The sequence below is a fragment of the Ischnura elegans genome, chromosome 1, assembly GCF_921293095.1.
Source record: "Ischnura elegans chromosome 1, ioIscEleg1.1, whole genome shotgun sequence".
NCBI lineage: Eukaryota > Metazoa > Arthropoda > Insecta > Odonata > Coenagrionidae > Ischnura > Ischnura elegans.
The window spans coordinates 16,799,881-16,871,969 of NC_060246.1; the positions used below are offsets into that span (position 1 = coordinate 16,799,881).

The 72,089-nt window shown below is 35.1% G+C and overlaps 1 protein-coding gene across 3 annotated transcripts; it reads left to right on the top strand.

The window, feature by feature from the left end:
* The first annotated feature begins 23,633 nt into the window (after positions 1–23,633).
* LOC124156320 (protein halfway) lies at positions 23,634–52,442 on the top strand. Of its 3 annotated transcripts, none has more exons than XM_046530819.1 (8): positions 23,634–23,953; positions 26,150–26,816; positions 28,129–28,400; positions 33,410–33,571; positions 41,432–41,590; positions 42,143–42,256; positions 46,152–46,229; positions 52,157–52,442. In XM_046530819.1, exons 2-8 carry the CDS (start codon positions 26,198–26,200, stop codon positions 52,364–52,366), a joined length of 1,614 nt encoding a protein of 537 aa, XP_046386775.1. In that variant the 5' UTR covers positions 23,634–23,953; positions 26,150–26,197; the 3' UTR covers positions 52,367–52,442. The 3 variants fall into 3 exon arrangements, with proteins under 3 accessions (XP_046386775.1, XP_046386767.1, XP_046386756.1); XM_046530811.1 differs by having other exon boundaries at positions 26,174–26,816; XM_046530800.1 differs by lacking the exon at positions 23,634–23,953 and adding an exon at positions 24,252–24,329 and having other exon boundaries at positions 26,174–26,816.
* Positions 52,443–72,089: the final 19,647 nt, after the last annotated feature.

Sequence of the window (72,089 nt, forward strand, 5' to 3'; positions counted from 1 at the left end):
GCGTCGAAAATACTGTCAAGAATTATCTTCAGGAGAATAGAATGAAGACCAGAGAATTCCTGAATGAGGACCAATTTGGGTTCAGAAAAAGTAAGGGTACATGAGAAGCAATTTTGGCTCTTAGGCTACTTGTAGAGAAGAGATCGAAGAAGAGAAAACCGACATTCATAGCATTTGTCGATATAGAGAAGGCATTTGATAACGTGGAATTAAATGCTTAGAATTCTGAAAGAAATTCGAGTGTTCTGCTGTGGCGCCGACTCCATGGGGCCTGAGGGGGCCTGAGCCCCCTCGAAAATTCGTTATGGGCGTGAGGAAAAAATGTGTCAGGCTTGTCTATTTTTCCCGGAGTATCCAGATATCGACATTCGAGTTATCAGGGTTCTAATATTGATCATATGACTCTTCTAAAATGCTTAAAAAACTTAAAATTCACTACTTTTGAAATTTCTCGGGGCAAGATTCCCGGTTTGGGCCCCCAATATTTTTGTAAGTCGGCATCCCTAGTGTTTTGCAGTGATCGTAGAATCGTTCACAATTTGTTCTGAAGCCAAGGAGCTTTGGTAAAATGAGGACCCAACTATTCTGAAGCAAGGAGAGGAAAAAGTGAGACAAGGGTGTGCACTATCTCCGTAAGTTTTAATCTCTACCTATATTGAGAAAGCTATCAATGAAATCAAAGAGATGGCTTTGGTAGTTAATATCAATGGAGAAAGAATATGCGGCGATTTGCCGATGACGTAGCAGTCATAGTCGAGACAGAAAATGACTCGAAGAAGATTTTGACAAATATGGAAAGGGCAATGGCCAGTTATCAGCTGAAAATCAACAAAAAGAAAACTAACATATTTGTATGCAGCAAAAGAGACTGAGACTAATGTCAAACTAGGAAAACAAAAGGTTGAAGAGACGCCACCGCTAGCATCGCCTCTAACGGAAGTAGATGGTCATTGAACTTGAGGGGAAGGATAAATCTGGACGATGAGAGAAGTGAGGAAGGTTCTTCCGGTCCTTCAGCTTTGGGAAAAGAAATCAGGTTACATTAGAGCAATAGGATTAGATATCTTCCAGAGTATCATATTTCCTCCCACGGTGGGAGTCCCACCTCTTTTCATTAGCAGAACTTCAGTAGATTACTTGCTTCGAAGCTCTCCTTTTCAGGAGGGCGGCTGTAAGTATGAGTCACTTATAGTGGGCTCTGGGGCGACAAAACAATAACTTATCTCATTTATTGTTTTACCCCAATAGATACAGAAAATTATATATACATGCAAAAAATAAAAAACAAAGAAATCCAAATACGACGCAAATCTGACCATATTTACAGAAGTTAGGACCCCCAACTTTTTTAGTAAGTCGGCATCCATAACGTTTTGCAGTGATCGTAGAATCGTTGACAATTTGTACTAAAGCCAATCAGCTGTGAATGTGGGCCTAACTGTTCTGAATCAAAGAGAGGAAAAGGAGTGGGACAAGGGTGTGCACTGTCGCCGTAAGTTTTAATCTCTACCTATAATATTAAGAAAGCTATCAATGAAATCAAAGAGAAGGCTTTGGAAGTCAATATCAGTGGAGAAAGAATAGAAGAAAGTTGGTGATGGTGGTTCAAACTTTCACCAACTCAAGGGGCCTCTTGCTGTTGAGTTGCTACATAGAAGGGAATGTCTCCCTCGTCAAAGTCCCCTCAATACATACTTCCCTCTGTCTTCCTTCTTTATTCCACTCTGCTCATGCATCTTGTTTATCGTGTGCTTATATAAGCATATGCAAGTATATACTTGCATGAGCAAGTCTCTTGTGCCAAATTTCCAAGTACGCTGCTAGCAGCGCAACGGAATGGAGTGCACATTCCGGCCATGTGGCATATTTACTTCAATAATATACATGCTATTAACCTTCATTGCCTGAATTATGCGGTCTTCCCCTCCATTAATTCTATGGCAGTTCTTCCTTCCTATGTTATGTTTGGCTCAGAGGTGCGACGTCGCCCGTACGGCATCCGAGCGCACTTGCCGATCGGGGAATCGGACGGCGAGCCAACGGAGCAAGGTGACTACATAGAGGAAGCCCAATTCCATTCCATAGAAGGTTGATTCCTTTGCCAATTCAGTCGCATTTAAATCGGCTTTCAAAAATGTCTGCGGCGCGGTGACGAGTGCAGTTCGATCCACATTTTTCCAATATTTTGCAATATAATGTTTATAATTGCGAGGAATATCATTGAAAAATCATGCATTTGATAGACCACAACAGCATGTGCATAAATTTCGTTTAATACCCCTGATTATACCGTATTTCTCCGTGCAACTCGGATCACTTAGTCCGTCAGCGACGCGAGTGGCGACTTTGTAAACCCATTTAAATGCGCGGTGAGTGACAACACATTTAGAGGCCGACAATGATCCTCTTTTGCAATATTCGTGCAACGGATGGTGAGGGGCCTCCCACATGCCTTGTCTACACTACACACTTAACTTCAGTGACTTCACTTAAATATAATCTTAAATGTGGTGCGGTAGCTACACTTGAGCTTTAAGTCGACTTCAGCACCGTGATTGTCTATATCGGGAAACAGTTATGTTGACAGATGAAGGTCTAGGAGAGCAATTAGTGATTCTTTGATCCAAAGCGACTGTTATTTGAAATAAACTTCCAAACTCCGTGAATTAACCATTTTGGATTCAGAAGGTTAAAAGGAAAGACCGATTTCAGTTCCTGAGGGAACGCTATATGGCGAGAGGTGATGGAGTCAGAGGAATTTAGAATTACTAAGCGTGACTTCGTGGAATGACATATTCATAACGTAAACAAAAACACTTATTGCTAGTCAAATTCCACTGCTTTATTAAAACCATTGATGTTAAATTTCAACCATTAATTCCTCCCACGTCCAATGAAATCGCCACATCTTATCTCCCTCGGCATCCCAAGGACTAACATTAAAGCCCTATGCAATATAGTTTCAATAAGAGTGTGTGGGAAGTTACTGAGTGCATTCGGTTACGTTATATTCGATTATGACACCATGGAAAATGAGCTGTTTTACCGGATCCTCTGCCGTCGTCTCATTGTCAGTCTTAAAATTCCTTAAAACGTTTCTAAGTTTTATAAATCGAGTTTCACCGTGAGCAACAGGCATAGCAATTAGTTTTCACAGAAATAAAACAAACAATAAGATGAGAAACACTACAAAATAAATTCGTCGAATTAATATCCCCAACACTAGAAATTAACTAACGAAATAGAACGCTCAATAACCACATCATAAAATACAGCACAACTTAGAACATAATCAACGGGATGATGTGAGATGGGTATTATGTGCCATTTACAACACATGAAGAGCTTCAACCGTGCGGAAACAGTTGCCTACGCAATTTAAGTTGGGTTCTAAGATGACTTAAGTGGAGGTGTACTTAAATGAAGCTGGTGACACCTACACTACCAACTTAAATACAGAGCCAACTTAAGTAGTCACTTAAGTTACTAGTGTAGACCCGGCAACAGCGCGGGGAGGCGGATAGTAACTTCAGCCAGCAACGATTGTCACTACTATCGCCTGCCGTCGAGTAGACAGCCAATTGGAAGCCAATCCGATTTAAATAGACCAAACGGACGTTTGCAGTAAAACGTAAACATTCGAGTGAAGAGAAATCGTAAAATTGCGAACAAATTTCAACGGTGAAATCAATTAGAAAGGACAGTGCACAGAATTGTGTAGTTCGGCGTACACCGGATAGTCCAGTAAAACTGCATTCTTTTCCCCGTGAGGAATCCCTGTAAGTGTTGATCTTTCGCTGACTTCTTATTCTAGTCATCTATAATATTACTTACTCAAATCCTCTTTGACCTCTGGTTCATTCTACATGTTACTGCCATTGGATTTAATCTCTATCATTAGTTTTAATGCAGTTCGTGTGTTGGTGGTGGTGGTATGTTTCGTGAAAAATCAGATTTCAATATTTCCTGAAGTAGCTTGTAGTGTTACGACTTGTCTCGTATTCATTTGGTATTAATTGGCTAAATTCCATCCTTAAATGTTCGGCGAATGACATCCAAAAAGTCTATGTTGTCATTGCCTGAGTTGTAGGTATCTTGCAGGTTGACAAAATGTCCGTGACTTGTAACGTCTCCGAATGGGGATGAACACAATGCATAGGCGGATCCAGGGGGTGTACGGGGGCACGTGGCCCCCCCTCCATTTTCTTAAAAAATATGCAAGACTTTTAATACGGTCCCATTATCATTGCGTTCGTTTTGCATTACGAGGTATCCTTGTGCCCCCCCCCCCCAGAACAAAATCCTGGATCCGCCCCTGACGCAATGGCATAAATTTAAATGCTATTCGACTATCGTTCGCCTACGAACATCCGTGTGGGTGTTCTTTAACTTTAATGCAAGCTCCGTGTAAGTGCACGCGAAGAATATAATGAATGTATAGGGCTATAAAGTATTTACATAAATATCAATGACGTATGGCTGTCATTCGTCTGAGGGTGTTCGCATGCGAATGCTAATTGTATATCATTGGCGTTTTACGGTGGAAAATTATTTATTCACCAATAGTTTTCCAAAAGACTTTTTACTATGTCATCGTTGATTGTACCCATAGTGCAATCTTCACGTAAATATGTACAGTGGGGTCCAAAAGTTTCTTCATAAATTGAGCGGCGCCACTTTCGCCGCAGTTTGAAATTGAGTTTCGGTATTTTCTATAGTACCAGTAGGAGGGATATTTGAACAACATTCCCATCTCCCGCAATAATGTTATTATTTCATCATTAAAGGGCAATACACGCGAGATATGTGCAATGTTTAATGCCACATGAATTGTGCAGCTTATGCTAAAAAATTAATACACTTTCAGAACTTCAATTTATTTTCTCTCGTACATTGACCGATCAATCGAAGTATAGTCTCATAAAATTAACGTAGTAGCCTAATTATGGGAATTAAATAACGCCAAATATATAAAAGATCTGCCGCAATGCCACTGCAAATAATGCCACACAAATCTAGTGTCACTAAATCGAAATTCCGTTTCGTTCCCGTGCATGACATAAGAAAGCACGTAAAGAGACGCTACAAAAACCAGTGAGCGAGTTGGCATATCGTAGTAGAGCAGCGGATTTTCACATCAATAACGTGATTGTGGTGGTTTGAACCTGTCCGAGGGATTATAATTTCATTGGCACAAGATTGCAGTATGATATTTTCTTATTCACTTGCATAAACTCCACTGCTGTCGTTGTAAAATTTGTATAGCAAAAATTCATTTTGTTTTCTGCGGAAATCTTTTTTTATTCGTCTCGAAATCTCATTTCAAGAAGAAATGGGATGGGAGGCATTCTTCTACATCAAGTCCTCTTTCGTATTACCCGATTCCTCTGCAACGATTGCGACCTTATTCCGCGCTGCTAGTCGCCATAAACGGTAGAAAATAAAGAAATCGCTAATTTCTGACTCTTCTTTGCCTAATTATTGTGCAGCTAAACATCAGTTCACTTATATTTTGTATGTAAATCTACTGTTTATATCTATTATTCCAATTGCTGGAAGTGCGCAAAGAAATTCTCCATCCTGAGTTCGCAGTGCATTGAATCGAAACTGTCCTCATAGACACCAATATTCTATAAACATTGAGGTTCGCCACGATATTGCATGGTATTTGGAGTATGAGATCGACAGCTGATGTCATTTGCGCCACGAGGCAAGGGTATGAGGGAGGGGTGGGTGGAGAACAACCTGGCGTAGGCGTTAAAGTGCTCTTAACGATAGGCGCCAAGGGGACCACGCCTTAATATCCCATCCGACGGACGGAGTTTTACGCTTGCAATGTCCTCCACACAACATTCAAGCAGGAATAGGGCAGTCACTGAGAATTCCCGACCGCCACAGTATTTGAACCCGAGCCCACATGGTGGGAACCCAACTGTCTAGCCACCACACGAACACGATCCCCCTTCGCCACAATTTTGCCTGTACTATCGTTTTCGTATCGGCTACAACTTTTTTTGCATCACATACATTGGATCTATACTCCAAGAACTATTTAACCATTAATTAAAGAAGGTCAAGATAAGAAGAAAAAAGGAAAACAATAAATTGTCTATGATTATGTTTCCCTTGCGAAAAGGGTGAAGAAAGGAATTTCCGCTGCTCGATAAGTGGACAATAAAACGGAAACATACCGGTCTCTTTGTTATAATACGGGTCTATTTTGCAATCTGCATATTAAAAAAATGACTAAATAGTAAATTAAGTTGCTGCGAAATGTGGCAAAAGTTTCATTTGCAGATAGTTTTAGATAAAATAATACTTTGTAATGTTCACGTAAATATAGTTGTATATGACCGGTTAAATCGCGGAGCGACTCCATCTACTACAGATAAGGACGACTCCCACCTCATCATCCATCATGGCGCCGAGAGCGGGGTTATTTTTCCTTTCTCGCCTAAATCAAACAGATTGCCAGAAACAATGAAAATGGCATGGCTCATATTTACACCGAAAAAAAAAATTCTTGGTCCCTGCCTATTCCTACTATGATGCTGGCAGGGGACGGACAGACTAAACCTATTTTTAGCCTCAGGTGAATGCTTGCAGTGGACAAATGGTCGCGCACGAGCCAATGAATGGAAAACAGTGTACCCCTCCTCCCGTTCTTTTTTCAACTACATGTTACCCGAAGAGGCTGTAAACCTCGGTCAGCGAACGCCTCTGATAACGAACAATTTGGATAACGAACAAAAATTTCGCTAAAAATTTTCCTCGGATAGCGAACAAAATTTCGGTTAGCGAACAGTTGTGTAGCGGCCATGTTTGAGTTCGGTGCTGTGCGATCCCAAATGGATACAAAGTACTACAATGCCTACAGTAGTAAGTCTGCAAGTAATACAATGTAATAGTGCACATGAATTTCTTGGTTTTTGAGCATTGCGCAGCGTAAATTTCTTTTGCTTCAAGCTCTTTCAAATTTTACCTAACGCAAGGGAAATTTTGAGCAAGTTGCACAGTTTTCTCCGCTTCATAAGGTCCCACCCAACATCATTGTTGTTCCACCGAGGTTTTTTACAATCGCATTTCAGTTTTTGCGAAATGTTTGTTGATTATTCGGCGTAGAATTTCTAAGAAGCATTTCGACGATACGTCAGTGCTTTCATACTCTGCTTTAGCTACGATTTAGAGTCCGTGTACGATTCATTAAGCATCACGCCTAATTTAACAAAATTGCATTAATAAAGAAATGAATTATACGTTATTAATAAAAAAAATTGAATTTATAAAATAAATAAATGTTACGTGTCGGTTTTACAGCTGATTCTACTTCAATTTTCATGGTCGCAAAAATTACTCTGTGATCACTTACGCCGTATCGACTTGCTTCATCAACTGAGGATGGCTTACCACGAAAAGGTCAAATAATTCTTTTCCTCTCGTAGGCTTGTCAACTGCTGGTCCATGTGAGTGATCTGCTAGTGCGTTTTGTAATATCTCGCGCTAATTTTTATATTCCTCGAATTAGGTTTTGTATTGTGAGTGTCCCAATTTATAGATGGGAGATTAAAATATTCTCCAATAATAATAAAACTTTTGATGTCTCTAAAAGTAAATGATTTTCTAATCGATAAATAATATCAACTTCGGAGCTTTAAGACCTATAAAAAGAGCTAAAAAGTATACAGTGTTTGTTTCGTTGCTTAATTGTACTCCATACATTTAATATTTCATTGCCAGTCATGTAGTGAGCAGTGTTATTTAAATGTGATTTAACTGCTGCAAAAACTCCGCCACCCTATTGCATCGATCGCGTTTGTAGATTGTTAAATCCTGGAGGAAAACTTCGCTGTTGCTTATATATCCTCTGTAAGCCAACACTCTGTTCCAATGACTACATCTGCGTCCTGAAAAATATGCTCGATTTCAGCGCATTTGTTTGTAGCGCATTGGCAATTAACTACGACAAAGTTGAGGTAATATTAAGTAAATTGAGATTTGATTGGTTCTTTTCCACGCTTATGAGTATTAAGTGGGCGAGTTCCACTGGAAGTGCTTATTACATTTGAAACGACTTCTTTGATTCTCCGGATTACACGTTGTGGAATTTCCATTTTTCCGGTATTACCGCTCCTAAGTTTACTTTGATGTGAAAATTTTAGCAATACGGATTACCTCGGAGGCCACGTTTAGTATAATAACATCAGTCGTTTAAAAAAATTCAGTATTCCCTTTTCCTTGATTCATCTGCATAGATTATGTTGACAGTAAGAATGTCTCTTTTTAAAAATGAAAAGAACTAAGATTACTTCGGACTCGAAGTCTCACAGATCTTGAGAAAAATTAACTGCTCACAGACCTACTGTGCCTGCTCGGCTACGGAGCCAAGTGAACGGTGAGACCAAATATGATTCGGAGGATAGGAAAACCCTCGCCATTGAGCACAAAAAAACGCTCCGAAGGCCCAATGCGTGCATAGACGTGACTTTCCTCAGTTCATTCAATTCAATAATTTTAATTCCATTTGGAGTTATGCTCCTGGAGTTTGACTCAAGCTGCGGTTGATCAGTTGCGTCCGCGACTGCCCTCGTCGGCTTTTGGTGCCGTGACAACAATGGACGAAGCAGGAATGAAATATTAGAATAGCGCAGGTGAAGAGGGCTTTCTTTAAAAAGAAGAATCTTCTTACAGCTGAAAATACAAGCATAGAAGTAAGGAAACAATTCATCAGATGCCACCTATGGAGTATGTTTATCTATGGAAGCGAGGCTTGGACGTTGGCAGCAGCAGAGAAGTCAAGAGTGGAATGAGAAATGCGAAATGTGGTGCTACCGAAGAATTATGAAGATAAAATGGATTGACCATGTAAGTAACGAAGAAATGCTAAGAAGAGTGGGAGGAAAGAGAAGCCTCTTAAAAACCTTAAGCAGAAGACGGGACAACATAGTTGGCCACATTTTGAGGCATGATGGCCTAATGAAGTCAATCGTTGAAGGATAAGTGTAAGGAAAGAAGGGCAACGGACGGCCACAAATAAGTTACATAGGACAGGTTATAAAGGGTGCAAAAGGGAAGAAATACGTCGCTATTAAAAAGGTTAGCGGATAGAAGAGAGGAATGGAGAGCTGCGTAAAACCAATCTTAGGATTGTTGACAAATGATGATGATAATTAGGGCAAAGGATGCAGGTCGTTTTATATGCAAACCTTCCATGTTTTCACATACGGAAACGAAACTAATATTTATTGTAGAAAAACTATCGCAACATTTATTTATGTAAAAATATTGTATATCATTGTATTTTATTGTGTTTTTCATGTTTTCATTCATAGCCCTGATGATAGTTTAAAATAAACTGAAACGTTGGCTACAACTTTTTTGCATCATGTATACTGGACCTATACTCCAAGAACTATTTAACCAATTATCATAGACGTGCAGGGTAAGGCGTGGTTCATGGCATGAAAATCAGTGCAGGGATAGAAATCTTATGAGCGATTGAAATGTTGCCATGAAGATAACCATGAATAAATGTTCGAATTTAGTAGTCTTTTTAAAATGTATCTGATCAAAATCTGTGTGGGTTACACTTTTTTAAATTAAAGGTAGATGCTGGAATGTTACCATGAAACTAACCAGGCATACGAGAATGAGATTTGTAGTTATTTCAAAATGTATCTGATCAATATCTGCGGAGATAAAATTTTTAGGAGTGATGGTGGTAATTAGGAAAATAGGTTTTTGCTTTTTAGGGACACATTTTTTGATATTGTAGGAAGTTGCTGAAATTTGCCATGAAACTAAACAGGAATAAGTGTATTAAATAAATTGTCATTTTAAAATATATATCCGATCAAAATCTGTGCAGGGATATATATTATATGAGTGATGGAGTAAATTGTTTAGTGAGTGATAGTGTAAATGAGTCTAATAAGTTTTAATTTTTAGGGACACATTTTTTAAATATTGTATGAAGTTTTTGAAATGTTTCCATGAAAATAATGAACAATACGTGTATAAAATAAGTTGTTATTTTAAAATGCAACTGATCAAAATCCGTGAAGGGATAGATTTTTCATGAGCGAAGGTGTAAATTGCTTCATTAATTTTTTGATTTTTATGGGACACATTTTTTGATATTGTAGGAAGATGTTGAAATGTTGCCATGAAATTATAGAGTAATTCGTTTATAAATTGGTAGTCATTTTAAAAATATACTTGATCAAAATCTGTGTAGGCTTGGATTTTTTATGGGGGGGGGGGGGGTGATGTCAAATGGTTTTAGTTTTTTAGGTACTCATTTTTGATTTTGTAGGAAGTTGTTTCAATGTTGCCATGAAATTAACCTGAAATGCGTGTTTGAAAGTTGATGTCATTTTAAAATGTATCTGATCAAAATCTATGCAGGGATAGATATTATTTAAGTATTTATATAATGCCAAAAACAACACTACGGCCTTTAAATTGGGTTTATAAACAAAATAAATTATATAAATATAATTAAAAAACATGTATAAAAATAATCTCATAAATAACTGCCATTTTCAACGTATACAATACGCACCAAAGGTGAGTGTTAAAAAGATATTCTTTTCAATTGGTTATTAAAATTGGCGCGGGAGCTAAAGAGGTCAAGAGGAGAATAAGTATTTGAGATTGAATTGAAAATGGAAGGTAAGCGGTTGGCTGGTGTAGAGCTTCAGTATTGCGGGTTTTGCGAGCTGGAATGGGGAGTGAAAAGAATGTTAGGAGATGAATGCATCTGAAGGACCCATTCATGATGCAGAGGAAATTTGACGTCTGATATCACAATCGGCGGTGTTTGGGGTGTAATAATCCAAGTGGATGAAGTATTTTGGCACGTGAAGAGAATCTGAGGTGAGGTATGCGATGTCGAACTATTGCTAAGAAGAAACTGAGTGGACGGTTGAGTAGTTTTAGTGTGGTGGGAGAAGCAGTTGACCAAATGGGAGAGCAATATTCAAGGATGGGTTGCACACATCCAATGAAGACGGAGTTTAAGGCACTCGGTTCGGATATCTCGTTCAGTCGGTATTGGGTCCCAACCACTGCCATAGCGAAATTTTTCGTCAAAAGTGACGCCTAAATCGGAGTGGGAAATGACAGAGGGAATGGGTTGATTATTTATAGTATAAGTGGAGGTGATATTGCTGTTCTTCTACGAGAAAGACATCGCAGTGGCTTTTCCAGGATTCACACACAACTGCCATTTATTGCACCATTTTCTACCGCTTGAAGAGCAACAATGTCGTCAACATAGAGAATAAACAGAAGTGGGCCTAATACACTGCCTTGAGGCACGCCAGAAGGAACAGGTAAGCAATTTGACGAAATACCTTCTATTAGAACTCTTTGGCTGCGGGAAGACAGGAAATTAGAGACTAAACATAAGAGAGTGCCATGGATATTATAACGTGACTGGAGTTTGTGGATGAGGAGGGTATGATTAACGGAATCAAAAGCTTTAGAAAAGTCAATGTAATAGACATCCAGCTGGGACCTTTTTTCGAAGGAAGAAAAAGAAAGAAGGAAGAAAAAAGATGGTGCAGTATAGAGAGATTAGTGAGGCAGGACCCACCTGGAAGGAAGCTATGCTGCGAAGAAGATATGTAAGGGAGAGTGAAATGAAGTATGTGGTTATGGATAATACGTTCAACGATAATAGATAAAACTGGTAATACTGAAATAGGTCGATAGTTCTCAACTATGTTCCTAGGGACAGATTTCAAAGTGGAGGTTACATTTGATGTTTTCCATTGAGTAGGAAAAATTCCAGATGAAAAGAACCTGTTGAAGATTGCTGAGATTGGAATGCCAAGACTGGAAGATGTACGACTGAGGAATAATGAACTAATGTCATTGGAACCAGTTGATTTCACCGTGGGCAAAGGACACAAATAAGATAACACTTCTGGAAGAGTGGTAGAGATGGATCCGAGGGAATGAGTGGAAATAGGCTAGATGGCTAGATTTTATGAGCGATGATTAAAATTGGATAAATAAGGTTAAGTTTTCTAGGGTTATACTTTGTGATATTGTATGAAGCTGCTGGATTGTTGCAATGATACCATTCCGGAATACGTATATGAAATATGTTGTCAATTTTAAATGTATCTGATAAAAATCAGTGCAGAGATAGGTTTTTGCATAAGCGATGGTGTAAATGTCATTAAATATTAAAGTGGTTTTTGAGGACGCATTTTTTGATTTTTTAGAAAGTCGTTGATATGACGCCTTGAAACTGGTTAAGAATAAGTATATTAAATGAGTAGAATTTTTTAAATACACCCGATCAAAATATAAGCAGGGATAGATTTTTTTATGAGCGATGGTTGAAATTGGTTAAATAAGTTTTTGTGTTTTAGGGTCACATTTTGTGAAATAGTAGGAAGTTGTTGAAATTTTGCTATGAATGTAACCAGGAATACGTGTATTGAATAAGGTGACATTTGAAAATGCACCTCATCTGTCCGGTGATAGTGTCAATTGGTAAAATAAGTTTTTGTCATGTATGGGAAATATTTTGTAATGGGGTAGGAAGTTTTGAAGTGTTGCCAAAAAGCTAACCACTAATACGTGTTTGAAAATTGTAGTCATTTTAAAATGTATATGATCAAAATCTGTTCAGGGAAAAATTTTTAATGAGCGACGGTTTAAATAGGTAAAATGTGTTTTTAATTTTTAGGGACACATTTTGTGATATTTTAAGAAGTTAATTAAATAATGCCTTTAACCTAACAAGGAAAACGTTTATAAATTTAGTTTTCATTTTAAAATGCATATTATCATTTCTGTGCACGGATATATTTTTTATTAGCGATGGTGTAATTGGTAATATAAGTTTTTGTATTTTATGGGACTTATTTTGCGGTATCGTAAGAAGTTTTGATGTAATGCAATTAAATTAACCAGGAATACGTGTTTGAAATTAGAAGTCTTTTTTAAATATACCTGATAAAAAATTGTCTGGGATATATTTTTTTAGCGATGGTTGTATTTGGTTAAATAAATGTTTTTACATTTAGATCATATTTGGTGATATTGTAGTAAGTTTTTGAAATGTTGCCATGAATCTATCCGCGTATACGCGTATTTAATACGCTGCCATTTTTAAGGGCATCTGATCAAAATCTGTTAATTTTTTATATGCATACGTTGCAATTGGTTACATATATTTTGATTTTTTTAGACATTTTGTCTTAAAATCATCAAAATTTTAGGAGGTTGATGAAAAATATCTCAAGGAACTAGCTAGGAATACGTGTTTGAAATTAGTAGTCATGATATATTGATCAAAATCGATGTAGAAATAGTATTTTTATGAGCGACGGGCTATATTGTTTAAATAAGGTTAAGTTTTTTCGCGACACATTTTTTGATATCGTAGGAGGTTGCTGAATTGTCGTTATGAAACAAACCAGGAATAGGTGTTTGAAATCAAGAGTTATTGTAACCATGTATACACTCAAAAACTGTACAAGGATAGTTTCTTTATGAGCGATGGTGTCAATTGGAAATATAGGTTGAAGTGCTTTCAGGAAATATATTTTGAAGTATTGTAGGAAGGTTGCCATCAAACTTACCAGGAATACGTGTTGTAAATTTATTGTAATTTCAAAATGCATCTGATCAAAATCTGCACAGAGATAGCATTTGTATGTGTGATGGTGTAAATTGGTAATGTAAGTTTTTGTTTTTTGTGGGACACATTTTTTTAATATTGTAGGAAGATATTGAAATATTGCCATGAAACTAAGGAGGAATACGCGTTTGAAATTTGTGGTCATTTTAAAATGTATCGAATCAAAATCTTTGCGGGAATTGATTTTTTTTACGAGCGACGGCTATAATTAGTAGGATAAGGTTTTTTTGTGGGATACATTTTGTGATCTGTAGGAAGTTTTAAAATATTGCCATGAATCTAAGCATGAATACGTGTTTGAAATTTGTAGTTTTTTTGAAATGTTTATAATCAAAATCTGTGTAGGGTTAGATTGTTATGAGCGATTGTTGAAACTGTTTGAATTTTGCCATCAAACTTACCACGAATACGTGAATTAGAGTAGTTCTCATTTTAAAATGTGTCTTACCAAAGCAATGCAGGGATAGATTTTTTTGAGCAATGGAATCAATTGAAAAAATAAGATAAATTGCTTTTTGGGGACTAATTAGCTGGAATTTGAGAAAAGAGTTTGAAAGACGCTTTGAAACTGGCCAAGAATAGGTAAGCTATCACAACAATTGAGTAGGGATAAATTTTTTTATGAGAGATGGTTGAAATTAGTTAAATAAGGACTTATGGTCATATTTGTGATATTGAAGGAAGTTGTTTAGCCGATGTCCCACGGTCAAATTTGCGTCAAAATATTTTGATCAAAATTTTTGTCCAAATATTTTGATCAAAATTTTTGTCCAAAAATTTTGATGCAAATATTTTGATACAACTGGACTGGGGGTGTCCCACGATGCATCTCATTTTGATCAAAAACAAACGAAAGACGATATTTATGTAAACAACTAGGAAACTCTTGGAGGTGGAGGATTCTTTCTTTTTAAGCAGGCGAAATTGTTTGAACAGGCCTCTTGAACATTAAAGATGCGAAAAAAAGAAAACAGAAGGAATGCTGAACTTGGCCTTGGCTGGAAAAGGGGTATGAAAGCGTTGGAATAAGCATGCTAAACATGTTGGAGAAGGAGTTAGTCGCCGAATTTCCCGTTTATTATCGATAATAATTGACGACAAGTCAGGATATTTTCATGTCCCTTATCAGCAAGGTTGAGGGCAGAATAAAACGCCAGGATACAAACGTGAGGCAGTTTATTCCCGCGAGGAAAATGTTATTAATAAATGATGGGCATTGTGGTTGAGGAGATGTTATGAATAGTGCTGTAAGCGTGCATTTAAATCACATTTTTCTCTCCTAATCTAGCAGTTTCTAAAATAAGGTCCTTATCCTATAATCATAGTAATAGAAACGGGCAGCTGTAGTGTTTCACAGCTACAATCGTCAGTTCATACTAGTCATTTCTCCAGCTGCTCGCTCGCATTGTATGCCTTCCATAAAGCGTAAAATTCGGCCTCGATAACTTAAGTAAATCTTTTATTATTTCCAAAACATCCCTCCTGGTATTGCGATTCTAAAGATCGCTTCCTTTCTATTTAAGATCAACAGATTATTACGGATTTCCTAGTTGAGAGCTTCCATCGCCTATCACTAAGACAAATCTTTGCTCATATTTACCTTTAGGGCCACACCAGGCGATGAAATAGACGATCACGAACGTATATATATATTTGAAATAATGTTTTGTGAATTCACTTAGTGGTATGGTGATATTATAAATTTAAAACTAAACCTTTTAGTATTCCATACAATACTAATGAAAAAACTCAACCGGTTTCGATCTTTTCAGGCCCTTATCTAGAGGTTTACGATTAAGATAACGACCTGAAAAGGTGGAAACCGGTTGGGTTTTTAATGCATACTGTGTGGAATACAACAAAGTTTATTTTTGTGTCCATAATATACAAAATTATTAATTAAAATACTCATGCAGACGATAAACGTATTTGGCCTGTGTGTCAGCGCTTGGTGATGCTTTTTTGTCAAAGGCCCTGTGATTGGTTGGTTTCATCCAATTGGATGAAAATTTAGAACCTGTCCTATCCATTTGTACAAATCGGTGATTTGTACAAACGATAGGACCAAAAGCCAGTTGGACAAAATTTTGACCGTGGGACAGGGTGCGCGTCAGTTGCATCAAATTTTGATCAAAATATTTTGACGCAAATTTGACCGTGGGACATCGGCTTGATGCATCTGATCTAAATATTTGAATAAGGATAGATTTTTTAATCAGGGATGGTTGAAATTGGTGAAATAAGTTTGGTGTTTAGTGGTCATAATTGTGAGTAATTTTATTGAAGGAAGTTGTTGAAATGTGGCATGAAAATAATCAGGAATACATGAATTAAATAAGTTGTCATTTTTAAATACATCTTATTGAAACAGTGCAGGATTATATTCTTATGAGCGATCGTGTAAATCTATATATATATAAAAGAAAGTCGAAAATCGTGTTAGTTAGAACACTTATAACTCGAGAACGGCGGCACCGATTTCAATGAGATTTGGTTCTTTGGATTCGTCACAGGCGGGGTTAACATATAGGCCATTAAAAAAAGGATAATTTCACCAAAAAAATTCATCTCTTTCCTTTGGACATGCTTTTAGGAGTTATAGTAACACAACAATTGATAAGTCGGTCAAAACTACAAATTAAATAATTTGTTTTGTTTTTACCACTTTAATAACTGAATTTAGTAACAATATAACATTTTAATTACTAAATATGTTCAAAATATTAATTAAATTGAGATTACATTTTTTAAATTTAATTCGAGCTGATTGTAAGCCCAGCCGTGGCCCAGCTCGAGTTGACACTTCACTACCGTGTTTGTAAACAAATCTCCAAGCAATTGTTGACAAACGGTAATGTCCGTGTTCCTGTCAAGGAATCGAGTAGTTTTAACTCATTTCCTTGAAAATTTCGATTGCAAATTAGTTACAGCGAAAGGTGAGATCATCAACAAAGAGTTCCAGAATATGATTGATCACCAAAAGAATCAAAGATGGTTGATTTAGCGAGCAAGAACGAAGATGTGGATGACTAAAACGAGGTAAATTCAAATAGTTCGTACTCTGCATGAATTCGAATCTTTTAAATATGTAACAAACGAAGACGAAATCACCAACTATCTATCTGAATATTTTAAGTCCTTGGACGTACCTGGCTTACCAAGGCACGATTTACAGAAAAATGTAGTTTCTGTGTTCATGATCTTTCGAAGCCTAAACCAACCATAACTATCCAACGGAACGTGTTTGGTGATTAAAATAATTGGTAATTAATGTGATTCACGCAACTTTACTCAAAGGAAAATTCAAAGGTGAGGAAGTCCTTACTCCGTAGATTCCATGATCTCAACTCATATGCCCATTTGAGCTTAAACGCATTCAATTTACAATTCGTGTTGCATTCGTGATAACGATTAAAAAATCGCATGGTCATTCTTTCAGTTTTTGTGTTGTTTGTGCTCATGTGCTAATGAAAACTCATGATTTTCTCATGGTCAATTTAGCGTGCTATGTTCACGAGTCGATAAACCATCCTCTGTATTTCTTCCTTCGCTTCAAGTGCGTAGCTAGGATAGGGGGTTTTGGGCGCAGCTAATACCACGGGTCTGTAGGGTATAGAAAACTAGCTAAGGTAAGCGGGAAGTGTGGGGGCACTTCCCCCAGACATTTTTTAAGATAAATGGTTCAAAATAGTGGGTTTTGTGGCTGTGTGAATAGTTAAATATGTTTTGTTTGTTAGTCATCCGTCCCCCAAATATTAATAACAAAATCTTTCATAAAAAAATTCTCTAAGCTCTTGGTCCCCCAAAACCTCCCCTCGCTGCGTCACTGCTTTGCTTCGCTATATTTATTTAGCTTCATCCGCTTCATCTTGCACCTGATAACAAAACAAAAACTGTTGTTTCTCAGAAGGTGCTTGACGCAAGGTATTAAACCCGAATGTGTAGGGCTCACCGTGGTGCGTTTACGCATGCAGTACGTTTACGCAGTGCATTTTTTCCAAACAGAGATACTAAAACTGGCGCGCCTTAAGTCATTTAATGCGAATGCTGCTTCATAGGGGCTTTTCTTGCACGATTTTGAGCATCAGTCAAGCGTCGGTCTGGGATCGTGTCAACCTGCCCCCTGAATGGGCCAAGTGTATGCAACAGACTTGGACCTAAAACATTTTTTTACAGCTAATAACGCAAATAGCCAACAACTGAATGCGTATAATTTTTATTTCATGAACTGCTTTATTAAACCACAATGCCCAAAATTTCTTAAGCTAAAACGTAAGAAAATTTGTTGAAAAAAATCCGCGTAAACGTGCTCCGATTCACCCTATGTAGACTCACTAAAGAAAATGTCTTTCTGACAAGCAATTTTGGTACTCATTTACGTAGTTTTATTGAATTTGTATCCTTATTTTATTATAATAAATTAAACATGATTAAAAACGATACGGCCGCTCTTGATTTATAAATGGTGTAAGTAAACTGTAAGTTCATTGATTGTTAGGCGGTACGAAGTTCGCCGGGTCAGCTAGTTATAATAATAAGTTAAATTGCTTTTTGGGGACGACTTTTTTGGAAGTTTAGAAAATCGTTTGAAAGAAGCCTTGAAACAGAATAATGGATGAATTAAATACGTAAATTTCTTGATTGAAGCTTTCGCGGCTCATGGTGATTAAAAATAAGTGACATACGGAGCACGAAGCCACCGGACATGCGATCGACTTCGAAAAATCAAGAGTCATCGCGAGGGTAAAACATTTTAAAGCCCGACTCACCCGCGAAGCCATAGAAATAAAGAAGAACAGGAATAATTACAACAGAGATACCGGATTGAGAATCAGCAGTACTTGGAACCCAGTCATCCGCAACATTTCGTCATCTTCCCCCTCCAGTCCTCACTCCTCACGCCCTCCGCCCACCCCTTCCACCTGAAATATAAGAAAAAGCCAAACCAAATCCCAGCATCATAACCTTGAAGAAATGACCAGCAGTCGGTCGCGAAACGTCGCGACGTTTCAGGTCAATCTCCATTACGACACGCGGCATACACCCGTATGTCACTTATTTTTAAATACGTGAATTTTTAAAATGCATATGATCAATATCTGAGAAGCGATCGATTGTTATGAGCCATGGTTGAAATAATTTAAATAAGTTTTTGTGTTTTAGGGTCGCATTTTGTGAAATTTTAGGAAGATATTGAAATGTTACCATTACACTAAGCCGGAATACGCATTTGAAATTAATAGTCATTTAAAAATATATCTGATCAAATTCAGTGCATGGATGTATTTTTTATGAGCGATGGTTGAAATTAGTTAAATAACTTTTTTTATGGACACATGTTGTAGGTTTGTCGAAAGTTGTAAAACTCTTGCCGTGAATCTAACTAGGAATATGTATTAGAAATTAGTAGTTATTTTTAAAATATGATAAATAAAAATTTTTTTCATAAAAAGTTTTTGATTTATACGGCACACATTTTGTGATATTGTAGGAAGTTTTAAAACGTTCCATGAACCTAACAATGAATAAGTGTATTAAATTAGAAGTTATATTTAAAATGTTCACCATCTAAATCTTTGAAGGGATAGATACTTTTGAGCGATGGTTAAAATTTCTAATACAATTTTCGTAGTTTACGGTCAACTTTTGTTATATTGTAGGAAGTTGATTAAATTTTGCCATGAAACTAACCAAGTATGCATTTTGAAATAATTTGGGATATATTTTTTATGTGCGACGGTTAAAATTGGTTAAATATGTTTTTGTGATTTATGGGACACATTTTTCGATGTTGTTGGACGTTTTTTTTTAAATGTAGTCATAAAATGAACGAAGAATAGTATTTGAAATTAGTTGTCATGTAATAATGTATCTGATCAAAATCTATGCAGGGACGGATTTTTTTCTGAGTGATGGTTGAAATTGGTTAAATAAGTTTTTGGTTTTTAGGTACGCATTTTGTGATATTGTAGGAAGTTGCTGAAATGTTGCCATATATCTTACCAGGAACATTTGTTTGACATAAATAGCCATTTTATTATGCATTTGTCTAAAATTCCTGCGGTGTTATTTTATATTGAACGATGTTTGAAATTGGCTAATTAAGTTTTAGTAATTTTGGAACATATTTTGTGATATTGTAGGAAGTTGTTCAAAGCTTCTTTGAAACTATCTAAGAATGCGTGTTTGAAATTAGTAGATATGATATGCTGTAGCTGATAACAATCCATGCAAGGATAAATTATTTATGAGAGATAGTCAAAATTGGTAATCTTACTTCATGTTTTTAGTGACTAATTTTTTGATATTGCACGAAGTTGCTGTAATGTTGCCATTTATCAAACAAGGAATACGTTTTAGAATATAGCTTTTCATATTAAGATTCATCTGATCTTAATATGAGCAGGGATAGTTTTTTATGACCGATGATTGAAATTTGTATAATAATTTTTATTTTTAAAGGGACACATTTTGTGGTATTGTAGGAAGTTGCTGAAATATTACCGTGTATCTAACAAGGAATACGTGTATTAAATAATTTGTCGTAGTAAAATGCACCTCATCAATATCTGTGCAGTGATAGGTTTTTTTTATGAGCGACGGTGTTAATTGGTAAAATAATTGGAATTCCTTTTAGGGGTCGCATGTATTATAAGAAGGTTGACATGTTTCCATGAAACTAAACAGTAATACGCGTATGAAATTTTCTTTCATTTCAAAATGCATCATAACAAAATCTGCGCGGAGATATAATTTTTATGAGTAATAGCGTAAATTGGTGAAGTTATTTTTATCTTTTTATGGACACAGTTTTTGATCTTGTAGGAAGTCTCTGAAATGTTGCCATGAAACTAATGAGTTGCTGGCTAACGAGTTGGGACATCCTTCCAAGATGGCATCATGGCTAAATCCTGGAATTGGCATAGCCAAATGGCCAATTGGGACACGGCTTTTGTACTTCTGTAGCACCCGCAGGCGCTTGTATACTTGCAAAACGTAGTCGCGTGTGGAGTAGTTTGCGAAATGTAGTTGTGCATTGCAGGGGCGCAGCTAGGAATTAAGGCTGTGGGGGGTTTAGGTGCAACTAATACCGGGGTGTATGGGGGTATGGAATACCCAACAGGATAAGCAGTAGGTGCGAGATTAATAAATTACGGAATTTTAAGATTAATGGTTCAAAATGGTGAATTTTACTTCTTTCTGAGGGATATTTTATTAATCCTTACATTATTCTGTTAGTCTATCAATCCAATTAAGTAAAATGGATTAAACTTAAAAAATTCTCAGAGCTCTGGGGGGGGGGGGGGGGTTATCCCCCAAACCTCCCCCCCCCTCGCTGCGCCACTCATGGTGTATTGTGTAATTTGTGGAGGGGACTTTTGAAGTCTGACGCTGTTCCAAAAGGTCCAGGAGACATTTTTCTCCATTTTATTTAAGACATTTTGCCATGAATAATGGTCTAATTGCCAGTTTCCTATAAATACGTGGTAAGAATGTTTGATCCTCTCATTCGAAAAATAGTTCATATTTGAATTGATTTTAATTTTTTATAAGGTAAGAACTTCGGTGAAGGCATGTATTTTATATTTTAATAGAGTATTTTGAAATTACATTTGTATTTAGTATTGAAAATACAATTTTTAGAAGTAATTTGTATTTTGTATTTGAAATACAGATTTTAAAAGTAATTTGTATTTTGTATCTTAAATACATTTGACATGTATTTTTCCCATCTCTGCTCGTAGTTTCGCACCAAGGTGGGCTCACACGGCGTCAGCCGGAACCAGAATGACGTCAGACTGGCTTTTCCCAGCATTCATACTCAGCCGTCGCGTTTTCGCGCTAATGAGAATAAGGGATCCTAAGGGGATCATTCGGAAGATCCCACGAGGCTGAACAGCAAGTCGTTGCTCGAAACGTCCGGAGACATGGAAAATATCAACCGGTGGAAAACCCGAGAAACTTTTCTGCGCATGAACATACATGTATGTGCATGTGCTCTAAGTATCTGTTGTTAAAAATTGGTGCATTTTCGAACTAAAAATCATTGATAATTTTGGTTCATATTGGCATGAGCTCTCCTGCATTAAAATTTCGTGACACAATAGGGTAGTTTCCTCCATCAAAGAAAACGAAAGGCATTGATTGCGATTCCTTACCCACCTTTAGTGTATTCATAATACACAAATTATTTGGTTTTTGAAATACCGGTTTAGACAAATGGCAAGGGTCAAATTTTATCCTCATTTGAAAAAGGCCAGATTGGCGCCCATGCGATTCCACTCCACGTGACGTCACAGGGACCTAGTTTCTACACGAGAGGATAGGAGTTATACATCGTCTGAGGTGACCAATGCATGCATGAGGCACAGAGCTCAGGGAAAGATGTCTTAATAATCACCTATTAAAACTGGCTAAGGTCGGAAAGTTTTCTTCGTTTGATAAGGTATTAATAAACCTTTTTTAAGCCAAGCGCTACCAGCCAGCAAGGTACTCAGCTACCCGCTAGCATCCTGCGTCCTATCAGCGCTCAGAGCCTCGATCAAGGTCACCTCACAAGGTGGGAGGGGGAACCAGAAATGCGTCGCACGGACACTTTCCCATCATTCCTACTTACGCGTCTTGTTTTCGCGCGCTTGAAATTTTTCACTTTTCATTTAATTGCGAAAAATAGATATCGCCATTTAAAAATGTAAAAGCGTGAAATACATACTCCAGGAATAAGAATAATAATAATAGAATAGTCTTTCGAAATAGGCAATAGCAAAATAATAGGAAACCACCCTATTTTCGAAGGTCTTTGAATCGAGGCATAAGGATATTCCGAGGTTCCGGAAGCAACATTCCAGAATATATTCAAGAATGGTGTCATTCGAGGAGATTTTCGAAGACTTTTTCAGTCTTTGAGCCAGAAATATCATCGTTTACAGTTGCAAATCAAGGAAATGTGAAAGTACCCAAAGAATCATGCAATCTCCTTCTGATTGATGGGAACACAGAGTCGGACGAAATTATTGCGATAATATTGATTCAGATGACGATGACCTTTATATATTCACATTTATGTTATTTAAATGTAGTTAGTCATTCATTTCAGATACAGAAATATGTTTTAATTCATAATGTAAGCAATAAAAAATACTTATATAGTTTCAGTTAGATACATTGATAAAATTCCTTACTATATGAAATATTGTATCGATATATCTCGGAAAAGTTTTTCAGGGTTATGTGGCGATGTTTTTAACTCATTGATATTACTTGTAGGAAGAAAATACTTAATTATGACTGTCTTAATTTCAGCACTTTTAATATTTAAAGAATGGTATTTTACTGTTTCCGTCATTTTGTTTTAGAGTGGCCCCTGATTGGTCTATGGCAAAAAAAACTTTAGATTCCGATTTAGGAACTAGTAATTATTACCTCTTAAATGATTAATCATTATAAATGGAAAAATCGTAGATCTACGTTAAATAATAACGGAGATATAAGTTTTGTCAAGCTCTTTTTGATTTCCACCCGCTGTGCATCGCCCCCCGCAAAAATGACCTGAGAGGTAGCGGGATTCTCTCAGAATGTATTTTTAAATTAATGAAAATAATTCAGGAGCAGCGTTTTTAAGAACTTTAGACTTATCCATCAGTGTGAACTGATGGGCATGGGCATCGGGCATGCTCATATATATTGAATATGATATTTTTAGAGCTTGAAAACCAATTATGTGTACATTGTAATGAGCGCTTACGCCCTACGTGACTGAATACTTTGGTTACTGCTTATACTGGCCCTGTAAGTGCTTTGTAAAAACATTGATATATAAGACGAAATATCAAGTTTTTGAGAACGGCATTCGAATTTAGCGGTATTATCGCTATTAGCGCTTTGTGTAAAAAAGTGGTACTACATACCTCTAGCTCACGAAGGACGTGATAGCCGGGCCGGGCGACGATGGATACGCGCCTCTTCTGGCGGAAATCTTTACTACAGGGACAAGTCAAGGTTCCTGAGGTATTATCCGTGGGCCCGAGTCACCACAAGTGGAAAACAAAGGGCATGTTGTGAGACCTGTGAGACGGTGGGCGGTGGAGCAGCTTTCCGTAAACAGTCATTACCTCGCAAGGACAGTCCGTGATTGTCGCCGAATATTTTGGATGATAGGTGTTGGGAAACCGTTCGCATATTTTGGCATAGCTTCCTGATGGTGTTGACGATAAGCTTCTCATTACTGTTGGATATGTTGTGAGAACGCCCTTCTGTGTATTGGAGAATGGAAGGATGGTTTAAATTGCAGTGGTATGTCGTTTAAGTGATTATTTATGTTAAAGTCTTGTTATCCTTTGATGTCAATCCTTAGTATAAATTATTTCGTGGAAATCATCTTTCATGACAAATGTGTCAACATTTTGTGTACCTCCGTGTTTGTCTAATCCATTTCTGCTTTTTTTGGCGGAAGTAAGTAATGAAATGTCTTGTGACATAGCTGTATGATGATAAGCCATATCTGTCATAACTTTGCCGGCTTCACCTCCTGGATGTCCGGAAGAATGTGGTCGCGTTCCCTTTTGAGTTGGAGTGTAAACGATTGCGTCTACATTTATTTAACTTAATGGGATTGGACCAATTAACTTACTTGCGTCTCTGTGATAAACTCATTTTTAAGTCGCCAACGGTAAATTCGTCATCAGGTCACTTGTTTCTGTTTCTAGTGCAGGGTACAATTATTAGCTGTGATTTATAAGTTACTCTCATATGTGATTAATATTTTCCGATGCCAGGTAGCATCGAATCAAGGATGCTTATGTTCGAATTTGCCCAGTTTGTTCAGCTGAAGAAAATGGCTTTCGATGTAGCTTGATGATCCAATCTTTGTTGGCTAGGATGACTGACCTCCAGGGGCTTTATTCATTTGGCCATACTTTGAACCCACTATCTGACCACCTTCTTAGCTTCTTTCATTTTTCAAAGGTGATTCAAGTGGGTTCCATGCTTCAATGAAAAATTGAAAGAAAACTAAATTTGTCATCGCAATACGTACTTTGGATGTGTATAAACTCACCATAGGAGGTGTGGTAATGCCTGCGACAGTGATGATTGCCATAAAATAGTCATTTTTGTGTTGTTTTGGAAATGAATGCAATAGAGTAGCCTCTGTCCCTCAATTGTTTTTTTATATTTGTATTAATCTGAGGCAAGGACAACTACTGCTTCCATGGAGGCTCCTGGACACAATCACATTGAGGATTTGTGATTTATGCCTTTCAATCTTCATTGCAGTGGATCAACGTATATCTGTTGTTGCTGTCAACTCTAGGCGGTTCAAAGAATTCGTAAAGCGAGGCTACAAAGGTCTGAGGGAGCCATTTCAAACTAGGATAAAAATTTTTCATTGCTGTCTTACATTCTGTGGTGTGGTTGGCATTTCCAAGTTTCATTGCAAGTGTGTTCCCAAACCTTGCATGCTTACTTTTGGCTTATTTTGTGCCTTACAACTTTCAAGATTTATTGGAATGGAGCGCTAGAAGGGGCTGTAGGTATAATGGGTTGCAAAAGTAAATGTGCAAGTATGACGAGCTTCCTCTTGGAGCTTGAGCAAACCACATCAAATCCCTCTCAATCAGTTAGGTAGTGCTATTGACAGCAGATCTGGCTGGAAAGAGGAGTAGGAAGTGGATTGGGAAGTCATTGTGGGAAATCCAGTCGTAAGAACATAGTGCATAGTCCACCCCGTCATGGAGGTATTGCATGCAAGTAATTTGACTTGAATTCAAATGAAGGAACATATATTTTCTGCTGTATTTAGACATCGTAAAATGATTGCCGGACCTTCCCCAAATCCTTAGGCCCAACACTGTCGCACCAATGTTGGAACTGATTACCTTCGGTCAAGCATCGTGTCCCGTGACCTTTGCAGTTACAGAGTCTTCATTGATCATTCTAGTCATTTTTCCCATAATAGAGGCAGAGATAACCTCATGACATACTCTTGCCGTACGTGTGACTGAATGCTTATAATACAAGTCGCAGTTGGTATGGAAAAACCATGTGGCTTACTGTTCAAATTTTGTATTTAATACTTGGAGACTTGTTCATCTTTACTTCTAAAACTAGGAACGTCTTACATTTAAAAAGTAATTTGGAGAATTGAAATTTGAATAGTGCCTTGCATGTTTTCCTGACTGATTCACCACACTTCAGGTGATTTTAATTTTGTGGAAAAACTGGAACATAAAGCCATGGGAATAAAGCGATGTTTCAAACTGCCTGCATGCATTGAAACTGTGGATGATTTTAATTTCAATGAAACTGGTTAAATAAAAAATAAATTCATTGAATATGTATGACATCCTTGAGCAAATAAGAATTATTGTTATTATGGCTGTGTTTAAGCATTTCTTTGTGGCATCACTGGTACTATTTTTTCTCCATCGAAGCTATTTTTACTTTAATTGCTAAGCATCCCACTTACGTAGCCCATGTGTGTGTGTGTAGATTGTGTGGTTTTTGCTTTTGCAGAGGGGGAGTGGGGGTGACAGTGGGATGGCAGCCACTGGTCGGCAGGGCGCCGCTCGTTCAGTGCTCTTTCGGCGCTTTGACCTCTTCTGCCTGCTCCTCTACGCCCACGCATTCCTCGCTACCGCTGTCCCTCCCACGCCTCCGCCAGACCTCCCCAAGGAGTGCGTGAGCATCCCGGAGGAGGCGTGCCCCCCTGCCGGCAGCGATTGCCCCTGTGCCTTGTCGTCTGACGCACACGTCCTCTGCTGCCACCTGGCCAGCGCCCATAAGCTGTGGCCTGGCGTGGAGTGCGCACTCTCGGCTGTGGAGGCATCAAGCATAGCCTTGCACATCCGCAACTCAACGCTGGAGGGTTTGGCTTTGTCGGTTGAAGCCTTTCCGCGGCGACCCGAGCTCTCTTCACTCACAGTGACGCACAGTGAAACCCCTCTCGAAGATTTGGGCTATGCCACGCTGACTTCTGTGGCATCAAGCGTGGCGTGTTTGAATCTTAGCGTCAATGCCATGGGCGACCTTCCCGCAGGTGCGCTGACGGGGCTGAGTCAGCTGAAAGCACTCGACCTCTCCCACAACAACATCACTCAGTTGCCAGGCCTCCCTTCCAGTGTCAGCAGAGATCAGAAATTGTGGGTTGATATCTCAGGTGAGTTGTTGCGAGTTGCTGTCATGATCCTTGCCCTTGTTATCGTCATGGTTAGTCTGTTCGAAAGGTTATGGGGTTTGTGCTGAAATCTTTTCTTGAACTGGATGAGTCTCTTTTGATTAATAAGTGCTTATAGGGGTACAGTTTGGTGACAGAAAGTAATGGTCCTTATCTCTTCCTAATAGCATAGTCCATCCATACTTTATTCCCCATGGAATGGGATGAGGGGAGAGCCTTTTCACTTCCCGTCCCAGTTTCTTCCCCAAGTGCTCATCCTCCTGCATTCTCGGCCATTTTTGATGTTTTGAGCTTCAGAATGGGCTCTTGCAAAGAGGGATTTTGCTTTGTTTCATCGAACGAGGAATTCATCAGAAATCAGAGCAAGGGATGTCAAGTGACCATTACCAATTTTTTCTGAAGTAATGAATGTGCAAGATGCACCCAAATGATGAATTTTGATAACTTTTATCCAAGCTAAGAACCTAATCCGTGGAAAGTGGGAATGAAGAAACCTTCAAACATTTCTTCATCAAACTTCATTGCCAAAAATGAACGATTGTATAAATGCTAATAACTTTTGGACCAAATTAGGGATGGTCAGATGCAATACCTCGGATTCAAATATTTGCAGATAATGTCGTTCACCAGCTAATGAAATCGAATCCAAATTCACTGAAAAAATGGAATCTTGAGAGGAAATTTTAAATTCATGCATCAGTAAATGCAGCATCCTCTAAGAGGGGGTGGAAAGAGTTCTGATCCTCTCTTCGCACGTGCGAAGGCACTCGTCCTACTATGCCCGTTTTGGTAATAAACAGTGATAAATATAGCATTCATGTTTATATTGAGGAAGTTTAAAGTTTATCTAAAGAATTTTATGCTTTTAGGACGAGTGAGAATGATCAACAATTATTGAGAGTGTGCAACCCGCGTGCCACCCAAAGTGTCTGACTGGGGTAGCATGCGCTCACTCTCGGTGCGATATCTCGGTAACCATAGGGCAGAAATGTAAGAAATTTGAAGTGATACTCTGAAAATGTCTAAAGAGTCGTAGTAGGCGACAAAAAAGTGATAGAATAATCCGAGAGTGACATCATCTTCACTTATATCCGAAAAACACCCAAAAATATCAAAATTTCAAAGCTTTGAGTGCGATGCGGCACGTTTTCCCGGTATCCGATTGCAAAAATAATTATTATGATTTATTTTCTCACCAAATGGAACAAAACTGGGGGGGGCATCCCAAAAGAAATTCGAAAAGTTTAAAAATAAGGACCACCCTAATGCGTCTGTACGTGATTTTGCTTTGCAGGGAATGAGAAACTGGGCTGCTCTGGCATCAAGGAGGCCATGTCTTGGGCTGCATCTGTTGACAGTGCCTCTCCTCCTTTGCTCTCTAATTCATCCACCTCGCGCAATGCCATTGAAGTGGTTGTGGATGTGCCTTCTCTGCCCATGCACGGGCACCCTCCCATTGTCTTCCATAACAAGGAGAACACGTATTGCGTCTCCAAGATGATGAAGGACCTCTGGTTCCCCTGGGTCGAGCGCATTTCTCTGGACAAGATAGAACAGGCCCTCAAGGTGAGCTGGTGGATATACTCTTATTGGATTTATGAGCCCTTTTGTGCCAGAGTCTTATGTAAGAAAATGCTTTCCTAGTTACGGTACTATCCATACTTTTTTGCTTGTTTTTATGGAGCTCTCTGGAGGCATGCAGTCACGCAGGTATGCTATTCATCCATCTTACGACCAAACCCACTCCCTTTCCCATTCTACCTTTCTATAGATTAGTGGCCTTTTTTTGCAGCAGAAGATTGTTATAAAATACCACGTAAAAATCAAAACATGATTTGGCAGGGTCAAATATTGTGTGCCATCAAGCTGCTTTTTTTATGTTTTCTGATGAAACCACACCATGAAATTGATGAGCACTCGCAGCTTTCAAAAGAATATCTTTCGAACTACCGTAGGATTTGGTATTAGTGAGTGCACTGGGGACTTGGTGACTTATTTTATTTTACCCCATAAATGAATATCTATGTGGATAATTAACCTGATTGCATAACATTCTCAACCACGTGATCTGTCTTTTGATTTATTTTCTACGTGTTTCATTGTGAATATCTTGATGTGTCTTATATCATCTGCGCATTATATTTGGACAGAAATCATGAACGATGAAAAATTAAATTAAGAGTAAATTGATTAGGAGATCTGAGCATCATTATCAAGTTGGTCGACCACCATAGCCGTCGTCCCTTTGGCCAGAGTCAAGAGTAGGGCTAATGCTGAAGCCAGAGTCTCCCCAACATTCTCTCATTCTGCTACATAATTACCTCTTCTGCAGGCGCCACCTCCAAATATCAGACCACCATGAACAATCTGAGTTTAAAACTAGTGTTACTCTATAATCAATACAAAATACAGTAAAATCTCTATGTAGTGAACCTCTTTACATCATAAACCTCCATACTTCATACCACACCTACGGTCCCATCAGATTTACATGTAAAATTGCAGGCAAACCTCTATATAGTGAACCTCTTAATCTCGTAAAACCTCCACTTATCATACCAAGGACACACCCCTGAGACAGCCTAACTACCTTCGTAAATCTTACCGAGAGAACTACAGACCATTAATGCAGCCGCGATTATGTACATGGAATGACATTTTCAGCGATGAATGTTTCACCGGTTTTTTTTTCTTGTACACCTTTATTATGATTTAATTTTCACGTTAATCATTAGTCGAGACCATTTTATTCCATTTGAAAGCATACCCAACAGTAAATAAGAAAAAAGGTATCCAACTATCCTGATCATTTTAAGTGGCTGTTGAATTAAGAGAGATAACATCTTTTTTTCCTCGAATCATGGCAAAAATCATGCGATAGCGCTCGCTTTCTGTAATTATTAAATACTAAACACATGTTCACTAATGCATGCATGTTTGTTTAAACAGATAAATATAATGGTTTGAAAGACAGTAGAGCCTTCAATTCCGAAGGATATGAAAAATGGTGCCTATCACTGAAACCTCTCTATTGTGAACCTCCATACATCAAATTGCCTAAATGTTGGTTCCCTCCATTATGATGTAAAGAGGTTTTACTGTACTAGGGATGTGCAAGTAGTATTTTTTGATCTTGAGTCGAGTTGTAACTTCTTGCGAGTATGGAGTAAAGGCGAGTGGTATGAACTATGGTAATTTCTGGACCAGGCGATATGACTATGCATGCACCAACATATTCCAATCGTCTAGTGCAGTTTCTGTTCTAAATTTTTGGCCAGACGTAAAAGGGGAAGATGTGGACCGTCGATAATAATTGTGTCAGAATTAGGGGTTGAATGAAAAGACTTGACAAGGCTAATTGCACATCCCTAATATTTTGTATTGATTTTGAATTAACATCTATTGTCGAGTTTGTTTTAGTTTTTTTCCTCTGCGATGTGTGTACTTTCAATATGTATGTGCCTAATTTCATGGAGCCTCTCAAAGCCATCCAGCTGAGAGTCGAAGGCCATTTCTTTGTTTGGCTTCTGTGAGATTCTGTAAGCCAAACAGCAAGGGGAAGCTCTGGTTCGTACTGCTCTTCAGTTGAGGCAGACAGTGCAGAAGTCAAGTCTCTATCCCCATGTGGGATTGGTTTTATCAAAGTACATATTTTTAATTTTAAGATAACCTATTTTTAATTGTATTTGCCATGAAAACCTTTGTCCAAATCAGACAACACATTTTAATTTTTTTTAAATCTCAGCTGCATTCCCTAAAAATTGAAGAGTTTATTATTGCATTAAAAAAAATGATGCAAAGCATACAATACTGGAAGTTTATGCAATTGTGCCTGTCTACTAGAAATTGATTAGCCCGGTAACGCCTGAATTAAAAAGTTTCTGCGATTTTTGTGGTAATCTTATATTTTAATATCAATAGAATTCTTGAGTCATTAGGTGCAAATTTCATTCTTTTAACACAATTAGTTACTGGTACCATACGGTACCGCTAGGCATTTAAGGGGTCAAAAAATTGAAATTTAAAAAAATTTTAGAAAATGTAATATTGTTCATCCAAAAGTATGCTAAAATATCAGTGATTGTAAAATATAATTTATGCATCAATTATGTAGAGAGGAAGAATAACATGATTTTAACTCTTCACTGAATTGTTGCTGCACATGGAAAGGAGCAAAGCGTAAACGCATAACTCTACATTGCATTTCAAGTATTTTGCTCATATTCTACGGGTTCAGTTTTCAGTAGCTTACCATCGCTGCTGGGGTTTGGATTTTATTAGCTGGTTGTGCCCTTCAAACGTATTTCATCAGGGACACTGGAAAGAAGATAAACCGATGTCAGTTTAGTGCGTTCTTTGTTACATGGATCAATTGCAAATCTATTTCTTTAGCCAACTACCCCGTTCAACCCATACTTCCTCTGGATAATTGTGCATGTCCCAGAGATTTTGGGGGATCCATGTATCCAGGTGGGACTGCACCACTGACCATGGGAACTCAAGCTTAGTTAGGTATCTTTTTTAAGGATTTCCTCATCAGCATCTATTCGTAGTGCATAATTGGATCCAGAACCCTAGTAAAAATGGGCCACGATCATTTCTTTGCCCTCACACTACCTTTTCAAATTCTTTTTTGTTGGTTTTCTCTTTTCCAAGTTTTACTAAGTAGCTATCTGAGCTATTGAGGCACTACATTTTGTAGCCAAACTTTATTGACCTATACTGCATGATTGCTATTCAGCCATATCTTCCAAAATAGGACATTACCGACTCATTGAAATGCAAGCACTGTTTTTCTCTGAAATATCTGCTGAATCTTTCTTTTTCCATGTCCATGAAAGGGTGCACTTTATCCATGGTGGTGTTATCACAGCAATGAATAAATCCTCTAATTTGTAGAAATCTGTCTTGTCTCATTGCCATATACACAAGCTCATTTCTGGTGTCTAGTGCTGCCTCACAATAGTGCTCTTTATTGGGAGTAATATTATACCCACTTAGAAAAAGAATTGCTACAAACGCTTTCAGTTCCTCAGTGTCATATTTCGATCATTACAGTTGCAGAATTGTGCATACTTATTTGACTCTTATACTAAGTGCGTACAGACTTCTTTGTCAAAGAATAGGTCAAAAATTGTGGCTTGGCAAGCTTTGTGAAGTAGTGAGTTGGTAATCGGGATTACAAGAAATCCTTTCGTGCACTGTGATCTCTTCATCATCTAAAATGCATTCTTGCCACCTTTTTTTTGAAATCTTCTCAGATATTTCTTTATATATTTATAAACTCCTGATTTTCCATCTTTTCGAACAACAACTCCAAAGTAGGGTAATTGGCGTCCGCTCAAGTTATTCATCTTTCTTCAGTCAAAACAAAAGGTATTCATCCTCTCTTTGCTGCAGCACATGCTACTACATTGTAAGCAGTATTGGTAAGTTATTTTCGTTTTTCAAACAGATGGAGGTTTGCAAAGTGTGTGAATGTGATTAAGATAAGTAAGACCAAAATAATTTAAAGGATTAAGCTGCTTCTTGTTGAAGTGACACCAGTCACATGGTCGAGTCTTGCCATCAGCCGTCTTTGAATTTTCCCCTTGGCAAGCACTCTCTCATACCCCCTTTCTAATTGAGTGCTTGGCTACTCTTCTTTTTCATCTTTCTGGATAGGGTTCAGGTTTACAATCATACCTCCCACCTCTTGAGCCTTGGTGAGGGAGTTCACAAAGGGTAAGAGATTCCGAAAGACGGGAACAACTCAGGGCTTTAGGTATTTGGATGACGTCATTATGTAACAAAATTTAACCCATACACACATTTTATATGCCTAATAACATTAAAATAATGCAAAACTTACAATATGAAAAATAAATTATTGCAAAATAAAGATCCGGTAGAAAACAAAAACCACAGAAATATTCGTATTTTCGCTTTCCGCCAAAGCACGGCAGTGTAAGTGCCTAGCGGTACCACCAAAATGTTTTGCATCATACCATCCCAAATATTAAGGCTCACATCAAATAACAATTCTTCATATGAAATGTGCATGCTATAAAAATCATAATTACATGACAACACCTTTGTATTATGAGTACTACATATAAAAGGTGTAAGTGAAGAAAATCGAAATACTTGCACTAAAAATTCTGTTTTGTTGGGCTAGTTAATAATTCTCAATTTTCAAGCGGCTCTAAATGTATGTAATACAGCTTTAAAAGAAGCAAACTTTTCCGGAAAATGTAGCTAAAAAGATTCTTATCAATTTAAAACTGTCAAAAACCCAAATATATAATGATAAATGGCCAAAAAGGAAAGTTTGGCATTGCACTACCAGCTGGTACCATATGATACTGCTAGGCGTGTACTGGTTAATACAAAGAACTTCCCTTTCTCATTATGTATCTCAATTGTAATATAGAAATATAAAAGTTTGATGAAGATAAAATGAGAAGGTTTTCCAGAGTATATTTTGTGGGATGTTTCCCTGGGATGCGTTTAATCTTCAAGGATGGAAGGAGAGTTGTGATGTGTAAAATGTGTCCGTGTCCATTTCATGATGTGTCCGCTGCTGTTCACCGTAGTTGGAGTGCCCCAGTGGTCAAGGATACACCTGTTTCTGCTCCATCAAGCGCTTTGAAAATTCGGAATTCTTGGTGGCAGTGGACTGCTCCAATCGTGGCCTCTCAGAATTGCCTGAAATACTGCCTAAGAACACCATTTCCCTCAACGTTACCAACAACAAGGTGAGATGTGCCTTCCATCTGTCCGTGTGTGTGAGAATATTCAAGGAGGAAGTGTATGCTCTCTCTTCTTTTTCAAAGTAATTTTGCTTATCCTTGTCTCCCTTGTGTATTCTTTAATGTGCTGCTCTCATCAGTCAGTCAACTGAACCTATCATTTGTTAGTGAAAGAATTCGGCTCGATTCCTATCCTCTGTAAGGGGTGCATTAGGCAACCTTCAATATACCCAGGCTCTGGTATTGATATCCCGTTTTTTGCCATTTGGCCAACTTCACCTCCAAAACAGTTCTACTGACGCCATCAAAATTATGTGCCGCTGCACTTTGCAAATTTATATCTGGACTTAAGTGCATACCATAATAATGAATAATACGTCAAAAATAAAATTGATAGAAACGTGATCCAAAAATACATGATTTTTATTTAGTATAGATTATATGTGGGCGTTAAAAAAATCTGCCAGAGCGAACGAATGTGGCGTTGCCACGACTTGCATGCAAAACTTTGCTTCCTGGTAACCCACACTGCCCCGTTTGGCAACATGACATTAATAGAAGTTATTTACATTCACAAGTATCAATATTTTTATACATTATTGATCATAGAAATATTGCAAATAAATTAAGAAGTGTTTCTATCAATTTTTTTTTTTTTTTCGGGGCAAACCGTAGGACAGTGAAAACTCATTTGTCACTTCTTTATTGTGAGCAAGGCAAAGCTAAAATGAAAGGTAGAAAACCTCAGTCTATTCATTTTATTCATTCTTGTCAACCCGTGGCAGCATGTGCTTTTATTTGTAACGCAGTTGTATGCGGGGTGGGGAAAGGACTGTATTTCCATATTACCGGTATCATTTTATTTTGCATCACAGCAGGCAAATATTTTGATCCCATACTTTGACGTCTTGTTCGGCATGTAAACACGGAAACTGAATCCACCCCGGAATTGCAGAAGCATATTATCTACTGTGACAGCTTCACTCATACTGTAATTATTCCGGAATTTACTGATTAACCCTTTAGCGCCTAGCGTGTTCATATGATCACAGCAAACATGTCTTGCTCCACGTAACCCTCCCTTCCGCATTTCTCAAAATTTCGTTGTGGGTTTTTGGTAACAATATCTCGATACATTTGTTGTCCAAATGACGAAATATTAAGTCCTTTCAACAGAATGTTTTTGATACACAGCTTTCTTAAAGTGGTGGTCTACCCTTCACTGCTCCGCGTGAATGCATGACTTCAGTTAACTACATAATTCAAGAACATTTTTCTTTTAATTCTGATACATTCTGGTTCATGAGCTTAGAATACTTCAATGTACTCTACATAATAATATTTTTATAAAATGTTTGTAAATAATAATATTATTTAGAAAAAATTGTACCCGTGATCGTACGATCACGCTAGGCGGATACCGTAGCAATGGAGTTCCACGTTGAAGGCAGCCTTACGAACGATTCTTTCGATGAAGGTAATAAGGTATTTCTCATGCGTGACAATATGATAAGGCGCTGGTGTTTCATAGCTTTTATGTTATTCTTTTCACTTTATGGCTGCGAGTGAAGAATTGTATGCCGATTATTATGTAGCGTGTCTGCAGTGAAGCTATTTTGGATCACATTTTCACATCTGTAAATACTCTCGTTTGAAGCGTCGCTACAAATTATACCTAGGTTCTCCTTTACAATGTAGCTACAAATAAAATAAGTCATGCAATACTATTCTGTAACAATATCAGTCAGAAAGCCATCAAACCGGAGTGTGGAGTTTTACAATGTAACAAAGGTGTTTCACAGTTTTTTTTTCGCTGTGTAATGATTCGACTGAAATTTCGTTGATGTGTGGGTCCCTTCAGGAGGTAGACGTTCTTTTCTTCTACTAAAAGGCTGAGATATAATACAATCACTAGCTTTATATTCAATATTGAACGTGACGTGTGGGATACACGTGCATCGGAGACAATGAACTCTAATACGAGGTAAGTATGCTTAGATTTACCACGGCAATTATAATTGAAATCTTTATAGATTATTGATTCAATGCGACTGTTTTTAGAGAAATGACTCTTCAAGAAGTTCTATCTCCACTGGAAGATGATCAGGACGATGTTTTAGGCATCTACATAGAACCTCCAGAGAGTAACGTGTTATCTGAAGAAGATTCAGCGGAGGAGGATGGCGGTGGCTTCAGTGATAATCTGTCTTATCGTCAACTACGAGCAGGAGCTGAAATATTAGAGAGTACTCAACGAGGGGAATGTGAAAGTGATGGACTTGAGACGAGTGGCAAACGGGTAAACTCAAAGAGGAGGAAAGTGAAACGAGTATTGACTACTTGGAAAGATGAAGATCTCTGTGTAAAAAATTCATTATTTCCGGACGCAAATTATTGTGACATTGGTGAGAAGTCGCCTACTGAAATTTTCGTATTGTTTTTTGACGATGAATTAATTAACTTCCTAATTTTGCAGTCAAAAGATTATGCCGCATTGCAGAATTTTCGTAATTTGAATATAACAGCTGCTGAAATGAAGGCCTTCCTGGGAATTTTGACCCTCTAGGGTTATAATAATGTTCCCAGTAAACGTGATTACTGGGACTCATCTGGTGACTTACGTAATGAATTTGTTGTGAATGCTATTTGCCGCGATATATTTTTTAAAATATCTAGGTTTTTACACTGCGCAAATAATTGCCAGCCTAATGCAGAAGATAAAATGTGGAAACTGAGGCCAATTATGAATATGTTAAAAAACCGATTTCTAGCTATGTTCCGTCCTGAGGAGCATCTGGATTTTGATGAGTGCATAATGAATTTGATTGAATAATTTGGGCGACACCCGTTAAGCAGTACCTACGCGGTAAGCCTATTAGGTTTGGCTATAAAGTATGGTCTCTAAATACCACTGCCAGATATTTGGTGAACTTTGATGTTTATCAAGGTAGAAACCCTGCATCAAATTCTGAGTACGAGAAAATGGTAGGGAAATGTGCTGCACCTCTTCTACAAATGCTGGACGAAATTCCACAAGAAAAAAAGAACCTTGCCTATAAACTATATTTTGATAATTTATTTACTGGGTTTGAACTTCTAAAAGAGCTTAGGTCCAGGGGCTATGAGGCCACTGGAACTATTAGAGAAAACCGTATTCCAAAAGACTGTCCAATAATGCAATCTAACGAAATACGCAATAAACAAAGGGGTTTTTATGATAAATGCCTCAGTAAGGAGGATGGCATTGTTTTGGTAAAGTGGGTAGACAATTCCACAGTTCGCGTGGCTACCGCCTGCCATAGCATTTAGCCTGTAGCTCTTGTGCGGCTATTTTCACGGGCAGAAATGAGGAATGTTCGCATTCCTCGCCGATCAGTGATTTCAGAGTACAACCGTTACATGGGGGGAACAGACAGAATGGACGAGAATGTGTCCTACTACAGAATAGGGATAAGAGGTAAAAAGTGATGGTGGTGCATATTCACATGGCTAGTGAACGTGTCATTGAACAATGCGTGGGTTCTTCATAAGAAATCCGGAAAAACGCTCTCACAATTACAGTTTCATCGCAGCACCGTCCAAGTGTATCAGACAAAATACAAAAATCCTCCTATTAGTGTAGGGCGTCCTTTGATATCAAGGAATAGTAGTATCCACGTCCGAGTAAGTGATGAAATTTGCCTCGACGGTATTGGCCATTTGATTGAACCATGTAATCGACGATGCTGTGCAGGTAAATATTGCCAAAGTACTATTTGTACCCAATGTGTGAAATGTGGCTTAGGGCTTTGTGTACCATGTTTTGCAAACTTTCACAAAAAATGAATTTCTTTGCTGTTCACATTACGTTTATGCCTTTTTGGCGTATGTTAATGTGACATGGCCATATGACATCTATTTATTATGACATGGCTTAATTTGTTAATACCATAAATCCTTTGTCCAGAAGAACAAATAAATATGACTTAAAATTGATGTGTTTTATATTTTTCAAAGACTTTATCCGGGGAGCAAGATAAATGCTGCGATTATTCGATGAGTTGAATTACGCGAGTGGGGATGCTACTGCTACGGTATCCGCCTAGCGTGATCATATGGACACAAGTCATTTTCATGAAACCACTGCACATACTTCTATAATATTTGATATATATGTTTTTAAGACAATAGCGATCAATCCCTGAAAAGAGGAAAAAAATCGGAGGAAAAAAAAATATTCCGGCGTTAAAGGGTTAAGGTTTAGAAAATGTCTCTAATTCGGGAAAATTTGTCATTTTTCTTCAATAGTATGGTTTCCTATTATTTTTTAATGCCTAAATCAGAAGAGATTTATTACTCCTGGAGTACGTATTTCACGCTTTTAGATTTTTAAATGATGATATCTATTTTTCGCGATTAAATGAAAAGTGAAAATTTTCAAGCGCGCGAAAACGTGACTGCTAAGTATGAATGCCGGTAAAACTCCGTGTGACATCGTTCTGGTTACCGCTCTGGCAAGTGAGGTGACCTTGGGGTGAGTGCGGATACAACGCAGGATGCTAGCAGGTAGCCGAGTACCATGCTAGCTGGTAGCACTTGGCTTAAATAAGGATTATTAATACCTTATCAAAGCAAGAAAACTTTCCGACCCTAGCCAGTTTTAATAGGTGATTATTAAGACATATTTCCCTGAGCTCTGTGACTCATGCATGCATTGGTAATCTCAGACGATGTAAAACTCCTATCCTCTCGTGTAGAAACTAGGTCCCTGTGACATCACGTGGAGTGTTATCACATGGGCGCCAATCTGGCCTTTTTCAAACGAGGATAAAATTGACCCTTACCATTCGTCAAGACCGGTATATCTAAAACGAAATAATTTGTATACATATTATGAATACACTAATGGTGGGTAACGAATCGCAATCAATGCCTTTCATTTTCTTTGATGAATGAAACTACCCTATTCGTTACTTTTGCAAATGTTATCAAATCTCAGCATTCTTAGCAAATATTTGAACCTATTCACACCTATTACAAGTCAAAAATATTCAGTTCATGTTCTATCTGCACTCCAGGCTTCAAAATAATTTTATGGTTCAACTTTTGCATCCCAGCTACATACAGTAATCACAAAAGGGCCTTCCGTTTAATTAGGTCCGTTTCCCTTGTATCCTTTGATGCGGAAAATTACCCTGCACACTTCGAATTTTTGTATTTATGAAGGATACAATATCTGATAATATATCATCTGGAAAAAAATTTGCCAAGAGCCCAAAATATCCGATACATTTCTTCCGTTACCCAGAGGTCCAGGTAGACGTTTCAGCAAATTGCGTCTCTCAATTCTGAGATCTTTTTGTTGGCATCAAAGCAGACCACTCTGTCCCGCTGTTTTTTCCACGAAGGAAGAAGCTCTTGTTGCGGGCGATTGCTCGTCCTGGCTTTACTCAGAAAATGAGTCTTGATCCGAACGGCAAATGGTGTTATTGCCTGCATCATTGTCGCTCTCATTCAAATCTTTATGTATAGAAATTATGACTATGATAGTCATCCTACTTGATTTTAAGTGTTTGTATCATTTAAAGATCATCCTTTGTTGCCAACCAAGTAGGCTCTTGCATTTTGTTTAGAGAAGATTAGAAAGCTTTTCTTGCTGCTTGAAATTATAATAATCGTTATTGCTGTTGGGTACAAAAGACAATATGACAACATGTATAAAATTAATAACTGCTGGTCAGTATACATCAGATGTCTCCTTGCGAAAGGGAATGTAATCTTACATGCGCACCACGTTTTCGTTTTTGATATCTGAAATGTTCTTCTGAAACTTATTTTACTCTCTCCTCTATTATATTTGAAAATTTCAATAATTTAAGTGTCCATAGGCAGCTATTTTCATCTTTTTCACCAAACGTGGTTTTTATAAAAATGTTATTTTTATACTTTAATATTATTTAAGTTTTCACCTGCTGAAGATGTTTTATTGTTTGCTATCTTTTTATGTCATGCTCAGCCTTACATCCACTGATTTGGAAGGATTTTGCATCGCCATTTTTACTGTGCAACTGTTTCTGTGAAATAAACAGTGTCAGTAAAAGTATGTACTGAGAAAATGTAACTGGGCTTTATTGCAGCTCCTTCAAAAAAAAGTAATCAATTATGAGTGAAAATTATTGAATTTAAAAAGTAATCAGTAAAATTACAGTTATAAGTACAATTGCTTCTTGTAAGACTGTCCACTTTTAAGGCCTGTTTACACGATACATTAACACGTACGGGTTAATGTACGTTTGCGTGAATGATTTTTGTGGACCGGAACGGAACATGTACGAATGCATGAACCAAATTAGAACAGGTTCTATTTTCTGTGCATGCATTCGTACAAGTTGGGTGGTTACACGGTGTATTTTGGCGTTCATTCTCGCGTTCATACATTTAGACATTAACCCGTACGTGTTAATGTACCGTGTAAACAGGCCTTTAGAGACCCTGTGGCAACTGTCGAATAGTGCACTAAAAATGTGAAATAGGTAATTGATCCAAAAAAATTGCTAAATTTGCAAATTCTCTTGCTATATATATACAATTATAACTGCTGCAACAACACAAGGGGTGTCATATTTTGCACCCATCCTAAGTAACCTAAAACGTAAGGGTGGCTTAACCTGTACAAGCAAATTATGGTACTCAGGAGTACATATGTATGTATATGATATTATCTGTAGGCATATGTAAATCAGTGTTTATGATCAGAAAATCGTGGATTAGGAGAAAGTAATGATTACAATGAAAATAACGATCACTCTTTCATCATAAGTAGTAAATTAAAGGTAAAAATTTCATATCATAAAAAGTAATCGGTATAAATACAAATTAATGCAAGAGTAATCATTACAGTTAATCTTTTTACGTTTACTAGATTACTTACCAATGCTGAAAATATAGAATTTCTACTTGCAAAGTACATACTTATGAAGCTTCTTGAATAACCCCAACACACCATAAGTGGTAATATTAATTCAGCCAGTCTTGCTAATTAGTCATTACCTATTTAAAACTAATCTTTATCCCTAGATCCAGTGTCTTGATTTCTTAGTTGTGTACCTCTGCAGCAGGTTGCATCAAAAAATTACACTGTAGTTTTTGGTTATCTTTCATTATTGCTCTCAAACTTACCCCAACTTTCTTCTCAGTGGAGGTTATTTATCTGAAGTTAAGCCTCTAATTCCTGGCTTAGGAATGATGTCTTAGGACTGATTGGCTGCTGTTAATGATTCTCAATTTAATCTGCAAAATTAGATTTTTCATGTGTTCTATTTTGTTTTACAGCAGAATAATTAAGCCTAGGTGTGCTCTCAGTGAAAGACTGTTGATAATAAGAAATTGTTATAGTACACTGTAGTGTTTCCCAATTTTAGTTAGTTGAACTCTGTAAAAAGATGATGAAAGGTATATTTCTGGAATCGTTTGTTGTCAAGTAAAAGTTGCAGAATTGCCTAATGCTCTTAAGGCCCTTAATAAGAATTGTAATGATAATAATGTGTGCCACCGTTCAGAAATTGAGATCAGGCTAGACTAACTGCTGGTATTCTGTTTTCAACTTTTACGATGAGACCACGAGGACAATCTGCTTGAATTAGTCCTTTTCCGACTTTGGCAAAAACAGAAAGAATGCCATTGGAAAGAAAACCAATTTTCTCATTCACTGATGATGACTGCACATATTGTATTGGGGTACTTTTTTCCCAATTGGACATGTTTTTAGATGTCAGTGTGTGTATCAGTACCCTATCTCTCTAAACTGACAATTCTTATCCTATTTATGCTGTGGCAGGTTTGACATCCCTTCTAAAATTGAGGAACTCCTTCTGTTCATATTTCCAGATATCTAGTCTTGACATTTTTGGAACAAATGTGTACTACAGGGAAATCCGCGAATTTTATGCTGACAACAATCTAATAACGTCAATTGTGCCATTGGAAGGATCCCCTTTCTTCAACAGCTTTCAGCATTTGTCTCTAAGTGGGAACAAGCTGAAGCATGTGAGTGTCTGATATGTATATTTATTTTTTTGTAGTTATACTGTTTCTGGGGTAATTTTGCATTGATGTTTGCTGATCGCAATGAGGCATTGCCTCTCCACGCTGTCGTTAAACTGTGATTTGCCAAACAATCATCAAGGACAAAGTTGCTATTTATTGATTGTTGAAAATGAAAGCATCAAAAAGCATCAACCATCCAAGCACAAAATTATCTTTTCTCTTGATCTCCCGTGTTAAGCAAAGGTTGTTACTTGAATACTTTGTCAATGAATGGTTTTACAATGCCACCTTTCCATTTTATTGAGCAGCAAATTATATGCATGAACTTCTGCCATTTGAAATTTTTTTGACCATTTTTTGCGTGCATGTTATCCCTTCATTTGTGAGTGGGTCTCTCCTCTTTTTCCATCAAACTCGTCATTACTGACCATGCATTACTTTTTTCATTCAAATGTTTACTGTGGCAAAACATTGTCTTTAATTCTGAAGTTAAAATAATGTTAGAATTTTTATGCTTGTCGTAATCATTGTAATTGTTTATTTTTTCTTTAGCTTCCATTATACCTGCTTAAGAGGATGTTTAGTGAAGATTCTTATGTGATCCGATATTTGTCCCTTGGGAAAAACGAATATCATTGTGACTGCAATACATACAGTGGACTCAAGGTGAGTGGCCCCACAAACGTTTCAAAGGCTACCATTTGTTGTTTTCTTTAATTCAGGCTCTATGGTGACCTCATGAAATTCTTGAAAACCTTCAAAACTTGGGGAAATGTTACGCACTGGAAAACTTGAAGGAGATTTTACTGGTAAAACCTGGCATTGGATTAATTTAAGTATACCGGCACTAGCCACGGTGATAACTTTTATGGGAGTCGCCCGCAATGCACAAAGTGTGCGAAAAATCCACAGAGAAAGAATCAATCCCGGTCAAGGCAAATGATTTTTTCCCTGTGAATTTTTTGCACAATGAAATTGGGTTGTTCACAAAGACCTGTAATTGCAATTCATGAATAGAATTCAGTGCTGAGGGATGATGAGAGGAAAAGATAAGACAAACAATCTTCCTCATTCAGACATTCCCTCATAATTTTGAAATAAAATACACAATGCAAAATATGTTGCCCACTGTTTTTGACTTGGTGACATAATAAGAGTTTTGGCTCATGTCAGTGACTCATCGAGAGGAACCACTCACAAGAGTGTAAACTATAACAAACCACATAAAGTCAGCAAACAAAGCCAAGGAGTAGTGGAGACATGGTGGGAGTAGGTGATCTCATTAATTTATCTGCCTTAGGGATAGGATATAGAGATTGAAGGAGTGGTGCAAGGAGAAGTGGGTGATGGATTGCAAAACAAAAAATAAAAAGAATGGGTCTTGCTGTTTTTCAATCTGCATTACAATCCGTAATAAAAAAGTTGAATTGGAGCGATTTTTAGCAGAGAGGGTTGACCGACTCCCATCTGCTAATGGGGAACGTGCATGAAATTTGTTCATCATGCTAGTTTATTTATTTCCATTACCCCATAAACAGGGCATTTATGACCTTTACAATGGGGGCTTAACGATTAACAATGAAGGACATTCAGAATTCATTAGTCTCATTGAATAGAAAATTTTCTCAGGAGTCCAAATATGTAAGCCAAACTCTCCTAGTACTCCACAAACATCAATAAATGCTAATTAAAAATGCTCAAATATCACTTGAAGTCACGTGACCTGAAACGCCTCTGACGTCATCGCACGGTACTCCATTCACTTCGCTAAGAGAGTAGAGTGGTAGAGCCTTGAATGCGAGGTATCGAAGTAAAAATCTTCGTCGAGCTTTGTAGTAGTCCCTAAAATGACAAATTGACTTAAGAGGGATTTAAGAAAGCAAAATACCTCAGTTTACTTTTGGTCGACTTCTTTATGGCGGCTGATTTTCTGAAAAAGTGATTGCTTTGTCACTAGCACGATCGGGGAGTAAAATAAGGCAGGTAATTAATTATGAGAGTAATAAAAATTATTTTGCCAACGTTTTTAAATATTTATTTATTGTCCATTTAGATTTATTATATCCGTTGCTTGCTGAAAATCTATCTTATGTATTTACTTAGTTACCTACCATGCGGAACTTAGATAGTTTTCCCTAATTGGCCGAAGTTGAGATCCAAGTGATTGTGAAAAGGTAAAAAAAGTATTTGATAGATACAGAAATAAGTTTCAAGTACTATTTATGCTGTGCTTACTCTATTTCCTGTTTTTGAACAGAAACCCCCTGCAGAAACAAGACAAAATTTTAGATTTTGCGTTGACATGCAGCGAACTTTATGGGCATCACAGCAGCAAATACTTAGTTTACCTTACCAAAAGCCACATATTTCTCGTATGCTCCTTATTTTTCCCTTTGGTTTAATCGTTATCAGCATTTATTCTCATGAATAGCCACCTTCCTTTATGTTCATACTCCTACAATCAGTGGACTATTAGGTACATTTCTAGGGTTATTTACAAGATGAAACGAGTGATACATCTTAAATTTGGTGGGTGTCCGAGAAATACTGGCGATTTGATAAAACCCTTCAGTAACCCTGATTTAAGAGTGTACTTATGTTGAGAAATATCCCATTGACATTGTAAATAAAGTAATTAACTCCATTCCGTAGGTCATCAACCACTTTCTTCTCTTATTTTTGTCCTTTGGGGCACCAGCAAAAACCTTTTCCGATGAGAAAGTAGAGGTACTTGAGTGGCAGGGCACTAAATACGATATATATGGTTTTCACACGTTTGTATATTGAATATCCATGCTGCAATACACTAATGCCACTAACCAAATGATGTGGGTGTCCAACGTAGATCACAATCTGCAAAAAACTTATTTTCATTTAATCTTTCCAAATCTCCCCAAACAATCCCCTTTATTTATTTCAACAACGCCTTGGCAATCCAAAATATTCACAGTCTGCATTTTGTCGTTAAAACAGGAATTATTTTTGCCAAATTTGCATTTGAGCCCTCGTAGATCGGTTTTCTATCCTCTTCCTCAGTCTGTCATCGGTGGATACCGTGCCGTGACGTCACGCTGCGATGACGTCGTGTTTTCAAGCAGCCGATGAAGATCAATTTTTAAAGACTCATAACTCAGCTAAAAAGCATTATTCATGCGCAAGATTTTCGGCGAGTACATCATTTGAGGTAGAGGTCTTCTTATTCCAGTACTTTAAAAAAATTGTGCATGTTCCCCGTTGTCTCCCCAGTTCTTCTCTGCGTTGTCCAGGTGCTTTGGAAATCCCAGAAAACTGGTAAGCATAGAAACAGCTCTCCCTTCATGATCTTGTCTGGTGCCAGGTGGGGTGAGAGAGTGGGGATTGTTTGAGTAGGTGATGGGTGGCCTTGGAGGAGAGAGAAAGGGTGGGATGAGTTCTTGGATGGAGGGAGAGACATGATTGGGGAATTTTGGACTATTTCTCATTTCAAACTGGGCCTGGAAAAGACTGGATTTCCCAAAAAAAAACTATGAATGCATCTGCAGAACTGCTATATAAGAGTTGAACTGCTGGTTGGGCAGGGTTGGAGGCAGAGGTCTGAGACAGTGGTCCGTGCTAGAGTTCTGAGCAAGAGTTCCAAATGTCCTTAGTGTGAATGTCCTTTGCGTTGAAGTAATCCTGTGGCAATTCCAGAGAGATTTCCGAGGAGGGTATATTGCCCGAGGAAAAATTTCTACGGGAGTGATTTCTGGCTGTTTCTACTTTAAAAAATGCCACTAAAGTAAGTGCTGAGGCCCAAATTGTTGAGTGAATTCAATTCAATATGAGTACAATGACTTTGAGATAAGGATGTGCATTTGCTATTGATTACAATAGCAACAATTTTGTCAACATCAGATACTTAAGCACAAATAGTACATATGTTCTTTTTGGTGGAAATTCAATGTTTCCATGAAAATTTGAATAAAAATGATTTTCCAAAATAATAAAAAATGTGCACAACCTCTCATGAAACGATGGATAAATGTTAAGTTTCACTGAAATGTTTTGAAAGTAATTCTCTTGTGTATTACTCCTCAGATTTTCGTATTATCATTTCTTACACTAATTCTTTTGATATCAGTTTCCATGGAAAGCTCTCCAATAGCCATAATGTACTCTGTTTCATACTTCTCTTTCTTTGCATTTGAGTTTTTAATTTCATTTTCGTTTAGAGCTATTGTAGAGCATTTAAAAAACTAACAATGCGATGATATAATCTCCAGTTTGCAGAAAAAACAAAGATATTTAACAACTTTAAAACTGTTCAACTGCTGCCAAAATTATGTGAATGAAATACATTTACTCCCCAATTCCTCATTAGTACTGTTTATAATTTGAGATCCTTTTCTGGTTAAACCCTCTTCAGTTTGATATTAACATTCTTGAAAATCCTGCATTGCACTGCAATCTCAGCACCCTTTGCCTCAATCAGAAATGCATATGGACTGCTACAAGTTTACATAGGTTCTGAACTGAAAAGAATTCTGATTTAAAACTTATAACCAAATGTTGCCAATAACGCACGTTCTTTTCAATCTCTTAGGATTGGATTATGCAGTACAAGAAAGAAGTCACTGACTACGAGCAGATGTGGTGTGATTCAGACGTGCCCGACACTAAGGTAGGTTCACAGTTAACTCATGTTAACTAATGGTGAAACCTAGAAACATCATATGCTCTGAAATACTTAACATATCCTTACGTATCTATCTGTCATTCACATCTTCTGTTGCTCTTTTGTACTGTTGGTTAGTATGTGGTGTATCATTCAGAGGTATTGAGGTAACTTTGCCACATACTATGAGAGAAATATTCTAACTTCACCTCATGAACCCTGCTTAAATATACCTCAGTGTCCTTATGTAGAAATCGTTCTTGACCCTGGCATTTTTCTTTTTTGCCAAAGTGTGTTTGATCACTCTTCCTTGATTGGGTGATAGCTGGTATCCGTCTTCCCGGGTGAAGTTTTTTACATGAATTTCATAATGTGTAAGGGATTATGAAATCCACGAAAACCTTCAACAGGGATGACGGATACCAGCGATCCATCTCATGGAATAGAGAGTTCTTGGGAGAACCAACTTGGGAGAAAAAGAAAAATGCCAGGGATGACGGACCGATGAGAAATTTGCTGACTGAAAATATTAATGATGCGGAGGTTTACTCCATTACTTCTGTCACATTTGCGGCACTTTACCACACTTTGCACCTGGTTTTCTCAAACAAAATTGTGGCACTTAGAGCTCTTGATGGTAGCATTCATATTCTATGCTCCACCACATGATACAAAGTGTCCTCATTTTCTTTGAATATTTGTATTTTGGGCTTGTATCTGCGAATGGTTTTTTTAGAAACACACAATTACTTGGTGGAAGAGACTAAATTGAAGCCTCATGAGTATTCATGGTGATATTGATGAGCTGAAGCTAATTGTCCCAGAAAAATGTATCTTTAAGTGGAAAAGTGTTTGTTTGCATCAGACCTGTGAATTTACCCCTGGAACATTTCTCAATGAGTACTAGCTGTCACCTACGGGTAATGCAGCATGTGTGTATGTCGAACGTGATGTTTCAACTCCTCCGTTCATTACTCCTTTTTTTTGCGATCACCCAAGGACTCAGGAGGAGTCCCTTTTTTTGTCTGTCCTGAGGTTGCCAAGCCATGTAATTTTTTTCCTCTACAGTGATTGGGCCATACATGTGCACCATTTGTCAATAATTAGATTCTGATTACTGCCTATAATGGGCTCGATTAAGCTATTTACGATGTCTGAAGGAGAATTTGATGAGCAAAATGGAACTTGTGGCTGCTTTCTACAATATATCTCCAATTACTTGTGTTAAATGATTTTGCTTCGCATAAACCAAGTACAGTGAAACCGTGATAAAATGAGACCCCATGGTGATCAAATAAACTCTCGCTGTAGCGAATTGTTGCTTTACCGGAGGTGGAGCAAGTAAGAGCCAATAAATCCATTGTCAACATATAGGAACAGGATTGGTGCTATGACGGAGACATTTCTATCCGATAATCTTAAGCATAAATCCAGACAAAAGGTGATGTATTTGTTGCTTTTTTGTTGCTTACCTTAATTACAAAGAAGCCATTCAATTGTGCCAAACTGAATAAAAATCATGCAAAGCTTGCTTTGTCAACATTATCCAAATTCACAGCCGACGAAGCCATTTTTCTATGTACGTTGTGCATTCACGTGATCAATCTATATTATTTTGATATTTTCCACTAAAAATTCAAACTATTGCTGATAAAACAGTATGACAGTTATTTAATGCCTCAAATGCTCATATTGGTGTATTTTTATTGTTCCTGTGCATTTCGTGGAAGTAGCGTGAAATAATGTATCGCATTTGTTTCTGCAGACGAAAAAGATGGAAGGAAGTAGAACGATCCTGCCTTAGAAGACCTTTTCTGTCATCCAATGTAATATCTTCATTATCTACACTAAATAGTCTGGTCAACATTCTTAATGATGTGATTAAAATTGTCTATGTTTAAAAAAAGTTCCATTTTGAGTGTTACACCCACGACGTCATTGAAAGAATACATTGAGTGTATCCAAGGCACTGCAGTAAAAACAATTTGAATTAAAATTGGTAATATAAGTAAGGATATTTACTTGATATTATTTTACGAAAAATATAACACAGATATTATGCTGAAGTCACTTAAGTAAAACAGAAGCAAGCTGCAAGAAACTGTGACTATTATAGCATGCATGGGAAAAATGTGCAACAAAGAAATGAAAAAGTATATGCATCTGATGGACCATGAGGCTAGCAAAACTTAAAAGTATGAATTTGTTGACTTGACATCTCAATAATGACTGCGAAACATGAAAAGGAATGCAGAATTTTTTAAATGGAATAAACTAAAAGTGCATCATCAGCCTTTCACGTAAGTCATTGATAACAATGCATTACCTTCATCTAGAAGCATCATTCCAAGAAACACCCCATACTGCAAGGGTTTTCTCAGGAAATAGGTTGTACGAGAGCTCCGTTTCATGTGCATTATATCAAGCGTGGAATACTTCCTGAGATATTCCACTAGGATAGGAGTCCTTTCTCCCATGGCTTCGGGTTTACACCGCAGGCATCACCAGCAATGATGAAAGGAGATAATGCTTTCGTGGTTTAAATAAGTATAATCAACCTTTCGAGCACGTGAAGTTCTTGATTACTGAAATGCTCCGCTTTAGCCTTAAGTGTAGCCCCTTACTCAGTACATAGTTCCTGCAGATGGAAGTGGGCAAAACCACCCGAGCAAAGCTCCTGCTAACTCTTCATGTTCTGCATTCATCGGTTGCTTTTGTTTTTTTAAATTGTGAAGAGCAAATTAGGAAGGTAAATTAATTACGCCTCTCTCGCATTGCTCCATTATTTTCATCTCGCTTAGACGTATTTGGTGTTTTTTGGCCATGGTGGCTACCTTCAAATGCTCTTTATTTACGCAACTCACGGACGTGCATGTATGCTGTTGACTGCTTTCTCCTGCCTGAGGAAAAAAGATCGAGCACTCGCGAATGTTAATGCCACGGTATTTTCACCGAAATGAACGACTTATTTATCAAACGACTGTTTACCACATGAATACTTTCTTTTATCTCCGTGGAGGTTCAAAGCATAAATTTTCAAAAATTTCATGCAAATCTTTTGGAATTCTGAAAGTTAAAATTCATTGACCTCTCAATAATTTCTATTGGTGTGGTTTTTCTCTGCGTTGTGAAAAAACGAAAAAATTAAAAAATGCCACTTTTCTGTCAATAGTTGGTGTGCTTCAGGTAGTTCAAAAATTTTAGATGTTTTTTAAGAAAAAAGGAATATATTAGAATTCTTTGGAAATTTGATATTATTGGCGATATTGAAAAAATAAAAAAAGGCTTATAAAAATTGAGGGAAAGAATGAAAAATAAACAAGTACAGATCAGAAGAATGTATTTTCATAAATGTTTTTAGTTTGAAAAGACTGCAACAGTTTCACACACCGCAGTTTAAAGTAGTGAAGAGTGAAAAGTTTTTATTTTTAAATTCGAATTTTTAAATTTTTGCAAAATTGAGAAAAAAATTAATATTTCACTTTTCATATGATGTTATACAAAAGTTCATAGGGAGGAAAAATAATTGTGGGACACGTTTTTTGTAACCCTCAAATTCAAACCAAATATCCGCATGAAAAATGGCGATATGCGTTGTTCTTCTTCCCATTCCTTGGACGTTCAAAATGTTTATTTTTAAAATTTTTGGGGTTCAGAAAAATGAAACTAAAGCAATGGAAAAAATTTAATTACATAGTTCCCGCTTCCTAATGAAAAATTCGAAAATATAAAAAAATTACTTTACTGACAAATTTTGTGTTCTTTGGGCACACGAGAATTTAAAAAATTTTTTTAAGAAAAAACTATTACATAGGTAATGTTCACAAACATGAAACTTCCGGTGTAATTCAAAAATTTTAAAATTGGACCTTCACAAGTAAGGGAGAGAGTTTAAATAAACCAGTACAGGGCGGATAGGATTTTGTTATATTTTTTTGTATGAAAACTGCTTAAGTATCACGTATAGCAGTTTAAGGAAGTGAAAAAAATGAAAAATTTTCTACTGAAATGGAAAATGTAAAGACTTTTACAAAGGTGGTAAAAAAATTAATTTTTTGCTTTATGCATGACCTTGTTTATAAGCTCATAAGGAAGAGGAAGAGTCATTTAGCTCACCTTTTTGTGATTCTGATGTTAAAAATGGAATATTCATACATAAATCGGCGAAATAAACTATTTTTCTTCCACCTCCGTGGAGGTATATAGTATATTTTTTCAAAAATTTTAGCAAATATTTTTGATTTCTGAAAGTTAAAATTTATTGACCGAACAAAAATCGCTGACGGTCTAGTTTTCTTGCTTTCCTCTGCATTGGAATAAACGAAAAATTTTACTTACCTGCCAACAGTACGCTTCAGGTAGTTCAAAATATTTAGATAATTTTTAAGAAATAAAGGACGGCAAGTGTTTCCGGTAGTTGATATTTTTAAAGAATTTTTTTTAAGAAAAAGGCTAAAATAGTGGTAATCTTCACAAAACTAAAATTTCTGGTGTAATTTAAAAATTTTAAAATTGGATTCGAAGAAGTATCAGAAGAAAGTATTTTCATAAACGCTTTAAGTTTAAAAAACTGCAATGGTTTCACATATAGCAGTTAAAAGTAGTGAAAAATGAAAAGTTTTTGTAAAATTTTTAATCTTATAATTTTTTGAAAAAATTGTCTAAAAAATTAATATTTGACTTTACACATTACGATGACAACAGTTCATATGGAAAAAAATAATTGTGGCACGCGTTTTTTGTAACCCTTAAATTCAAACCAAATATCTGCACGAAAAATATTGCGAAATGTGTTGTTCGTCTTCCCATTCCGTGGACGTTCAAAGTGTTAATCTTCAAAAATTTGGGTTTCATAAAACTAAAACTAAAGCAACGGAAAAAATTCGAATTACATAGTTCCCCCTTCCCCATGAAAAATTTGAAAATCAAAAAAATTATTTTACTGACAACATTTAGTTTTCTTCCGTCAGTTGATAATTTTAGCATAATAGCATCTATCACAAAATGGCTTTAAATTTTCGTAAGGGGGATGTAATTATCAGGAGTACATACATGCATGTTCTTTTGCAGTTGTGAAGAATGACTGAAAAATGCTATTTTGTCAACTTTTTCGTCTTTAGCCTAATCATATAATCGTAAAAATCTTCATTTTACTTTGCATGATTTAAGTTCCATCTTTTTCATAAATGTCAATTGTATTTTTGAGATTTTCCTGTGTCGCCCCTAATAATATTGGATGCCTAAGGTGGAATTTTGATTCCTACGTTGGAAATATTTCCACCTTAATGAAAAAGAGCGGAGCAACAACTTTGTAAAGTTTCAAATTTCATCTTGCAAGCAGTGGCACCGGCACACTCAATGGGCCAGGGCAACTAAGATTTCAAAAAGTCAACTTTGCTTCCTTATTACTCACTTTTTGAGCTCAATTCACGTTTAAAAAACAGCCACACGAAGAGTTCAGAGCGGTTTCGGCCAAAGAAAAATGTATCCACTGGCATACTTGGTGCACCATGGATACTACTTGAAATTTAAATGCTGCTGTCATTGAAAGTAGCCAAGTAGCTAACTTATTCTTTGGTTTTTAATTATTAGGAAGAATCTAAAGTATGAACTCCTAAGGCCGTTTTACACGGGGCACGCACTTGCACAATCTGACGTGTGTACGAAGGCGCAGTCAAACATTGCATCGTGTAAAGCGGTGAATTGCTAGAAGACATGCGAGAATGTGTGGATGTGAGATGGCAAAATAGCCCCTGTTCTAATTTTGTTCATGCATTCGTGCAATTCCATGCCATTTTAGAAAATAATGCAGTTCTAACCTGCACAACTCTGTGCACCGTGTAAAACGGCCTTTGGATGTGCTAGTCATCGTCCCTGTATGTTTCTTTCTCATGGAAACAAGAAAATCATACGCATTGTCTCTGTCTTTGTAGATAATTGACCTGAAAGCTGAGGAAGTGTGCTTTTCAAAACACTGGAAGGACTACCTGCCCTACGTTATTCTGTTGGAAGTCCTACTGTTGATCATCATTGTGACCAAGGTGTCGTATGACTATTGGATCTTCAAGACCAAGGGCTATTTGCCATGGCCAGCCTCTCGCACTCCAAAGTTGCCCTGCTGTGACTGGGCCTTTGATGCTTAATCACATTGCCTTATACTGTTTGAAATGCCTTTTACTGTTTTACATGCGATGAAATAAATAGTTTTTTATGGTGTTATTAAGATCAATTTTATTTAAAAGCATTCCTTGACTCTGTACATTTAGTCCTGTCAATTCCATATTACTTTTCATTGGAAAGTCTTGGGATAGTTTTAATTTTTCTGTCATACAAGTGTTTTTGGTAAGTAACCGAATCTGAGGTATGTTAAAAAAATTTCGAGTTACGAGGATGCAAATAATGGAAAAAATCCAAAATTTATCCCTTTTTCCAAACTTTTTAACAACTTTGAATCCAACGTTTGAGGAATAAGTGTTCAGTTCAAATTAAAGTGCATAAACTTCCTACAAATTTAAGGTTTTTTTCTCTAATGAATGGTTCAGACCTCGGTGTCATTTGAACATTAGCATTTTTTACTCATCTCTGCAAAAAAGCAGTTCCTTTGTAATTAATTGAGTAAGCCAACAATGGCTGTATTTTTTGTTTAAAGGAATTGTTTGCTATGCATTTTTTGGTGATGAATGTTAATTTAACATTCATTTTCCATTATTTTACTGATTGCAAATTTACCAAGGAGTTAATAACCTCTGCTATCTCATCATTGTTTGCAGTTTTTAACTGTGGAGTTAAGGTTCAAGCTCTATCAAAAATTAAGGAAAAATAATGCCACAAATTCATAAAATGGTGTGACAAATACAAAATATATGAAGTAACAAACATTTTTATTCACAAAAATCAAGGAGCTTTCACACATAAGATCTCCCACCCCTCCTCCTCTGTATTTGTCTCTAAATGAATAGAAATTTCTCGCCATGCATCTGAGGGCATGCTGCCGCCGGAGGAAGCTGTGATGTAGTCTTCTCCAGTCATGAGGAAAAAGGCCTGCTGGACATCTCATTCCTCTACACACCGACTACATATTTGGAATATGCTAGATTTATTCAGAAGTAAGAACTCACCAAAATATGTATACAAATATATGAAAGATCACAAGGTATTCAAATATTCTTCCCCTGGAAATCAGTAATATAACAATATCACGCTCCAAATATTTCAACTTTCATAGAATATTAACACAAAATACATGAAGAAGTAAAAAAAAGTGAATTGTTAGAACATAGCAAAGATTAAGGGGTTATTGCACCTGAGTCTTTATTCAACCCTGTTGTTTATGTTGCAGCTGAGACGGAGGACCGGTTGATGCTCCTGAAAATATAATCACCCCCTATATGTTATTAATTAATTTTACACCACATTTTTCCATCACTTACCAGTACCATTGAATACACCAAATTTGAAAGAAATCTGACGTAGTCGGGTTGAGTGGTGTGTTGAATTAACATGGAATGACCCTAATATTAATAATAATAATAAAATGCCTTTATTCGGGCGAGGTTGAGACTAAAAAGTCCCCTCTTCCACCTAACCCCTCAATAATGCCAATGCAAAGATATTAAAAAAATGGTAGACAAACTTTACAATACTAAGAATATACAATATACACTGTTTGTGAAATGTCAAAAACATAAACAACTAAATGTGAAAATTTTATGTAAAAAAGATTTCTGTTTGTGGGAAGAAACATGAGGATAAGGTTGAAATATCCATCAGCAAAAAAAACCCGCTGCAGGAAAACGCCCACACAAGAAGGGGGGCGTGAAAAACCTGTGAAAACCTACGAGTGAAATCTAATGTCATGTTACATGCAAAATACAACATAGTTCATGAGGTACATAGAATACACAAGCATGATGAGCATGATATGTAATAGGACATAGTACAGTAAGCATATAACCCTTGCATGTTAACAATCTAAATTAGACTGTGCTCCCACTGTTATCATTTCAGTTAACATAAAACCATTGCATGGAGAGACACGAAATTCTACTGAAGTAGGAACTCACTAAAATACAGGTACAAATAAAATTTCATTGAATAGTAATTTATTAGTCAGAAATTTTTCCAACAATCTTCCTATGGACATTTTCATAGTCAAACACTTAAAAAAATTTCAATTTGCAGGCAAATTCAAGAAAAGAAATTTCTACTAACTAAATGATAACTTTTCACAAAATTTCATTGATTAGAATATTATATGTCAGGTGTTATTAAAAAATTCTTTGCCAGGAAATCAAGGATTATTAATTATCTCACGTTCCAAAAATATCAATTAACATATAATACCATTCGCTTGGAAAACACTATAAATTTCTTCTGAAGTAAGAACTCACCAAGATAAAGGTAGTCATACACCCAATTTTAATTATGAGCATGATATAGGTCACAAGTTATCAAAATATTCTTCACATGGAAATCGAGAATGTTACAATATCGCACTTCAGACATTTCTGCTTGAATATTAGCGTGAAAACAAGTGAAATTTCTACTGAAGTAACAACTCACAAAAATATAATTGGTGATCAAATTTTATGGCAGAAGTTATTCAAACATTCTTACCCTATAAGTTGACGATTTTGTCATCTTGATTATCATAGCCTTCCAATAATTTCACTTAACATATAACACAAGACTGAAGTAAGAAATTTTAACTGAAGTAAGAACTCAGTAAAAGATAACTTTATACGTAATTTCACGTTGTATGTCAGATGTTGTTCAAGCATTCTTTCCCTGGAAATCGATTATTAATCCCATGCTCCAAAAATATCAATTAACACATATCATTCACTCCGATACACACGAATTTCCTACTGAAATTAGAACTTACTAAAATAAAATCACACACCAAATTCTATGGATGAGCAGTGAGCACGTTATGGGTCACAAGTTATTAAAATATTCTTCCTCTGCAAATCGAGAATTTTATAGCTTCACGCTCCAAATATTTCAGCTTACACAGACCATTAGCGCGGAAACACAGGATTTTTTTCCCAATGTATTACTCATTAAAAGATAAAAAAAATTTTTCGCTTAAAAATTTTCATTACCATATTATTTATTACCATGCAAGCAAATACTTTTGCCATAACTAATTAATCATAGCTTCGATGACAGTCACCAAACTCTGAAGTGACTTCAACTTTATGCAGTTATATTTACCTTCGTATTTCATACAAATGGCCAAATAAAGAATTTTTGAAATGTTCGATATAGTTTATAAAGAGCGTTTGATAAAAAAATGAAGTGCTTAATTATTTGCATCAAAGTTTAAGTATATATTATATATATGAGAAAATTACTCCCTATCATTACAGTTTGATAGTTTTTATCATTTCTTTACATTCATGCTCTAAAAGTAATAAATAACGAAAAACTATAGCCCGTAAGTACACAATACATCTTGGAGAATAAAGAATATATAAAAGCATAATTATGTGTCACATTTTATTGATAACCTATTATCAAATGGTTTTTACGCAATTTGTCAGAAGTTAATTTTATAATTCTTTTTGTGGATAGGAAATAATTATTAAATAGTGTCTTTAAAAATTATATTTTATTATATTTATACAAAATTCAACCACAATAAAAAATCGCTAAATCAATAAGAACACCAAATTTAAATGATTTGAGAGAAATTTGTGAGAAGTTATTTCAGCAATACTCCTGTGAATGTGTAGAATTTTTAAATTTTGAGTATGAAAAGCATAACATTTTTAATGTACACACAAAATTCAAGTGTAGCAAAAAATCGTTAAATTATTAGGACACAAAAATTTCAAGGATTTGTGTTTAGGCTTTTTGAATTCCCTCCAGGTGGCGATGGAGGGGGAGGGAGAGGTCGAGTGCGCATGCGCTGGGCCGACACCGGAGTATCGTCTCGCTCGGCATTCTCTCACTCTTACGCCGAACCGTGCCTTGTGAAGTTGGCCTGCACTCTGTACCCACCATTAAAGAAGTTCAGCTGAATAACAGATTTCACTTTATTTCAACAATTTGAACGAAAGTGGTGAAATGTTATTTCAGCATGCTTCTTGTGGATGCGAAGAATTTAAAAGTGGGCCTTTAAAAAATATAATTTTAAAATGTGCACAAAAATATCAACCACAGTAAGAAATCAATTCATTTTTAGGACACTCTCCCTGTTTAATTGATTTGAAACGAAGTTGTGGGACATTATTTAAGAATTCGTTCTGAGGATATGCAGAATTTCAATATGTGTCTTTAAAAAATATAACGTTTTTTAAATAAACACTGAATTCAGACGCAGGAAGAATATTATTAGGACATCAGATGTTTAGTGATTTGAACGAAAAGGTTAACAAGCTATTTCAGCATTCTTCCTGCAGATATAGTCCAGGAAATGAAGCTCACAAAAGTGAAAAACCTTGCAATTTTTTCAAACTGAATCGATTTGCACAAAAATTTGGGATTAGACTAATTATACCCCCTACTTCAAAATCTATACTATGCCGAAGGGCGCTTTTTATTTCTTAGGGGTGAAAACTACCCCTAAAAGCTAAAACTTTTAAAAACTTAAAAAATTATATTTTAAAGCTAAATACGGGTAAAATTTAGTTTAAATTATTTGTATAATTATTTTTTTGTTTGGAAAATACTTTTAAGGCGTTTCAACCCACAATAATCAACGCTTATTGGGGGTTAATGTAAAAAAAATTATTTACCCTATAAATATAAATTATTTATCACATTGCATCTTCTTATTCACTTTCTTACTCCTTTTATTATGTATTCACTTTTTTCTCTCATGATTTTAATCACAGCACTGAAAAGATATAACAATTGGATAAACAGAACAAACTTCGTCATGGTAACATAAACAAATAAATGTACATTTATGTAGACATTACATGAAACACTATCAAACGGAGACTGCATGGCTTCCAGTCTTCCCACCACATGCATGCACACAGGTCACTGTTAGCGAGAGCACACATACTCACATATGTGTATGTATATATACATCTTATGGCTATGTGTGTTTATTTTGTAGCAAATTTGAGTGTATCGTTAGCTGCGAACAAAGTATATGCTGATTATGAGGAATGTTATGCTCTGTATTGTGGATTTAGAATGTTTCGAAAATAAATTTGATTGGTATTTCAAACATATCTCCTTTATTTTTTATGATAGAGAGTTCATTTAAATTGTATTTTGTAGGGTTTTTACTGACTACGAGGTCATGTGAATTAAATTTTTTTCGAGTCATTAATTTTGAAAGGGGAGGGATTTAAGGGTCTAAATAAGGTGGAGCTCCCTTGGAAATATAGGTTTTAATTATCAATATCTCACCAAATATTTATTGTATAGAAAATTAAAACATACCAAAATATTTGAAAATAAAGAAGCTACAATTTATTACAGTAGCATTTTTTTCATATCTCCAGTTTTTTTGGAGTTATTTTGAAAAAAAGAGCATTTTTAACGAAATTGTAGGAAATGACTTTTCACTTTTTCCTCCAATTTTTTCAAAATACAGAATTGTAAATTTGAAAAACTTATAGGATCAATTAACAATACTTAAATAAAGAGAAATTCTGAAGGGCATTGATCAATTTTGACTATTGTGGTAATAAGGATTTTCACTGATTTTTTCGTAGAAAAAAGTAGGGACTGATCTTATTTTTAATCATAACTCGCTCAAATTTCATGATAAAATATTTTTTTTCTCATTTTAAGAAAAAAAATTCTTTTAAACAGATTGCATAAGTTTTCCTCGAAAAAACATTTTTCCCGCTATTTGGTATTGAATCTTTCAAATTTAGCGTATGACTAACAATAGATAACCATCAACAAGTTGTAACTCGGTCCGAATTCGTCATAAAGGAAATATAAAATAAGATTTATTTATAATTTTCTACAAGCTACAGTTTTGTTATTAACAATTTCCTAATTAAATTAATACTTTTCAAGTTATTTGCCTATAATCGATTAAAATCGTTGATTTTTTCGTCAAAAAACTGTTACTTTAAATCGCAAATAACTCGAAAAATATTAATTTTACACAAAAAAATGGAAGGAAATTTTTATTATTAGAATTAATTTTTCTATCGATTCCTGTGGTCAAAATATAATTAAAATTTTCCACCCCCGAGATGGGGTGGAAACCACCCCCAGGGTAAAAGTGCCCATCGGCATGATATAGATTTTGATTCTTGGTATATTCCCTACTTATTGTGAAAATTTCAAGAAACTCGATCCAGTTTGAAAAAATTGCAAGCCGAAATGCTTCATTTCCTGGACAGGCCGATTTTTTAAATTGTGGCTTTAAAAAATAAAACATTTTAATATGCACACAACTTTCAACCGCAGTAAGAAATTGCTTAATAAAAAGAACATCCAATATTTCAATGATTTAAATGAAAGTTGTGAGGAGTTATTCCTATGCAGATATTTAAAACTTGACTTATAAAAATATAGTATTTCTAATATGCACATAAAATTCGAGCGCAGTAAAAAATCGCTAATTCATTAGGGCACACCTAATTTAAAAAAAAATCAACACAAAATGTGAGAAGTAATTTCTACGCTGAATTTTTTAATTGTGACTTTAGAAAATATAATTTTAAAATATGCCCACAAAATTGATCCGCAGGAAGAAATCGCTAAATCATTGGGGCACATTAAATGCAAATGATTTTATCGCAAGTTTTGAGGAGTTAATTTCATCATTCTTCTTATGGATAGGAAATAATTTTAAAATTGTGACTTTGAAAATGATATTTTATTATATTCATACAAAATTCATCTACAATAAGATATCGCTAAATCAATACAAAACACCAAAATTAAATGAGTTGAACGAAAGTTGTGAGAAGTTTTTCTGCTAATTTCCTGTGGGTACGCATAATTTTTAAATTGTGACTATGAAAAGTATAACATTTTTAATATGCAAACAAAATTCAAGTGTAGTAAAAATCGCTTAATTTTTAGGGCACAAAAATTTCAATGATTTGAACAAAAGTTTTGAAATATTATTTGAACATACTTCCTGTGGATGCGAAATTGTTTTGCGAAATAAAAAATATATAATTTTATAATATGCACACAAAATTAAACCAGACTAAGAAATCGCTAAATCAATGCGAAACACATAATTTAAATGATTTGAACGAAATTTGTGAGAAGTTATTTCAGCAATCTTCCAGTGGATACGCAGAATATTTAAATTGTGACCATAAAAGGTTTAAACTTTTTCATATACACAAAAGATTCAAGTGTAGGAAAAATCGCTAAATTATCAGGTCACAAAATTTCGATGATTTGAACGAAGGTGGTGAAATGTTATTTCAGCATACTTCCTGTGGATGCGATGAATTTTTATGGTGATACAATAGAAAATATAATTTTATATAATGCATACTAAACTCAACCGAAGTAATAAATCGCTATATTATTTAGACATTCCAAGTTTAAATTACTGAGTTTGTGTTGAGTTAAAATTTGTGAAAAGTGATTTCAGCAATCTTCCTGTGGATACGCAGAATATTTAAATTTTGACTTTAAAGAAAGTATAACATTTTTAATATGCACAAAAAATTCAAGTGTAGGAGAAATGCATAAATTTTTAGGACAAAAAAAAACATTTCAATGATTTGAACGAGAGTTGTGAAATGTTATTTCAGCATACTTCCTGTGGATGCGAAGAATTTTTAACGTGAACCTTAAAAAAATATAATGTTATAATATGCACACAAAATTCAACCGCAGAAAAAAATTACTCCATTATTAGGACACTCCAAGTTAAAATGATTTGAACACAAGTTTCGAGACTTTATTTAAGAATACGTTTTGAGGATATGCAAATTTAAATATGTGACTTTAAAAAAGATAACGTTTTTTAAATGCACACATATTTCAACAGCGGGAAGAATTTGCTAAATTCATTTAAAACATCAGAAATTCAATGATTTGAACGAAAATGTTAACAAGTAATATCAGCATTCTTTCTGCAGATAGGCCGAATGTTTAAATTGGGACTTTAGAAAAAATACATTTTAAATATACATATAACATTCAGTCGCAGTAATAAATCGCTAATTTATAAGGACACAAAATATTACACAATAATAGCTGAAATCTGATTCACTGATTGGGTGATTGACCATAATTAGCAGCCCAAACTACCGGGCCTATCGAGCTGAGATTTTTTGTGGAAAAACTAAAAAAATATTCATCGGGAGAAAAAATCTGAAAATGCCAAAAAGTGCGATACTTTTCGAGATATATCGATCTACTTTAACATGGGCGCTTATGGAAAAAAAATAAATTCGCGATATGACCAACTTTAAATCGCCGCACGCGGACGAGATCCAAATGGGAAACATTAGTTTTTTGGCCGATTTTTTTGGCATGGGTTAGAAGCTTCTAAGTCGAGCCGATTTCGAGATATCGATTTACACGCGTTCTTATGTGATTTCGATTTGAGAGCTGGCGAACAAAACTTAAGCTATGTAGCTCGCGAAGATGTTGGCACAAGCCTACCTATTCGGTAGACTTTGGGTTTTCTTTTTTAATTAGGTATTGTAATAGTTAATGAATTATTTCATTTTGAAATTTTCCCAAATTATTTTTTTGGCTTCCCGGCGATCGCCGCCATTCCTCCCCGCCAAACGGCTTGAGGTCGGACTCGGTAAGAAAGACACGCATCGCCTTATAGGAGGGAGCATGGCAGTAGACGGGAGAAATACGATAAGTATGGGACGATACCCAATCAACCATCGCGGTCCATTCTTCGAAATGCATTGCTCTTTTGTTTTCAAATTATTATCTTAGGCCTCATGCACCATGGATGGGTATATGAGTGTGATATAAGGGCCGCCATTGCCTGTTCGGCGAACCTATACTGCCATTGAAAAACGTGAATTTGCACTACTTGGTTGGTATTACAGGTAGACCAATGAAATTTGCAGGAATGGTACATCTTGGTATTCTTCACGGAGCAATGTTAAACATACTACTGCTGGTGGGCTCACCTTCGATATATATCGAATCTACGTTTTATTGTATTTTATCGAATGCTAATAAGTACTTGGAATATTCATAAATGGGGACAGAGGTGCCGGGCTAACATTGAGAAAGACCAAGAAATGGAATACCAACCAATGAAATTGCGTATTTCAGAGTTCCGGGGTCAGCATAATCGAAAGTTCGATACGATTATTATACCAAATACGTAAAGTAGCATAACTTCTTAAATATTTTTGATAGACCGATAAAATTTGGTTATTTGGTACATCATAGTATTCCTCATAATTCACTGTAAAAATATAATTTGTATGTAGTCTCATATTCGATATATATCGATTCTGCGTTTTATTAAAATGTATCGAATTGCTATATCACATAGTATGTAGCATCGAAGGGGTAAGTTGAGGTGGTATTAAATAGTTGATGATCGTAAAAAGAATTCTGAATCATTAGAGTTGCGCATTTCACCATACAGGTGTCAGTGTAATCGAAAGTTCGATTCGATTATTATACCAAATAAGTAAATTGGCATAACTTGATAAGTATTTTCGTTACACCAACGAAATTTGGTAAATGAGTACATCTTGGTATTTCTCATGAAGTACACTGGGAATACGTACTGTATGTAGTCTCACATTCGATATATATCGAATCTGCGTTTTCCAAAAATATATCGAATTGCTATAATACTTAGGATTTAACATCCACGGGCATAGTTGAGAAGGTAATAGATAGTGTACGACCATAGAATGAAATTCTAATCAATAGCTATGAGCATTTTACTGTACAGACGTCAGAATAATCGAATGTTCGATTCGATTATTATAACAAATACGAATGTTGACATAACTTGATAAGTATTTGAGGTAGATGAATGAAATTTGGTAAATGAGTACATATTGGTATTCCTCATAATGCACAGGGGAAATATGTTTTGTATGAAGTCTCACATTCGATATATATCGAATCTGCCTTTCCTTAAAATATATCGAATTGCTATAACACATAGAATTTAGCATCCACGGACATAGTTGAGAAGGTAGTAGATAGTGTACGACCATAGACTGAAATTCTAATCAATAGTTATGGGCATTTTACTGTGCAGATGTCAGTATAATCGAAAGTTCGATTCGATTATTTTACTAAATACGTAAATTGCCATAACTTAATAAGTATTACTGTTAGACCAATGAAATTTGGTGAATTGATGCATCTTGGTATTACACATAATGTGTTGCGTAAATATGTTTACTATGTAGTCTCATATTCGATATATATCGAATCTGCGTTTTCTTAAAATATATCGAATTGCTATAATACATTGTATTTAACATCCACGGGCAAAGTTGAGGGGGAATATTATAGTGTTAGACCACAGAAGGAAATTTGAATCAGTAGCATTGCGCATTTTACTGTACAAGTGTCAGTATAATCGAAAGTTCGATTCGATTATTACAATAAATACGAATATTGACATAACATGATAAGTATTTCAGGTAGATGAATGATATTTGGTAAATGGGTGCATATTGGTATTCCTCATAATGCACAGGGGAAATATGTTTACTATGTAGTCTCACATTCGATATATATCGAATCTGCTTTTACCTAAAATATATCGAATTGCTATACCACATAGAATTTAGCATCCACGGGCATAGTTGTGAAGGAAATAGATAGTGGATGACCATAGAATGAAATTATAACCAAAAGCTATGAGCAATTTACTGTACAGATGTCAGCATATAATCGAAAGTTCGATTAAATCATTGGAAGTTATACCAATATTGACATAACATGATAAGTATTTGAGGTAGATGAACGACATTTGGTAAATGGGTACATATTGGTATTCCTCATTATGCACAGTATGTTTTGTATGTTGCGTCAAATTCGATATATATCGAATATGCGTTTTCTTAAAATATAACGAATTGCTATACCACATAGAATTTAGTATCCACGGGCATAGTTGAGAAATTAATTGATAGTCGATGAATAGAATGAAAAGAAATGTATAACCTAATAAAAATATGAATAGATTTTCGTATTTTTCAAAATAGATGTTACTTTTTTTTAAGTTCGATTCGATTACTGTAGAAAATATTCAAAATGACATATCTTCATAACTATTTCAGTTAGAGCAATGAAATTTGAAGTGTGTGTGCATATTAGTATTCCTCTTACTTCCCAATAAAAATTAATGAAGAGAATGGACTACCTTTAGATTTATATCGAATATGCGTTTTCATAAAATATGTCGAAAATATTTAACATTACGTGGTGAAAATTTCGAACTTTTTACCAACTTATGGACCCAGGACTAGGCTACAATTGACACCACCATATCTTCTACCACTTACACACCCGCTTGAAGAATTCAAGCACCCATCCACTCGTTTCAATAATTTAAACGAATGTTGTGAGGATGTTTGCCTATGCAGATTTTTAAACGTTGACTATAAAAAATAGAGTATTTTTAATTTGCACATAAAATTCGATCAAAATGAGAAATTAGTGCACACCTAATTTTAAAAGTATCAACACAGGTTGCGAGAAGTTATTTCTAAGCTGAATTTTTAACGTGATACTTTAGAAAATATAATTTTACAATATTCCCACTAAATTGATGCGCAGGAAGAAATTTCTAAATTATTAGGTGACACCAATTTAAATGATTTTAACGTAAGATGTTATAAGGTAATTCCATAATTATTATATTGGAAGAGAAAAAAATTTTTAAATATTGACTTTAAAAATTGTATTAAAGAATTACATTAAAGAAGACACAATTCAAACGCAATTAAATCGCTAAATCATTACGAAACACCAAATTTAAATGAATTGAACGAAAATTGTGAGAATTCATTTCAGCAATCTTCCTGTTATACGCATAATATTTCAATTGTCACTTTCAAAAGAATAACATTTTCAATATACACAAATTTTAAGCGCAGCAAAAAATCGCTAAATTATAATATACAAAAATTTCAATGATTTGAACGAAAGTTGTGAGATGTTATTTTAGCATGCGTCTTGTGGATGCAAAGAATATTCAAAGTCGCCCTTTATAAAATATAATATTATTACATGCACACAAATTTTAACCGCAGTACGAAATCACTATATTATTAGGGCACTCCAACTTTAAATGATTTGAACGAAAGTTGTGAAATGTTATTTTAGAATTCGTTTCTGAGGATACGCAGAATTTTAATATAATTCTTAAAAAATGAAACGTATTTTAAATACACACTGAATTCAACCGCTGGCATAATTCATTCATTATAAGGGCATCAGTATAACAATGATTTGAACGAAAAAGTTAAAAAGTTATTTCAGCATTATTCATGTAGATACGACGAATTTTTAAACTTAGACTTTGAAAAAATATATAACATTTGTAATATGAACACAGCATTCAACCGCAATATGATCCCACTACAGTATCATACCTCAATATTCAAAATATTACAACGGAAGTTGTGTGTTCCTATATGGAGTGTCATTTTGTATTTTCCTTACTTTAAATGAAATCGGGGTTATAACAGAAAATACATTTCTGGAGTGCCATTTCGCATTTTTCCTACTTAGTACTGAAATCGGGTTTACAGCAATAAAATTCATTTTTGTGCTGTAAATCGGGTTTACAGCAATAAAATTCATTTTTAAGCTGTAAACCCGATTAGCAATAAAATTCTGGGGTGTCATATCGCATTTTTCTAAGATTGTACTGAAAAGGGTGTTAAAAGCAGAAAATTCACATCTGGAGCGGCATTTCGGATTTTTCCTTCTCAGTACTGAAATCGGGTATATTGCAATAAAATTCATTTTTGTGGTGTAATTTCTCATCTCTATAACTTTGTACTGAAATCGTGTATATAACAATGAAATTCATTTCTGGAGTGTCATTACGTATTTTTCTAGTTTGTATTGAAATCGTGTTTAGAAAAAAAATTCATTTCTGTAGGTTCATTTCTCATTTTTATTACTTTGTACTAATATCGTGTTTATAACAAAAAGTTATTTTCTAAAGTGTCATTTCGCGTTTTACTTGGAATGTACTGATATTGTGTACATAGCAATGAAATCATTTCTGGAGAATCATTTTGTATCTTTTTTAGTGCGCAATAAAATCGTGTTTGTAGCAGTGACATTGATTTCTGAAGTGTCATTTCTCAATTTTATTACTTTTTACTGAAATTATGTTGATAAATATATATAAAATATCTGGACAGTCATTTCTCATTTTTTACTTTATACTAAAATCGTGTTTATACAAAAAAATATCTTCTTTTGTGTCATTACTCATTTTTCATACCATTACTGAACCCTTTTTATAGCAAAAAAATCATTAGTAGAAATACATTTTGCGTTTTTTTACTTGGTACTTATATCGTGTTTGTAAAAAAAACATTAAATTCTGGAGTGCCATTTCACATAATTTTAACTGTGTTCTTAAAACGAGTAAATTGCAATAAAATTAATTCCTTATGTGTCATGTCGCATTTTTTATTTTGTACTGAAATCGTGTTTCTAGTGAAATAAATACATTTTGCGGTGTCATTTTGCTTTTTTTTACTTTATACTGAAATCGTGTCAACAGCAATAACATTCTTTTCTGGTTGTCATTTCCTATTTTTATTTCTTGCACTGAAATCATTTTTATATCAATAAATAGAATTTTTTGAGTGTCATGTCGCATTTTTCTTACTTTGTACTGAAATCCTGTTTATAGCGATATAATTAATTTTATGGAGTGTGATCTCGCATTTTTCTTTTTTTTGAACTGAAATCGTTGTCATAGCAATTAAATTAATGCAATGAAATTAATTTCGAAATTCTCATTTCACATTTTTTTAGTTTGTACTGAAATCGTGTTTAAAGCAAAATAAATACATTTTATGATGTCATTTTGCTTTTTTTACTTTATACTGAAATCGTATTAACAGCTATAAAATTCTTTTCTGGAATGTCATTTCCTATTTTTATTTCTTGTACTGAAATCATTTTTATAACAATAAATAGAATTTCTTGAGTGTCATTTCGCATTTTTCTTACTTTGTATTGAAATCCAGTTTATAGCGATATAATTAATTTTATGGAGTGTAATCTCGCATTTTTCTTATTTTTGTACTGAAATCGTTGTCATAGTAATAAAATTAATTCTTTGATTGTCATTTCGCACATTTCTGACTTTATATAGAAATCGTGTTTATACCTACTTGAATGATTTCTGGAGTGTTATGTCGCATTTATCGTAGTTTGTACTAAAATCGTGTTTATAACAGTAATATTAATATCTCGAGTGTCATTTCGCATGTTTATTTCTTTCTACTGAAGTCGTTTTTATAGCAAAAGAAAGAGATTCTCTTGTGTCATTTTTCAACTTTCTTACTTCGAACTGAAATATTATGAATTTCAATAAAATTCATTAGTAAAGTGACTTTTTGCATATTTTTCCGTGGTATTTTAATTCTGTTTATGGCAATGAAATTCAATTCGAAATTCTCATTTCACATTTTTCTTAGTTTGTACTTTAATCGTGTTTACAGCAAAGAAATTAATTTCTGGAATTAAATTTTCCATTTTTCCTTAAGTTTTACCCAATGGTGGTGGTTTCTTGCAATAAAATTCATATATTGAGTATCATTTCAAATTTTCATTATTTAATTGCAAATAAAATTTATTCATAAAAAAATTGCAAAAAAATTTATTTCTGGAGTGTCAGTTCTCATTTTTATTACTTTGTATTGATATCGTGTTTATAAAAAAAACTTCTGGATTGACATTTCGCATTTTTCTTATATTATGCTGAAATCGTGTTTATTATAAAGAAATCATTTCTGGGGTTTCATTTGCATTTTTCTTGGTATACTGTGAAACCTTGGGTGTGGAAGAAAAATTAATTTCTTGATTGTTATTAAGTATTACAGAAGTGTTATTAAGTAAAATTTTATTACTTTGTACTGAAATCATGTTGATATTTATATACTTAATATCTGGACTGTCATTTCTCATTTTTCACTTTATACTAAAATCGTGTTTCTAGCAAGAAATATCTTCTTTTGTGTAATTGTTTATTTTTCATATTATGTATTAAATCCATATTTATAGCAAAAAAATCATTTGTAGAGTGACATTTTGCGTTATCTTTACTTGGGACTTATATCTTGTTTACGACAAAAACAATAATTTATTGGAATGTCATTTCGTCTTTTTCTTACATTTTACAGAAATTGTGTTAAAAAATAAATGCTAGGGTCTCATTTTGCATTTTTCTTACTCTGTACTGTAATCGTGTTAATAACAATAAAATTAGTTTCTGGAATGTCGTTTCTCCTTTTTAAATACTATGTACTTAAATCATTTTTATAACAATAACAGTAGTTTCTTTCGTATCATATCGCATTTTTCTAAGCTTGGTACTGATATCTTGTTTTTAGCAATATAAGCTGAACCTAATGGTGTTCTTATATATTTATGGAGTGTAATCCGTATTTTTCTTTTTTTTTGTACTTATATCGTGGTCATAGAAATAAAGAAATTTATGGAGTGACATTTCAATTTTTCTTACTTTGTAATGAAATAGTGTTTATTGCAATTAAATTAATTATTATCATTTCGCATTTTTCTTACTTTGTACTGAAATCGTGTTTATAGCAAAAAAAAAAATAAATTCTAAGGTGTCATTTTGTAATTCTCTTACTTTATACTGAAATGGTGCTAATAGCAATAAAATTCGTTTCTGGAATAAAATATCTCATTTTTCTTACCTTGAACTGAAACATAATTTAACGCAATAAAATTAATTTATAGAGTGTCATTTTGCATTTTTCTTAATTTGTACTTTAATCGTGGTCATAGCAATAAAATGAATTTTGTAGTGTCATTAAGCATTTCTCTCACTTTATACTGAAATCATGTGTATGGCAATAAAATTCATTTCTGGAGCGACATTTTTAGTTTGAATTACTTTGCCCTAAAATCGTGTTTATAGCAAAGTAATTAATTTCTGGAGTGTAATTGTCCATTTTCCCTTACTTTGTACTTAATGGTGTTCATAGAAAAAAATAAATTTTTGGAATTTCATTTCTCATTTTTATTACTTTGTACGGAAATAGTGTTTATAGCAAAAAAAAAATAAATTCTGGGGTGCCATTTCGCATTTTTCTTATATTGTACTGAGATCGTGTTTAAAGCAGAAAATTCACATCTGGAGTGGCATCTCGGATTTTTCCTTCTTAGTACTGAAATCGGGTTTATAGCAATAAAATTCATTTTTGTAGGGTAATTTCTCAATTCTATCACTTTGTACTAAAATCGTGTATTTTGCAATAAAATTCATTTTTTGAGTGTCATTTCTCATTTTTAGTACTTTGTACTAATATCGTTATTATAACAAAAAATTACTTTCCAAAGTGCATTTATTTTTTTTTCGATTTTAGATTTCGCATTTATTTTTTTTGATTTTACTGATATTATGTATACAGCAATGAAATCATATCTGGAGATCATTTTGTATTTTTTTAGTATGAAATAAAATCGTGTTTGTAGCAGAGAAATTTTTTTCTGGAGTATCATTTCCCAATTTTATTACTTTGTACTTAAACATGGTGATAAATATATATGAAATATCTGGAGTGTCATTTGTCATTTTTTACTTTATACTGCAATCGTGTTTATACAAAAAAATAGCTTCTTTTGAATAATTTATCATTTTTCATACCATTACTGAACCCTTTGTATAGGAAAAAAATCAATAGTAGAAAGAAATTTTGCGTTTTTTTTACTTGGTACTTATATCGTGTTTGCACGTGTATAGCAATAAAATTCATTTCTCGAGCGTAATATGTGTTTGAATTACTTTCTCCTAAAATCGTGTTTAAAGCAAAGACATTAATTTCCGGGGTGTAATTGTCTATTTTTCCGTACTTTGTACTTAATGGTGTTCATGGGAAAAAATTAATTTCTGGAATATCATTTCTCATTTTTATTACTTTGTACTGAAATTGTGTTTAATACAATAAAATTCATTTTTGTAGTGTAATTTCTCATTTCTTTCACTTGGTACTAAAATCGTGTATTTTACTATAAAATTCATTTCTGGAGTGTCATTACGTATTTCTCTAGTTGGTACTGAAATCGTGTTTATAGCAAAAAATTCATTTCTTGAGGTTCATTTCTCATTTTTATTACTTTGTAGCATCATCGTGTTTATAACAAAAAATGTTTTCCAAAGTGTCATTTCGCGTTTTACTTTGATTATACTGAAATTGTGTATATAGCAATGAAATCATTTCTGGGGAATCATTTTGTATCTTTTTAGTATTTAATAAAATCGTGTTTGTAGCAGTAAAATTGATTTCTGGAGTGTCATTTCTAAATGTTATCACTTTGTGCTGAAATCATGTTGATAAACATATAAAATATCTGGACTGTCATTTCCCATTTTTTACTTTATACTAAAATCGTGTTTATACCAAAAAATAGCTTCTTTTGTGTCATTTCTCATTTTTCATACCATTATTGAACCCTTTTTATAGGAAAAAAATCAATAATAGAAAGACATTTTGCGTTTTTTTATTGGTACTTATATCGTATTTGTTTATAGCAAAGAAATTAATTTCTGGAGTGTAATTAGCCATTTTCCCCTACTTTGTACTTAATGGTGTTCATAGAAAAAAATTAATTTTTGGAATGTCATTTCTCATTTTTCTTACTTTGTACTTAAATCGTTTTTATAGCAAAAAAAAATATGTTCAGTGGTGCCATTTCGCATTTTTCTTAGATTGTACTGAAATCGTGTTTAAAGCAGAAAATTCACATGTTGAGTGGCATCTCGGTTTTTTCCTTTTTAGAACTGAAATCGGGTTTATAGCAATAAAATTCATTTTTGTAGTGTAATTTCTCATTTCTATCACTTTGTACTGAAATCGTGTATATTACAATAAAATTCATTTCTGAAGTGTCATTATGTATTTTTCTAGTTTTTACTGAAATCGTGTTTATAACAAAAAATTATTTTTCAAAGTTTCATTTCGCGTTTTACTTGGATTATACTGAAATTGTGTATATAGCAACGAAATCATTTCTGGAGAATCATTTTTTATCTTTTTTAGTATGCAATAAAATTGTGTTTCTAGCAGTAAAATTGATTTCTGGAGTGTCATTTCTCCATTGTATTACTTTGTACCGAAATCATGTTGATAAATATGTATAATATATCTGGACTGTCATTTCTCATTTTTTACTTTATGCTAAAATCGTGTTTATACCAAAAAAATAGCTTCTTTTGTGTCATTTCTCATTTTCCATACCATTACTTAACCCCATTTATAGAAAAAAATCATTAGAAGATAGACTTTTTGCGTTTTTTTACTTGGTACTTATATAGTGTTTGTAACAAAAACAAAAAACTCTGGGGTGACATTTCACATTATTTAAACTGTGTTCTTAAATCGTGTTTATTGCAATAAAATGAATTCCTTAAGTGACATGTCGTATTTTTTATTTTGTACCTAAATCGTTTTTCTAGTAAAATAAATAAATTTTATGGTGTCATTTTGTATTTTTAAAAATTTGTAATGAAATCGTGTTAACAGCAATAAAATTCTTTCCTTAGGTTCATTTCCCATTTTCATTGCTTGCACTGAAATCATTTTTATGACAATAAATAGAATTTTTTGAGTGTCATTTCGCATTTTTCTTACTTTGAACTGAAATCCTATTATAGCGATATAATTAATTTTATGTGTGTGTTTTCTCTAATTTTTTTTATTTTTGTACTGAAATCGTTGTCATAGCAATAAAATTAATTCCTTGAGTGTCATTTCGCACATTTCTGACTTTATACAGAAATCGTGTTTGTATATATAAGTAAATCATTTCTGGAGTGTTATTTCACCTTTATCGTAGTTTGTGCTAAAGTCGTGTTTATAACAGTAAAATTAATGTCTCGAGTGTTATTTCGCACATTAAAATCTTTCTACTGAAGTCTTGTTTATAGCAAAAAAAAAAGAGATTCTCCTGTATTATTTTTCATTTTTGTTACTCGGAACTGAAATCTTATTAATTTCATAAAAATTCATAAGTGGAGTGACTTTTTGCATTTTTTTTCTTGGTATTTTAATTAGGTTTTTGGCAATGAAATTCATTTCGAAATTCTCATTTCACATTTTTCTTAGTTTATACTGTATTCGTGTTTAAAGCAAAATGAATGAATTTGATGATGTCATTTTGCTTTTTTTACTTTGCATTGAAATTGTTTTAACAGCAAAAAATTCTTCTTCTGGAATGTCATTTCTATTTTTATTTCTTGAACTGAAATCATTTTTATAACAATAAATAGAATTTCTTGAGTGTCATTTCGTATTTTTCTTAATTTGTATTGAAATCCTATTTTTAGCGATATAATTAATTTTATGGAGTGTAATCTTGCATTTTTTTTATTTTTGTACTGAAATCGTTGTCATAGCAATATAATGAATTCTTTGAGTGCCATTTCGCACATTTCTGACTTTAATCGTGTTTATGGCAAAATAAAGAGATTCTCTTTTGTCATTTTTCAACTTTGTTAGTTTGAACTGAAATCTTATTAATTTCAATTACATTCATATGTAGAATGGCTTTTTGCATTTTTTCCGTGGTATTTTAATTATGTTTATGGCAATGAAATTCATTTCGAAATTCTTATTTCACATTTTTCTTAGTTTGTACTTTAATCGTGTTTAAAATGATTCTGAATCGTTTTGAAATGATTCTGAGAGGTAAAGAGCTGTATGAAATTCCTAAATCCTACACCAACTATGGAATGAG

What these genes read in the sequence shown, in the direction of transcription:
- LOC124156320 (XM_046530800.1), top strand. Translation starts at nt 24,267, where the DNA reads ATGGGATTGGACCAATTAACTTACTTGCGTCTCTGTGATAAACTCATT. An exon ending in AGATAGAACAGGCCCTCAAG is followed by an intron (nt 28,401 to 33,409) that starts GTGAGCTGGTGG and finishes TGTTCACCGTAG; the next exon opens with TTGGAGTGCCCCAGTGGTCA. An exon ending in ATACATACAGTGGACTCAAG is followed by an intron (nt 42,257 to 46,151) that starts GTGAGTGGCCCC and finishes TCAATCTCTTAG; the next exon opens with GATTGGATTATGCAGTACAA.